Below are 67,548 nucleotides of genomic sequence, written 5' to 3'. Positions count from 1 at the left end.
GAGATTGGCTCCTGAGACTGCTGCCGAGTCTCGGTGGAGACCAGGACCGCAGCGCCCTCACTGACTCCGTCACGCGTGCACAATAACAAGGGTCAGCCGTGTGCATCACGCTGCAGGAAACAGAGCAGAAGCTTGTGGGGGGCTCACTAAGCAAACTGGATTTTTCCCCTCCTCTCTTCCCCTCCCCTCTTCCTCTCTGCTCTCTGGATGCTTTGCAAGTTTCCACAGGAATCGTACGTTTTTTACCTGACCCATTTTGGCGATTTTCCTTTATTTATCAAGTATTGCAAAAAATACAGACTTTGTGCTTGTGATACTTCTTTCATGTGTCCAGCCCATGTTAATTGACCCCTTAGCTGAGCTGTAGAGCACTGAACAGGCCAACAAGGCATTGTCCGTTGTCTATGGCGTGTTAGATGGAGCACACGACACACAGCTGCGCCATATGAAATACGCAGAGTGCACAGAGGCTGGGCAGACCCGGCCAGTTCCAGACAAGGAGAGAACCGCAGGTCCAGGCTGTCCGCGGCTGGGGCCTGGGGTTTGAACCCTTCCCCAGGCACAGGGAGCCACAGCTGCAGGATTTCAGGGCCCAGGACCAGCCCCTGTGTAGTCAGGTGTCAGAGAACTGACACACAGAAATAGTTGGAGTTTCAAGTGGAAAAACAAAATCATGGAGCAGGGCAAACCTTTAAAAGGAGGTTTTTCTGTTTCCAAAAGTGAGGAGGTGCACCATTCCCAGGATGCACAGACCTGGGTCGGTGAAGCCCAGGGTTCAGAGAGGGAGAAAAGCTGACGGGCATCCAAGCAAAGAGCGGGTGTTATAGGAGGAGAAAATGTCAGGCTCGCCATAGGTGCTGCACACCTAGTCTTTGCTGGGGCAGGGTGAGGGGTTGGTGCCTGCAGGGTCTTATGATTGGCAGCAGGGACATGGTACCATGGAGAAGTGCCTGTGAGCGCTGGGAAGCAAGCCCCAGGGCTGGGTGATGATGAGCCTGCGTCTCTGGGAACAAGTCCTAACTAGGGTGGGAGACTTGGTTACAGAACACACTGCAGCCGTCACAAGCTGTCGGAGGAAATTGCCAATGTCAAAAGGTAGGAAGGACAGCTGGGAATGACAGAGGCAGGAAGGGGGACAGGACGCTGGCTTCCTCAGCTGTTCTCTGTGAGAGTCAAGAAGCAGTTAGCTGTGACACTCGTGTATTGGTCAGGGGTTGCCAGACGAGTGGGTTTAATATTATGTATGATGTGCACAGGGCTGACTAGGTAGGATGACGATGGCCGCTTGCAGAGTGGCGGGGTGGAAGGATGCAGAAGGGCCATCCATGTGCCAGAGGGCTGGAGGACCCGGCCAGAGTCCGGTGTGAGTCCCATTCGAAAACCAAAGGGTCTGTGCTGGAAGCCTGAAGGAGCTGGAGAGGCACATCCAAAGAAGATGATGACTGGAGCACTGCTGAAGAAGCCAAAGGACAGGCTTCCTTTCCCTTTTGATTCCATCCAGGCTACAAGCCCATTGGTTGGTGCCACCCACATCTGGGGCGGGTCTTCCCTCCTCAGTTTGTGGCCTGTGGGTCAGTCATCCAGACACGCCCACAACTCTGCCCCCCTAATCCTCTAGGCCAGTGGTGGCGAACCTTTTAGAGGTCTTGTTGATAAGAACAGCCTGCTGCAGCATGCGTGCCATAGGTTCGCCACCACTGGCATTTGTCAGTCCATTCCAGTTGACCTCACTATTAAAGATCACAACAAGTAACAGAGAGTGAGTGTGGATAAATGCAAGGAGAGATGCCAGAACAAACGGCATTGCGGGAGGGGAGGTGGGGAAGAGGGAACCCTTGGGGTCTCATCAGAGCGCCCTGTGAGGCTCCGGGGACAGGGTCTGAAGAGAGGCTTGGCTTGGAGCACAGCAGAGTGTGGGTGTGTGCGTCTTCTGCTGCTGTGACAAATGACCCTGGGCTTATCACACAGCCGTGTCCCCGCAGGGTCGTGAAGGCACAGATGGCGTCAACCAATGGTCAGGCTAACACTCAGCTGAGAGAAAACCCACCTCCTCTCCCTTCCCAGCTCCCAGAAGCTGCCTGTACCCTGCAGTCATGGCCCTCACCTCCATCCTCACAGCCAGCAAAGTGGCAGTGCTCTAGGCAGGAAAGTCTCACTCTTAAGGACTGGTGATTAGACTGGTCCCAGGCAGACGGTGCAGGACAATCCCCTGTCTCCAGGTCCTCAACCCTAATCACCCACGCAGAGCTTTCTGCAAAGAAAGGTAGCACTCACAGGTTCCAGTGGTGGAGTGCAGACCTCCCAGGGTTGTTCTCCTGCCTGCAGCAAACAGTAGGTCACATGCCCTGGCCAGCTCCCCAGGTAAAAACAGCACACACTGGAAGAAGAGTCCAAATTCCATTAGCCAACTGGCAAAAAGAATCCACATACCAAACGCGAAGTACAGGCAGGAATCCAGAGGTCGCTGGCTTCCTCCTCAAGGCATCTGCCCAACCAGAGAACTTGAGGGCTGGGCTAGGGGAGGAGACGAAACCCAGGGCTACCCAGGCGAGAGTCTATAATAGGTGGGCCCAGCTTTGAAATTGGGATGCAGTGGGCCTCACCCTCGATGTCAGGATGATTATACACACGGTGTAATCGGAAATGCAGTATGTTTACATCTGTTATTACAGCAAAAGACACATGGCCTTCAGTCTCCCTGAGAATCCTCCCCCCTTGTTCTGAACACTTATCCCATCATTCCTGCCACTTCTTGAAGCAGCTCTGGAAGTCTTCCTTCATGTGTGTCTTCAGCTGTGCTGTCATGGCTGCCTCAGTGCCCTAAATTGAAAACATTGACCTTTCATGGCCATTATGACCTTGGGGAAGGGCTGGAGGCTGCACAGTGCCAGATTTATTAAATAAAGGGATGAGAACACAGCGCCATGTTTTGAATGAGCTGCCTGTCCCGTGACTCAGCACTCACTTCTTCCAGACTCCTTCAGGAAACGGCGAAAAGGATGGGGTGCGTGTTCAGAGTGAAGGGAGATCATTTTGGAGGGATTAATGGCAATGTGTCTTTTACTCAACAATTTTTAGATTTCAGCACTTACCATATGTGGGTTTTGATCGCCCCTTGTACACCCTCCCCAGCCCACACACACTGCCACCACCCCGAGGGACAGCAGGGCAGATTTTCCTCCTTGCCCCTTAACAGTGAGTGGAAACAAAAACAAAATCAGTGTTATTCAAATCATATAAACTACCTTCTCTCACCACCGTGAAGTTAGAAATCAGTAATAAAAATTACACAGAAACTGCCTGGCAAGTGTAAGTCCCTGAGTTTGATTCCCAATAAACCCCCAAAATAAAATTACACAGAAAAATCTGTGTTTGCAAATTAAGAAACCTATTTCCAAATAGTGATCCAAAAAATTATAACGAGATGATAAAACATTTCAAAGTTATTCTAGAACTTTAAATAAATGATACAAATCCTTCCTACCAAAACTTGAAGAATACAGTATAGCTGCCGCTGATCTGGACAGGGTATTGGTGACCATGACAGTGTGTGCTGCATAAGGAAGAGGCCCAGGGTGTGTTTTGCTTTCTGACCCTGTCATCCTTCCAGGTTGGAACAAATTATTCCTTGAACAGAAGTTTTAGTGCACCTTAAACAGTTTCAAATTATCCACTTAAAAGGTAATTTTTCCAAGTGGGAAATTACAAAGGTGTGAAGTGCACCCAAATAATAGGGCTTTGACGTCACCCTCTGGCAGCACTGTCTCACTGCCACCGTCCCCGCTGCATGCCAGGCAGCTAGCCAGCGAGTACCTCTTGTGACAAGAGCTGACCACATCTGTGGGTTAAACTCAGGTTCTTGTCTCTGGCCACAGCTTGATACTGCTGTATGCACTTGTTTTGATAATTGAATTCCAAGTCTTTACTCTTTCCTAGAAAAATAAAACTTGCACATAGGAATGCAGCTGTGTTAGGGCTGGTTAGCGTCCCTCTGCCCACCAGACACAGCGACTGCTGCTTCCCACCTGTCTCAGTCACTTTCTTGCCCCTGGGACTAAATACCCAACACCTGCAACTTAAAGGAGAGTTCAGTCCAGGGTCAGCTGGTTGCAAGGCAGGAAGTCCTGGAGGAAGGGTGTGAGCGGAGGGGAGCTGCTCACAGCATGGTGGACGGGAAGGAGGGAGAGAAGAGCAGTGCCTAGGTGGAGCGAACCCTCCAGGCCCCGCCTCCCACCAGGCCCCGCCTCCCACAGCGGTCTGCTATGAGTGTCTCCTCCAGTCCGCTTCCAAAAGCCCCACCTCTGAACTCATGAAGCTCTTGGGAAACAGCTGGATGGCAGAAGCCATAATGTGACCCTTGGTGCTCCAGGTATGACCAGGGCTAGGACCGCCCTCTGTGGGGTCAGGCCCAGGGCCTTCTCCTCATGTGACTGCCTGGTCTCCTGTGTGACTTCCCAAGTTCACCCCATAAACTAGGGTGAGATGAGGCTTCTACCCCAAGGCCTGAGTTCACCCTCCAGCTGGAAGAAGGCAGGGAAAGGGCACAGCCTCTTGCTAAGGACACTGCCTCTGGCAGGCCACAGCGGGTCAGGTGGCCACAGCTGGCTGCAAAGGCGTGTGGGAGCAGGTCTGTGCTGGGTGTCGGTACAGGAGAAGGAACGAGGACCCGACGGCCTCATGGCTCTGCCTGGCAGAGGCAGCCGGACCCCTTGAGCTGTGTCTTGGGATCGATGTCTTTAATCCAGGAGCAGGATGCATGGAACACTGGGCTGAGACTTCACGGCCCAACCTTGCTCCAATTCCAGAACTCGCTCGCTGTGGACAATTCTTGGTTCATGCAGGCAGGCAGCCCACACCACAGCATGTCCGGGTTTCAGTTTGTGGAGGGAGAAAAGCACCCTGAGAGTCACCCACCCTCGTCAGGGAATGGATTCTGTTTCTCCGGGCCCAGTGGCTGGGCCAGAGCCCACTCCCTGGCACACTGCCAGCCGCCTGAGTCCTCCTCCTCTTTGGAGTCTACGCGGTCAGCACCCATCAGCGTGGTCTGCGGATCCAGACTGGCAGCTCAGCTGTGGGCATGCTGAGTTTTGGCTCTGCTGTGTCACTTTGTGGACGGCTGTCACCACCAGTGACCACGGCTGTGTGTCACATTCTTGAATACAAATGTGCTGGACACAACAGAGACACCCTGCCTCAGAAATACTGAAAATAGAGGCTGGAAAGAGAGATGCCAGGCCAGGGTGGAAGGAGGCAACCGCCGTTCTACGGCGCCCCTGGGGGAAGGAAGCTGCGAGGTGTAAAGGCAGCAGCACTGCGGAACCGGCTGGGTGGCTCGCCGAGGACCCTGGGGCTGCCATTCCTGCTGTTGCATCAGCTCAGCTGCAGGGGGCGTCTGTACTGTGGTGATTTGCCCTGTGCCAAGCCAGACAGTGAGACAGCGGCGCCCTGTTGTGTAAGAGGCTCCTTATTTAATGACAACCAGGGACACCAAAACCATAAGCACCATCCCGGGCCGTAGCACATAGCCTCAAAATAACACAGCGGGCTGGGAATGGCGGTGCACACCTGTCATCCCAGCACTCGGGAGGCTGAGGCAGGAGGATTGCCACAAGTTTAAGAGCAGCCTGGGCTACATAGTGGGTTCAAAGCCAGCCTGGAGTACGCAGTGTGACCCTATCTCAAAAAAACACACAGAGCAAAGCACACATAATTCCACACAGTGGAATTATGGGTGCAGTGGGCAGATTCCCAGCCTCCTGGAGGCATTTAACCGTTTCTGAAATCTGACAAGCAGCTGGGGGACATGCTCTCTGCTCCCTGGAGCAAGGTCCCCGAGCCCTCCTCTCCGTCCTGGCGGGCCCTTCCTCTGTCCGGCTTGAGGGCGGGACTTCATGGTCTGGAGCACCATGGGAGGGCCGGGCTGCCAGTCCACCGAGATTTGTCTGTCTGCAGTACTCACCCACGGCCACTGGGGGCGGTGCTTTCTGCCATGGCTCAGCCTCCTGTAGGCAGATTGCCTGGGGTGAGCAGATCCCCGGGTGTTGCTGCCCCCACCTGGGCACTGGGGAGCATTGCAGCCCAAATACACCCAGTTTCTGGCCTGGCCAGGCTCAATAGCAGGTGGGCACCTCGCAGGCTGGGCTGAGAGGGTGGCCAGGGGTGGTCAAGGGTGGTCAGCAGCTGGGAAGGCAAAGGTTGCAGAGGCCAGTGGGACACGCAAAGGGGCCAGGGCATGGGTGGGGACCGCAGGCAGCTGGGCAACGTGTCCTAAGTGTGCCTAGTAAGGGTGAGGCCCACCGCGGCCTCTGTGTGGCAGCCTCTCGCGGGGCACAGCCTCAGCGTGGGAGCAACCTCTCCACACACAAATCACGGCGGGGACGAGTTCTGGGGGACATGGCACCCGGGCATGGAGCCACTGCTTCGGGGCCCTGGCACCAGCCTCTCGAACCCACCATGCTCAGGCAGCAGATACCTCAGGTGGCCCAGGACAGAGAGGGGCACCTGCTGGGCACTCCCCTGGGGAGAGGCCCATGCTCACCGCAGCTTTCACGAGACCCCAGGACAGTGGAGGGAGGCGTTTGGGGTGTGTGTGTGTGTGTGTGTGTGTGTGTGTGTGTGTGTTTTAAGGTTCTTGTTGGGAAAATAAAGCCCTGGCAGTAGAAATCCAGCCGCAAGGCAGCCTGGCAGCCAGCCTGCCTGCTGTGACTCCCTGGGACGAGGCACCTGGTGTCCTGCTGGAGAGGACACACAGTGTCCCACGTTGGAGCTGCTGGGAGGCAGGGACAGACACCCAGGCTGGTCTGTCCCTGTTGCTGCCTTGCCCGCCCTCAGGGCCATGCATGGAGCTCGGCAGAGGACCCCTATCCCGTGCTATCCCAGACTTCTGCCCGGCAGAGGACGGCTGGGGTCAGCCCTGTGCCCCGAAGGAGGAGCTAGAGCCAGAGGGCAGCAGCCGTGGGGGCCGAGGGCTGAGTCCTGCATGATCCTCCCTCGGTCTTGGGGTCTGGGGCACCTGTCACCCTCAAAAGTAAATCAGCCATGACACCCACGGGCTCCACAAAACCCAAGGAGGGAGTAGTCCTTGGGGAAAATTACAAAGTTCTATGAAGCTGGCACCGAAGGTGGGAAACAGTGTCAGCAGGGGGAAGGTGGTCAGGGTGACAGTAGGACCTGTCCTGGCATCCCAGCAAGACTGTGCCCTCCATGCCCGGGAGGTGGCCCGTCCTCCCTTCTCTTCCTGAGCAGTGCCGTGCGGCCCGGGTCAACGATCGAACCCAGCTCCAGCCTCCAGCCTCCTCCCCTCGCCCAGAGTCCAGGTGGCAGCTCTGACTGTTGGCTTGGACGGCGCTGCTGCTGCAGCTGGTCTCAGAATCCAGGGCGAGGAGAGGCGGGGCTGCCCTGGCCGCTCTGCCCGGGCACAGCCTCTCCTCAGGCGGCCAGGTGGGTCCCAGCGTGGGAACAGGGACAGAGCTGGTCTCTCCCTCCCCAGCGCGGGACCTTGTGCTGTCCCAGGGAAGCCTGCCCCGGGGGGTGGGTGTGGGGGACAAAGGACAGCCTCTCTGCCCTCTGCACAGGGACTAGGAATGGTGTCAGCGCACAGCAACCTTACAGCCCGGGACACCTCCTCCAGGATGTTCTCCTGGGCTTCCTCAGGAGGAGAGTGGTCCCATACAGCCAGTGTCTCGCCCTCCTGGGGTCTGCCTGCTTCCGGACCCCAAGCCTCTCTCAAAGGCAACACTGGGGCTGGGGGGCTCTGAGCCTCCCAGCAAGGGCTGCATATGCAGCAAGCGCACAGTCAGTGTAGAGGATGGACGAGCTGACCGAGTGCAAGACAGACAATGGACAGGATCCGTGCAAATAAGAATGCAGCTCTCTGGTTGCTAACTACTTGGCACTGCCCCTCTGAGCCCTTCGCAGCTGGTGGTGGCATCAGAGGTTCTTGTTCTTCCTGCTTTCCTTGGGCACTTACTTCTGCCTGTGATGGGCAAATGCCCGGCTCTGTGCAGTAGAAAGCTGGTGTCTCTGGAGGGGTGCGTCAGGAGCTGTACAGGGCAGGACTTGGGGGGCATGGGGCCTGGCCTGGGGGCCAAGAGGACCAGGCCCGGTTGTGCCGGGAAGAGCTTCCGGCAGCCTTGGTGTGGGTGGGTGCTGTGCTGCTGCTTCCCCGGCAGGCCCTGCCCACACCCTGGGCTTGGCTCCTGGAGCAGGCAAGGGCTGGGGATCACAGCAGCCACTGAGGCCCCGTGTTAGGGACAGGAAGTGAGCGTCAGGGAGGAGAGGAGGGGGCCTGCCAGGTCACCACAGAGACAGAGACCGGGCTCCAGGCTCCCTCCCGCCAAGCCGCCCACTTGGCGGCTGCCCCGCTGGGCTGGCCGAGCACCCTCCGGGCGGTGCGTCCCGCCCACACTCGGGGCGGGGACACTGGGCAGCTGCGAGGGGGAGGGTGGGCCTGTTCCGGCTAGACCACGGCTTGGGAGGAAGGAAGGCAGTGACCGTGCCTCCACTGTCCAGACACGCAGGAGGAGGTTGGCCCCCCGGGGGGTTGGGCCGGGGCTCCTCGGGAGCGGGGCTGAGGGGCTGGGCTGGCTGCAGGCACCGTGGGGCCGGTGGGCGGCCAGGGTTCCCCCAGGAGACACCCGGCCAGGTTCTTTTTCTGCTTGCCCCGTTGCTTCCCTGCACCCGGCCAGGCTGAAGTGCTGCTGGAGCCCGACAAGATCCCCCTGGCCCAGTGGTGCCTACTAAGCCGCCCGGGGTGGGGAGGCAGCTGCAGGCCGAATCGGGCGAATGTTGAAGCAGCTGCTGCAGGAGCAGTGGGGACAGTGGACTGGCTGGGTGGGCGTGAAGGCCAGCAGCCTTGCCCGGGCACAGTGGGACGGAGGCGGAGCTCCCACAGGTGTGCTGTGCCCGGCCTTCGAGTGTCCCCTCTGGGTCCCCCGCTAATACCCCCCAGGACACTGCTTTTGGGCTCCTGGATGACTGAGCACCTCGAGGACCCAAGGTAGGGACAGAGAGGGGGCCACCCAGGCAGGGTCCTGCAGCCGGCAGCAGAAGGGCGGGCGTCACCCCAGGAGGCAAAGGGTCACCGAGACGCTGCCAGTGACTTTTCCTGCCCCAAGGCTCACAGCACGGACCCTAGCTCCCCGCTGTACCCGCCGCCCTGGGAATGGGCCTGGGGGTCGGTGGGGCCACTCATAGCCCTCTGGGCCTGGCCGGGGGTGGGAGAGCTCGCAGGGTTCATGGCCGGGTGACCTCGGTTACCTTTGGAACTACTCTGTTCCTCAGTTTCCTCTCTGTGAAACAGGACGATGGTGTCCACAGGAGAGCGGCAGTAAAGTGACTTAGTAAACTACAGACATTCCTCGCTACGCCCGAGTGAGGGTTCCTGCAACTAGGTCCTTAAATGAGAAGTCGCTAAATGAGGATTTGTATGTACTGTGCTCATTACAATGAACTGGCCGGAGGAAGCTCCAGCTCGATGGGTTTGCTTCTGTTTGCATGATTTTTGTATGCCGTGCTGTAATGTACAACAGATTGTAGAACTAGCACTGTACGGTACAATCGGCATAAATTGCAGTACTGCATAAGCAGGGTGTACTGTACAAAAAAAGACCCTGAGAATCTATAAACCAACAGCAAAACAATCTATAAATAGGACCTAAGCATGGTACAAAAAAGACAGCTCCTCAGTGCCGTGGTCATAAGTCTGGACAGTTGTTGTACAGAAGGGTCATTAAATGAGGAATATCTTACTAAGTGAGGTCAGTTGTGAGTGTCACCGAGGGTTCCCAATCGACCAGGCGTGGCCACTGCCTACGGTGGCAGGCAAGGACCCTGCAGGGGCAGGCAGCAGGGAGGTGATGGAGGAGACACGGGGCTGAGGTCGGTCTCGGCAGGGTTGAGAGAAAAGGGGCAGCGCAGGACACTCGGTCTCAACCCGGCCCGCTATCGGGCCTCAGGACTGGATCCCTGAGGTTCTGGGCCAGCCCAAGGGGGCAACGGGGTCCTGTGGTGAGATGGCAGGGGCGACCTTCACGGGGAACTGCTCCCACGGTGGGGTACTCGAGGCTCTGCTTTCCCTAAACCCAAGGCGGCTGCAGGTTTGAGAGGTGACTGGAGGCTCTAGGAGAGCTCCAGGGGGGGGAAGTGAGCACGGGGGTCCCTGCCCACCCTTGAGGTCCTCTTGTCTCCGTGTCCCCAGTCTTGAAGCGCACAGGCCCGGTGAGCCCTGCATTACAGACACATGCGGAGCGACGTCAGGGCGAGCGGGCGTCTGGCCCTGCGTTCCAAGCTGATAAAGGAGACAGACAGGAACCGGAAGCAAGGCTGAGTCCCTTGCTTTGGTCACCCTGGGCTTCTGCAGGCCTCCCTGGGTGCTATCACATTTTTTTTGGTTTTTCTACGGTACCGGGAACCGAACTCACGACTTTGAGCTTGCCAGGCAGGCGCTTTGCCGCTGAGCTAAATCCCCAGCCCCTGGGTGCTATCACATTAATGCAGTGTGGGTGGCACGGGGGTTGCAGCTAACGCCCTCCTACTCCTGCGGCCTGGAGACAGGGCGCCGGTGGTCCCTGGAGGCACCTTCCCTCCCCGCGTTGGGCAGGACCCTCCAGGGAGAAGACCTGGGCCCTGTGCTGTTCTTCATCCTCCGGGTGGTCTGGGAGGGCTTCCTGGAGAAGGAGGATCTGGGAGGAGCCTGGAGGCCAGTGGGGAGGACAGAGGAGCAGGATGAGGCAGAGGGCACGGCAGGCCCCCACCCTGCATCCAGTCCCACCCTGGAGCCCCTGAGCCTTTGCAGCTTCTGCCTTGGCCACTAAAGGACTTCAGGGCCACTGAGGGGAAGGACCCTTGGGGCCTCTGGTCTGGGGCACGCTGGGCCGTCCCCCCCCGCCCATTCTGCCTTCCCACACCACCTCTCCACCTGGCTGTCCTGCCCTCCTGCAGGGTCTCCCCTCCCCCTGTCACAAGCTGTCAAGGCCTTGCGTGGAACCCTCCTGCTCCAGCCTCTCTCATCATGCTCTCCTGGTCCGGTGTCCCCACCACACCCGGCTCCTTCTGGTTTCTGGCCTTGGTTCTCTGTCCTCACGACCCCTCCCTGATCTTCGGCGTCGTCCCTCCCTGGTGGCCCTGGATTTTCCCGACTCCCACGTGGGTCTCTGCAGGCGGCACCAGCCCTTCTTTTCTGCCACCCCTCTGGGGCTACGACCCTGGCCCAGCTGGTCCTGCTGTACCCAGGTCTCCATCCACCCAGATGAGTGAGGGATGAGCTCACACCCCAGAGGGGCCTCGGGAGGAGCCCTGGGCAGAGACCGGCAGGGGCAGCAGGGCCTGGGACACAGCCCAACCTGGCTCTGTGCCCTCAGCTCCTGCCCGAAGCCCAGAGCCCCATGGCCTCGCTGAGCCGAGCCCTGCGCGTGGCTGCCGCCTACCCTCGTTGGAGACCAGCCCAGCACCTGAGGCTGCAGACTCTGGCCGGTGTTACGGGCCCCACGGCTGAGAAGAATGTGCCCTACCACCGCACCCTGAAGGAGGAGGCCCAGGGCCCTTCGGCGGCAGCCCAAGGACCCAGCCAGCCCCTGCCCAGCACAGCCAGTGTGGTGATCATTGGCGGGGGCAGCTTGGGCTGCCAGACCCTGTACCACCTGGCCAAGCTGGGTGTGACTGGGGCCGTGCTCCTGGAGCGTGAGCGACTGACGTCGGGGACCACCTGGCACACAGCAGGTAGGGCTCAGGCACAGGTGGGGCACATGTGGGGTGGTGCGGGGCACATGAGGGGTGCAGGCGGGTCACAGGGTAGTCACAGCCCCAAGCCTGGGAGAGGCACCTGGGTTGGAAGGGGGAGATCACTGGTCAGTCTGGGGGTGGGCAGATTTGGGCACAGGGCTGGCCCCCAAGTCTCTAAAGCGCTGCAGTGGGAAGAGGGACCGTGCTGCCCGTGTGCCCCCGGGAGAGGACGCAGAGCCCAGGGCAGAAGGCCCCTGTACTCTGTCCCATGTGTGAAGCCCCTTCCCCAGGACAGCCAGCCCTTTGAGAGGCATTTGCTGGGGGAGGAGGGCGGTGGGGCACTGCGGGCACTCTCCTGCCTACCCAGTGGGTGTATCTCGAGCAACTATAGCGTGGGTGTCCACGGGCGCTGACGTCTGCCCCATAGCCGGGGCTGTGCTGGGAAATGCTCTCCCAGTGCACACGCTTGCACATTCCTACGCGGTAAACACGGGCTTGGCCAATACCAAGCTGCCAAGGTGAGGTCAGAGCAAGGGTTCCCAGCCTGGGCCCTGAGACCCCACAGAGTCCCCCAGGCTCACGGGCTCTCCGCATGCTCGTCCTTGTGCCCCCTCTTCTCGGGGCTCTGCTGCAGAAGGGACAGCTCTGCTGCAGGGACCCCGGCTGGGTTTCCGTCAGCCCTGGCCGGTGTCCTGGCCCTGCCACGAGCCTGCTCTTGGACTTTGGACGTCCTGATTTCACTGTGAACTAGTGTGTGCTCCTCAGAGGCTGCCCTGGTACTCGGGGAGTGGGGGTCACCCCGACAGATTCAGCCCTGGCTTGACACAGTCGGCCTTTGACGGGGGGTGGGGGGCCTGCTGGCCTCAGGGTCTCCAGCTGTGACCAGGCTCAACCTTCTCACGCTCTCGGGCTGAGCCTGCCCCGCTGCAACCCTGCTGATATTTGATGGGGAGCAGGAGGTGCAGCCTGCCTTGTGGCGGACTGATGTTGCCCGCTCTGGGCCAGGCCTGCTGTGGCAGCTGCGGCCCAGCGACGTGGAGGTGGAGCTGCTGGCCCACACCAGGCGTGTGGTGAGCCAAGAGCTGGAGGCGGAGACCGGGCTGCACACGGGCTGGATCCAGAACGGGGGCCTCTTCATCGCGTCCAGCCGGCAGCGCCTGGATGAGTACAAGAGGCTCATGTCGGTGGGTGCACCGGGGAGGGGCGATACCGGCAGGGGTTCGGGTGGGTGAGCTCCCTGAGGGGCCCCAGCTTGCCACGGGAAAGGAGCCCTGAGTGGTCTGGACTCAAAAACCCTGCCCTACCTGGCCCTGGCGGGCAGGGCTGCCCCTCTGCATTCATAATGCCAAGATGGAGATCTGATTGGCTCAGCTCATCCTTAGTTCTGACCTAGGAACCCTTGATTGGCTGCCTTTAGGCCAATCAAATGTGGTGGGGCCCTTGGGGGCGTGGTGGCCTGTGTCCATTCCTAGTCCAGCACGGAGTGCAGTTTCCTCTTTCTTGGGGAACCGGTGGGACCCAGGACACCTGGTTCCCAGGCCCCAAATATAAGACTGTAGGGACGATTTTTATGTATTCTAGGTAATAAACCTGCTGTACCATGTACTGGCCCAGTTCTTTATCACCTGCACAAAGGAATGGGGTAGCTCTTAAGCCCCAGCCCTGGTGGCAGAGCTGGCCAGCAGGGGGTGGGAGGGCTCCAACCCCCACACTGCCTGTGTCCCACGCTGCTCCTTTACCTGCTGCTGGAGCAGGCTGGGGATCCAGCTGGTGGCCCGGAGGCTCCCAGAATGGCTCCCACCACTGCGTCTCCTCTGGCCCCCTAGCTGGGCAAGGCCTATGGTGTGGAGTCCCACGTGCTGAGTCCTGCGGAGACCAAGGCTCTGTACCCGCTGATGAACGTGGACGACCTCTACGGGACCTTGTATGTGCCACAGGACGGCACCATGGACCCCGCCGGCACCTGCACCACCCTCGCCAGGGCCGCTGTGGCCCGAGGAGCCCAGGTACTGAGGGCTGCGGCTCCGAGCCCACTTGTCCTCAGAGCCCTGAGAGCAGCGGCTGCAGCAGGCCATTCATTCTCTACCTGCCAGGTGACCTGGGGCCAGGCAGGCGAGGCCAAGTCTGGAGCCTGCAGGGGGCCAGCGGCTGTCCTGTCCCCCTTCCCCCAGGAGGCCTGCCCTGCCACACCAGCAAATCCTCCTAGCATTCTTCCTTATAATTTTTATCTTCCTGTGTCTCAGCCCTGCACAGAGTTGTAGAAAGATTTAAAAAGAGAAAGACACAAAGAAGAAGACAGGGATGTCATCCCCAGTAACCACTGTTGAGCGTGTTGCACCCCAAATGTTTTTTCTGTGAAGATACACGTGTGCTCAAAAGCAAGTTGTATAACCTTTAAAAAACCAAACAAACAGCTGGGCTTGGTGGCGCATGCCTGTAATCCCAGCACTCGGGAGGCTGAGGCAGGAGGATCGTTTCGAGTTCGAGACCAGCCTAGGCTACAAAGTGAGCTCAAGTCCAGCTTGAACTGCATAATGAGACCCTGTCTCAAAAAAAGAGACCGAAAAAAAACCCCAACCAACCCACCAACCAAACAAACAAACAGCAAACAAACACATACTAACTGGACTACAAATATCTTTCAGAGCTTCACTTAAATTTTAGAAAGCCGACTTTTCCTTGTGATCAGCCCCGCCCCCTCTATTTGCAAGTCCAGGGATGGGTGGGCTCCATACTCTGGGCTCTGGTTTTAATTTCCGGTTTATGCAAAGTCTGCCCCTAGCAGATGCCCTGTTCCCACGTCCTCCGGATCCAGAGGGGGCTGGGCAGGGGCGGGGTTGGCACCCTGGGAGGCACTTGTGGTTTCACAAGTAGTTCCTCCCACCCTAGGTCATCGAGAAGTGCCCCGTGACGGGGATCCGCATGCGGACTGATGATTTTGGGGTGCGGCGTGTTGCGGCTGTGGAGACGGAGCACGGCTCCATCCAGACGCCCTGCGTGGTCAACTGTGCAGGTGGCAGTGGAGTGTCTGCTGCCTCCCGATGCCCCCCAGCCCCCAGTCCCACATCCACAGGGCTTTCCTCTGGGGCACCAAGTCCCGGGCAGGGCAGAGGCCTGCAGAGGGGCCCGTGTCACTTGGGTGGCAGCCCCTGCGGGTGCCTGCAGAGCTGAGCTGCCGTGCTGTGCCCGCAGGCGTGTGGGCAGGCGCTGTGGGCCGGATGGCTGGAGTCAAGGTGCCCCTGGTGGCCATGCACCACGCCTACGTCGTCACGGAGCGCATCGAGGGGATCCAGGTAGGTGGGGAGCCCCAGGGCCTGGGTCTGGAGGTAGAGGGTGCAGGGACTTAGCTCCGAGCTTCAGCTCCGGCACATTCAATCCCCCTTGGGCTTCCTCGCTGCCCTGGCCTCATCCAGCTCCCTGGGAAATGGGGAGTCTATCACTGGGTGTTAGAACTAAACAGCCCTGGTGGCACTGAGCTGCTTGGCCTTCTGGACCTGGCCCGAGCCCGTCCTTCGAGGTGCAGCCAGTCCAGCTGGTGGCTGTCTTCTGTGAATAAGAGTTTCGGGGAAACTTGTAAGATAATGTGGTGGCGGAGCCTGTCATCCCAGCATTCATCATGGGAGACTGATGCAGGAGGATTGTACGTTCAAGTCCAGCCTGGCCAACATAGTGAAGAGACCCTGGCTCAAAATAAGTAAATAAATAAATAGGGTTAGGGTTAGGGTTGTGGATGGATGTGGCTCAGAGCAAAGGCCCTGGGTTCAATCCCTAGCACTGCCAAAATGAAATTAAATCATATTAAATTTTTAAAAAGTTTCGGAACCTGGGATGTTCGCGTGTTCCCAGGTAGCCCCGAGTGCCTGTCCTGGAGGGCCCGGTTCCTGACAGCTCTGAGCCTCTCTGCCGGCCCTTTGCCAGGGACCTGGCACCTCAAACACCTGGGGCGCCGGAGCTGCGCGCCTCCTGCCCTCCGCCCTCGCCTGACCCCTCTGCTCTCCTCGCTGACCAGTGCCCCTCCCTCCATCATCGCCCAAGCCTCCCCCCGCCCGATTCCCTTTCCTCTCCATCCTGTGTCCGGCCGCTCCTCCCCTACTCCTCCCTCACTCGCTTCCTTGTTGTCGGCCACCCTCCCACCCACACTTCCTGGACGCCTCCTGCAGCCCTGCCCCCCTCCCCAGCTCTCCTGTCCATCTTTTTTTTGAGACAGGCTCTCACTATGAATTTCAGGCTGGCTTTGAATTCATTACGTAGCCCAAACTGGCCTTGAACTCTCGGCTATCCTGCTTCAGCCTCCTGAGTGCTGGGGTTATAGGTGTGCGCCACCATGCCCAGCCAGCCCAGCTTTCTGTCCGTCCCTTGATCCACAGCCTGAGCTGGGACTGAGCACCATGTGGGTCTTTCACGGGCTCCCTGGAGGAGGTGGCCAAGTTTCCAGAGGATCAGGGGTGGCACAGCAGGGGTGACCAGCGTGAGGCAGCCAGCCAGCCCTGTTGGGCAGTTCAGCAAGCTGTGCACTGCAGAGAGACCAGGCTGCCCGCACCGCACTGCAGGAGCCTGGCTTCCCCCTGGTGGCCGGGAAGTGCCAGGCCTGGCTGCTGTGTGCACCACTGGGGGAGAAGGCCGGGATGTGCAGCGGGAAGCTGATCTGGTGGGCCACCCACACATGCAGTCGGCACCCGCAGGACCTGCCTGTCTCCTAGAAGAGGCTTGTGGCGGGCAGCCGTGCCTGAGAGCCAAGCTGGGGTGTGAGACAGAGTAGTCTGGGCTCCGTGGCTCTGAGGTATGTGGGGACTGCCCGCTTGCCTAGGTGGCCCCCTGACTGCTCTGTGGTTGCTGCTGGCTCCGGGGGAACCAGGCTGATGCTCGGAGCTTGTAACAGGGACAAAAGCTGTGTCCGTGGGGGTGTCCGCCAAGTCAGACTGGGTGCCCTCCCTCGGGGCTCCCTGATGTCTTCCTGGGCCCCTCTCTTCGGGAAGCAACAGGGAGAGCTGGCTCCCACACCCCATGAATTTCAAGGTCAGAGCCCAGCTGGGATCGTTTACAAAGCCAGTTAGGGCCCCTTGTGTTTCTGAGTGCCAGGGCACAAGGACAGGGTCGCCGGCTGCGGGATCTCTGAGAGTCTGTAGGAGACAGGGGCCGTCGGGGCGGCAGACAGGTCTTCCAAGGGATGGCTGTGCAGCGGGGCTCTGGGAGGGCACAGGGCCCCAACACTGATGCCTGCCACTGCTCCACCGAGCCAAAGGGGATCCAGGGCCAGGCCTGGTGTCACCGTCCACAAGAGCAGGTGCCTGCAGACTGCCTCACCTTCCCTCGTCCTCCCACTGCTCCTGAGGAGGCAGGTTCCATGACTGGATGAGCTCAGGCTGGGCTCTGAGTCCCGCTCCTCCGCTGCCACTCTGAGCCTCAGTTTCCCCTGCCCAGCCTGGTTAGGAACTGTGTCTACCTCCTGGCTGTGCTGGAGAAGAGAGGAGGAGCTGGGTGGGGCACCAGCCGCGGCCGGTCTTGGGCGGCTGTGGGGACAGTGATGGTAACTTGGGGCCTGGCGTGGATGGCAGGCTTTGAAGCACTGGAGGGGACGGGGCTGTGGTCAGTAGGCGGGGACATCAGAGGGCCAGGGCCATGGCGGCACGGCCGGAGTAGGTGGCTCCTGCAGTGTGGGCCATGGGGTGTGTGGAGCTTGCTGGGCACTCAGCAGCAGAGGCCGGGACACCGGGCCTGCGGGAGCAGAAGCCCGGGCTTTACTGGCCACCAGGTGTCCCCACTGTCCTGCTCCATGGCGCTCTGGGTTTTCTTTGTTTTGTGTTTGGAGTAGGTGTGAGCAGTACTTTTCAGCCAGGCTCCGCCATCCCTGAGAGGTCTCTGGACCTCCTCTAGGCCACCCCTCAAGGGGACATTCCTATTTTGGCCCTGCAGTTGGCCAGGACCACCGGGAGACCTGTTTCGTTCTCTGATGTCCCTGGATGCCGTGCGTTCATCCCCACAGAGCACAAGGCAAGGGACAGAGCCTGATGGGGACCCGGTGCCATGGGTCTCTTCTCCTCCCCCTGGCTTCCGAGTGGCTTTGGTTGTTGGTCACGCAGCGGTTGGCATTCGCAGTATTATGGCTGTGCCCATATTCTTAACTTCTGAGCGAGTCCTGCCCAGCGTTTTGTGTCTCCTGGCGTTATGAACAGCTTTCCCTCCAGCTGCTCAGTTTTATGTGGCTTCGAGGCGTGCGTGTGCCCACTGTGCCCAAAGCCGTCCCCACCACCAGCCACCCCCACTTCCCACCTCAGCCCAGCCGTCGCAGTCACCCACCTGATTTCTGTCTCTGTGGATTTCTGGACATCGCCTACCGTGCGTGGCCTTTCACGTCTGGCTTCTTTCCCTCAGCCTCCTTCTTCCGATGTTGGTCTGCCAGGCGTCTGTACTGTCCCCATTCCCTTTGGAGGTCGATTGATATTCCCTTATGCTGTCACAGGCGTGTGACCCATCCGTGCGTCTTCTGATGGACAGCTGAGATTCTCCCACTTGGGGGCACTAGGAGCAGCGGTGCCAGGCACAATCATGTGCAAGTTTTTGTGTGGACGAGTGTCCCCTTTCCCCTGGGAGGGGTGCTGCGTCCTGTGGCGTCTCTGTAATAATCGGAGGGTCTATGGTGCTGTTTCCCCTAGGAGGGAGACCACAGCACCCCCACCGGCAAGGAGGGGGGCTCCAGGCCCACCCCAGCATTTGCTGTCACCTGTCCTTGCGCCAGGGGCTCTGATTGCAGTTTGATTTGTGCTTCTGAGCCAGAGGATGACGTTAAACATCTTTTCATACGCTAACGGCCCATTCGTACATCTGCTTTGGAGAAATAGCTCCTTAGATTTGTTGCCCATTTTTAAATTGCATCGCTTGTCTTTTTAGCAAGTTGCAAGAATTATTCACATGTTCTGGGTGTGAGTCCCTTAATGGAACATGATTTAGAGGCATTTCTTCCCCTCCTGTGGGCCTCCGTGTGGAAGAACACATTATCAGCAGGCAGGGACGTCCTTCTTTCTTCTCTCTTGATGACTGGACGCTGTCCTCACCCTTGCTGCCCCGTTGCTGCCTGGCTGGAACCCGCGATCTGGTGTTGGGCGGCCGGGGTGTGAGGGCCTGTGGGGGTTTTGATGTCTCCTCCTCCCCGTGGGCCACACTGCTCCTCTGGCTTCCTTCTCACCCCTATTTGTTTTTTTTTTTTGGTTTTTCTCCGGTACCGGGAACCGAACTCACGACCTTGCGCTTGCCAGGCAGGCGCTTTGCCACTGAGCTAAATCCCCAGCCCCCGCTCACCCCTATTTGAAGGGACCTGGGTAGGAGGTACCTATCCTCCATGTGTAACCTGAGGGCCCCATCCACCTGTCCCAGTGTCCTGCAACGCAGAGGCTCAGGAAGCCCATGCTGGCCCAGTGATGCCGGGTGCAAGGACAGGGCCGCCATGGGGCACGAGGAGCCTGGCCCGCCAGCCTTGCCCAATGCTGCGGCCTCCACTTTGCCCTCCAGAATATGCCCAATGTCCGTGACCACGATGCCTCTGTCTACCTGCGCCTGCAAGGGGACGCCCTGTCTGTGGGTGGCTACGAGGCCAACCCCATCTTCTGGGAGGAGGTGAGACTCGTGCTGGGATGCTGGGCTGGAGAAAGATGCATGGTTAGATGGGTATGGGGCCAGTGCCCTGCGGCTGAAGCTCGGCCGGCTAGCAACAGTGCTGGGTCCTCCAGCCTCCAGGCTGGACACGGAGCCTGGGCCCCACCAGAGTCCACACATTTAGTCCACATACAGCGAAGCTTGATGCTGCCTGTCTGCAGGAGGAGGGATCTCAGCTAAGATAAAAGTCCCTGCCCCAGGATGCCTGTAATTTGGTAGGAAGACAAACAATAAGCAGACAGATAAGTAATGCCTTTCTGGATGGTGATCCTGGGCTGAATAAAGCTGGGAAGTTAAGGATCAGCCAGAGAGAAGAGTCTAAGGACGTCCTGCAGACTGCGGCCAGGGCGGGGTCCAAATCAGGGGACACCAGGCAGAGCCTGCACTGAGAGAGCAGCCACTAGGAGGTCTGGGGGCTCTGGCCATGCAGGGTGGGTAGGGCTGGCTCCTGTAGGCTGGGGCCTCAGAGAGACGTGGGGGCAGCAGCAGGCTGGAGCAGGGAGTGTGGGAGCTAGTGACCGCTGGCAGACACTGAAGCTATCAAGGGCGGCTGGTGATGCTGGACAGGATGGGAACAGGGGGGCGGTCCCAGTGCCCCTTGACCTCTGATGCAGCAAGGCCACCCCTCCACCCCCTGCAGGGTCCTAGCTGCTATTCCGAGGACCTGTGTGGCCTTCTTAGGTCGCATGAGACATACCCCATCCTACCTCTGCAGGTGTCAGACAAGTTCGCCTTCGGCCTGTTTGACCTGGACTGGGACGTGTTTACCCAGCACATCGAGGGTGCCATCAACCGTGTCCCTGCGCTGGAGACCACGGGGATCAAGTCTACGGTCTGTGGCCCGGGTGAGTGGGGCCTTGGGTCCTTCGTGCTGGTGACGGTGGGGGTGGTGCCCTTGCCCAAGGTGCCTGTGCCGCCCTCTGCTGCCTGGAACTTCAACTGGGCACGAGGGGCTCCATCCCTGAGCCCTGGGCAGGTCCAGGGCGCACGATGCTCGTGTGGCCCGGCCCAGCCCTGTCTCCAGCCTCTGTCCCTTCTTTCCCCCGGGGCATGCCCTGGCCACAAGACCTCTGCGCCTGTCTCACCCCTGACCTCTGATCTCAGAGGCCAGTGCCCAGCAGGGCACCAGACCAGGGTGGCATGGAAATGTTCCCAAGGGGGTGGGAGCAGAGGGTAGGTCATGCATACAGGTTCCCGTTGCGGGTCACTGTGGGGCCACACTGTCCTTGCCCTGGGGCTGGCACTCCTAGGGCATCCGTGACGGTCCCCAGTCCCTGGGCGGGTGCAGGAGCTAAGGTCCTGGGAACTGCAGGGCCCACGCTGACTCTGGGGGCTGAGATTGGTGGCATGTGGTGCAGGAACTCTGGTTCCTGAGTGCCCTGGCTGGCAGTACCCATACCACGTTCAGCGGCTGCTGGTCCACTCCAGGACCCCACCCTTGGCCAGGGCCGGGGCCGGGACCCACGTCGGCAGCCTAGAGGAGGGAGGAGCTCGGCGCTGGGCGGGCTGGAACTGACTGCAGGGTGGCTGGCAGGTGTGGGCACAGGGGCGGGGGGAGAGCGCCCCCCTCCGGTCCTAGCGGGCCTCGTGGGTGCCCCTCTTCCACCTGGGGGTAACTGCCCCTTTCTGGGGCTGTGGGTCACCAGCCCCTTGGTGCCTCTTGTTCCCCTTGGTGAACTGGGGGACAGAGACCTTGGAGGGGACAGGTGACAGGCGCCAGCTAGACTTGCGGTGAGCGTGCTGAGGGGGGTGCCCAGGAGGAGCCGGGGACCCCAGAAGGACGTGGCAGGGCCAGGAGAGGGGGAGGGGCCTTCAGAGGGGCTGGCCCCGGGGAGTCCATTCCTGTGCCACTGCCCAGCACACCAGTTGTCTACACCACTGCCCCGCCTGCTGCTTCACGATGGGCTCAGCTCTGCTGCTGGCAGTGGGTGGCGTGTGACTCACCCTCCCCTGGCTCCCTGGCATGCGTGGGGCCCTCAGGGAGAAACGGAAAGAGTCCCAGGGGCCCGAACACCCAGGCTGCTCTGGGTTTAATTAACAGTGCACCATGCTGTTCGGGGCAGTGTGCAGGCTAAGACACTGGGCGGAGTGTGGGACATAGCACTTCTGCGGCCGGGCATGGTCGGTGGGCTTTGGCCCCTGGGGCAGAAGCAGGAAGTCCCGGGCCCGACCCAGAGAAGCCTGGGGCAGTGAAGCGTGCAGTGCCAGGATTAGGGGTCAGAGCCCAGGCTTGGGGGGGCACTGGTGGGAGCCCCCACGGCTCCAGGTCCCTTTGCCCTGCACAGGCACGAGTTAAACACGAGGGTCCATGGGCCGCTCTCCCACCACATTCTGGTCTCTGAGCCCCGGCAACAGGCAGAAGCGGGGGCTTGGTCTCCTCTCTCAGCGTTGATGGTCATGCATTCACTCAGTGAACATTGCTGAGCATGTGTTCTCAGGGCTCTGCACTGAAGGAGGTCTGAGTGACAGACAAGTCACGGGCAAGGCCAACCCAGGCCATTGTGGGCGGGACGATGGAGCTGGCTGAGACGGACCTGGCCCTGTGGTGCAGGCCAGGGCAGGGCAACGGGAGGCACAAGCTGCAGAATGGGTGGGAACGTTGCAACAGGCCCCGGGGCCTGATGCAGGAGGAGCCCGCAGAGCCCTGCCCCACGGGGCTGCCTCGGGAGACCTCACTGCCCAGCTCGTCCCTTTCAGAGTCCTTCACGCCCGACCACAAGCCCCTGATGGGGGAGGCGCCCGAGCTGCGGGGCTTCTTCCTGGGCTGCGGCTTCAACAGCGCTGGTGAGTGTGGCGGGCACCACGCAGGGGCCTGGAGGCGGCGTGGGATGCACGGGGTGGGGCCGACTGCAGCTCCTGGCTCCCCTCCCAGGGATGATGCTGGGCGGCGGCTGTGGACAGGAGCTGGCCCGCTGGGTCGTCTACGGGCGCCCGGAGAAGGACATGTACAGCTACGACATCAGGCAGGTGTGCCCGGGGCCGCGCGGGCTGAGCGGCCGGTGCTACAGGCAGAAGCCTGGGGGACCTCAGTGGCTTCCTGGAAGAGGCAGCAGAAGGGAGGCAAAGAAGCCCCAGGCAGGCAGTGCACAGAGGGGTGCCTGGGCCTGGGACCCACTGTACAGATGGGGAGACTGAGGCTGGCAGAGCGGGAGCAAGCAGAGCAGAGCTGGGGACCTGCAGCCCTAGGTGGGCACAGAAAGTCCAGACTCGCCTGAGCAAGGCCGGCTCTGCGATGACCTGCGGGTCACACCCTGAGACCTCATGACCTGTAATCCTGTGACTTCTGCCTGAAGCGCACGCTGAGGACGCCCCCTCAGTTCCTGACCTCCGCAGGGCCAGGGCTTGGGCTGCTCTTGGGAAAGTGCTTGGGGTCAGGTGGCCCGGAAGAGCCGTTCCTCATGGAAGTGCCTCGTGGGGCCGTGGCTGCCCACACTCACAGGCTGGCTGGGGCTGTCAGGTCCCTGTGGGCTCGGGGTGCAGTGGGGGCAGGAACCCCACGCCCTGCTGAACTTCACTGTCCCCGGGCCGCCAGCAACTGTGTCTGTGGCTGTCAGTGGTACAGGCCCAGCCCCTGCTCCTGCCCCAAGCGGCCCCCACCGCCCAGGGCCTACAGAGGAAATGAGCTTCCCAAGTTACTACCGGCATGCAGCCAGGAGGCCTGTGTGCCCCGTGCTCCCAGGCTTCCAGTCCCTGGAGGACTCTGACCACAAAGGTGGGAACCACAGGGCCTCCTGGCCTCCTCCTCCCTGGTCGGCCGTATGTTTCCAAACTGCGCCCGGTGCACTGCTCAGGTATAGGCTCAGGTGCAGACCAGGTCAGTCAGCCCTCAGAGGCTCTGACAGGTGTCCCCAGAGAGGAGCCCCCGTGGGGCGTGGCAGGCATGATGTGGACCTCGGGGCACACGTGAGACCCGCCAGGTGGGAAGAGGAGGGGACGGGAGTCTGCAGGCGCTGGGCCCCGGGGTGAGGGGACTGCAGGGCCTGGCCCTGCTGGGCCGGGGTGGAATCCTGTCCTGCCATCCCTGGGTGGCAGGTGGGGGATGGCCCTGGGAGAGGGGGCGGGGCTGCAGGTGAAACTTCAAGGCCTCTAAGTTCAGTACGGATAGCGCCGGTAGGAGCTGGACGTGGACCCACGAGGGTCCCTAGCTGCCAGGGACAGGCCCCCTTCCTTGGTCACGTGTTTCTGGTGCTCATGGCTTGAAGCTGTTCCCCAGACCAGCTGGGGCCTTCCAGCACCTCCAGGCTGGCTGGCTGTGTCTGGCAGATTCGGGGCACCTGGCTGGTGGCGTGCTGGCGTGAGGGCGGGGGAGGAAGAGGCTTGAAAGGTCCCTTTGTGTGGTGCAGGGGGTGCCAGGAGCCCAGGGCTGGGATTGGGCTGCCCGGAGGAGACCGAGCCAGGGCCTGGCAGGCTGTGGGGCAGCGGCTGAGGGTCTGCAGGCGTCCCTTCCCCGCTGTTCCCTGGTGGTGACCGGGCCTCTGTCTGCATAGACGCTTCCACCACTCCCTGACCGAGCACCAGCGCTGGATCCGCGAGCGCAGTCACGAGTCCTACGCCAAGAACTACTCGGTCGTCTTCCCCCATGACGAGCCGCTGGCGGGGCGCAACATGCGGAGGGGCCCCCTGCATGAGGTACCGGGCTGCGGGGCGATGGGCACTCTCAGAACACCCACCTGCGGCGCGGGGTCTCCCCATGTGTCACGCAGGCACTGCGTGTGGGAGTCCGTCCTGACACTGGGCGCCGTGCGGCCTGAGGTCCGGGCGGCGGGTATTTGATGAGTGGGCATAGTCGCACGTCAGAGAGAGGAACAGCCAGACTGCGGGGGCCGGAGACAGGCTTCCAAATGTAGAGCCTGCTTCAGAGCCTTTGCCCTCCGGCGAGCTGCTGTTTATATGGTGAAACCCGCTACCCCAACCCCTTCTTGGAGGCCTGTCCCTGTGCACACTCCTGTACCCCCCAGGACCCCAGCATCCCTGCCCGTGCCTCCTGCTTGGCTCCACCCCTGATGGTCCCACGTCAGAGGGTCCGCTCCCGGGGGAACTGGGTGGTGCGTGGTCACCCTGGTTCTGAGCACCGAGGGGCTCAGGGAGCGGCTGTTGAGTGGATGGACGAGCATGGGCAGTGGCCGGCACCCCAGCTGGAGCAGGGGCCTCCCTCACGGGCACCCTCGCCCTCTGCATCTGCTGCTCTCTCTCAGTGCTTCAAGTTCCATCCACGCTGCAGTGTTCTCAGAACTCCATCCTTTTTCGTGGCTGAGTAATATTCCGGCGCTGTCAGCATGCATGTGGGTTATCTCTCAGCAGAAGTTGGCCTCTGACCGTGGAGCCATGCTGGGGATTCGGCTAGGAGTGGGACAGCTGAGTCTCACAGGTGGCTCGGGCTGCTGGAGCACAGTGCCACAGACAGGGCCTCAAATATCTTCTTACTCTCCTAGCACCTGTTCCGGGGGTCGGGGAGCCCGCCTGGCTGTGGCCGCCATACCTCTTCTATCCTCACAGGGTGGGAGGGCACCAGCCAGAGCAGAGAGGTCCCAGCCCTTATGTACTCAGGTGACCTTGACCACTTCCTGAGGTCACTTCCACTTCCTGTGGTCTTTGACCACTTGGACCACTTCCTGTGGTCACTTCCTGGCCCAGACCCTGTGGCATAGGGCAGGGCCACCCCATGGGCATTGATGGGGTGCTTGGTGCAGTCTCTAGATTGGGGCTCTGGGGTCGAGGTGGGGTTCTGGGGTAGGGGCGGCAGCCTGGGCTGGGTCCAGGTCCTGAGTGCGAGGAAGTCCCTCTGTCCTCACACCCTGTTGTGACGGTGGCCACAATCACTGTGTCCACACTGTGTCGGCATGTGTGACAGGTGCTCGTGTCCCCTGCAGGAACTCCTGGGACGAGGCTGCGTGTTCCAGGAGCGACATGGCTGGGAGCGGCCTGGATGGTTCAACCCCCAGGGGCCAGCTCCGGTAAGCGGGCAGCAGCACCCTTCCAGGGCCACCTGGACACCCTCCTCCTCCTGCCCCCCCCCTCCCCCAGCTAAGCCCCTGCTCCTGCCCCGCCTCTGCTCCTGCCCCCCCCCTCCCCCAGCTAAGGCGAGTCCAGCCTGGGACAGACCGGGGGATGTCGGCTGGTCATTTGAGCCCCACATGGCCACGGAGCCATCTGAGCCCCTGTGCGTGACAGGACAGGAAGCCAAAGCATGCGTGGGGCCTGGGCTCCACACTCTGAGCCCCCAGAGCCTCTGGGTCACCTGGCCCAGGGGACATGCAGCCTCGTCCTGCCCAGCCAGCGGGCTAGTACCCGGGCCAGGGTGGGTATTGCGGAAGGTACCCGGGCCCCACAGGATCCAGACATCCTCCCAGGAGTCTCACTGATGACTTAGGCAGCTCCAGCTCTTAGTGGATGTGCGTAGGAGGCTGGTTGGTAGGAGGGTGTATCCCTTGGCGACGCGCTCAGTTTACCCACTGAGATTCCCACATCCCAGCCTCTGGGGGCCTCCCCACCTCTTGCTAGGGACGGGCTGGGGACACTGAGGCCAGCCCAGGGGTGCTGTGTGAACCAGATCTGCCCAAGTTAACCCCCTCTCATTGCCGTGCGCCCCTCCATAGTAACCTGCATCCAGGACAGGTCGGACAGCTGCAGGGCAGCAGAGCCAAAGCTTGCAAGTGAGGCTGAGGCCCAGGGCTGGTGTCTTCAGAGCCCAGGTCACTGGCTGTGCTCAGGGACACTTGGTCCCTGGCTCAGTGCCTGGACAGACCTGGCTGGAAGCCTTGTGCCCTGAGTCCCTGGGTGAGGAAAGGAGGCAGGAGGGGGGTCGGGACACCCTTGGTCACCGCACGAGCACCCTTCACCCCTGGACCCCAGCCAGGCTGGGCCCAAGAGACCAGTGCCAAATGTTCCTGTCCTGAAACCTAAGTGTCCCTGCTGGGGTCTCACTGGCGGGGGAGGCAGGCCTGGCTGGGGAAAGGCCTTCCACTCCCAGGGCTGAGCTTCCTGGGTGCCTTGGGCTCGGTTTGTCTCTTGGGATCAATTTCCTGTCTGCAGAAAGGACCACCCTCACTGAAAGTGTGGGGCCCCTCCTGCAGGGCTCACCCAGGGCGGGGACCGGGTCCCTGGTTGCCATGACAGCAGCATCCAGAGGTGTCCTTGCCCCACACCTTCCCCTCCTCCTCAGCTGGCCATTTCTGGCCATGCCCCACTGCCCCAGGTCCGGCAGAAGCCCTGGCAGTGGCCGAGGTCCCTGCCGCCCCTTCTCACCCTTTCCCTGGGGCCGTTCCTCCACCCTGCTGCTCGCAGGGTCTGCAGCTCCTGGTCCTGCAGCCCGACATTGGTGGAGGGCGGGGGCTGGATGGTTGGTGACCGTGGCCTGTGTCCAGGTCCTCGACTATGACTACTATGGTGCCTACGGGAAGCGGCCTCACCAGGACTACGCCTACGGCCGGCTGCTGAGTGACGAGTACACCTTCGACTTCCCGCCCCATCACCACCTGGTAAGACCCGGCCTCCAGGGTCAGCCCGGCTGCTGCTGACTCGGGGTCCCTCTCCCTCTCTCCTCCCGTTCCTACTGGCCCCAGGACTGGCTGGCAGATGGCCCGAGAGTGACGGCCACTGCTCCTGGTGGTCAAGAGCCGGGGAAGGCCGTGAGGCCCGGGCCAGCGTTGCACCACTCTAAGCCCCTCTGGGTCCTGAGGCTGCGTGGTGGTCAGTGAGGGGCTCATCCTCCTTCCCGGGACACAGAGGCTGTGGCCTCCAGTGCGGCGGGCTTGCTGATCCAGGTGCCGGACCCTGCACAGGCTCTCAGGGGACAGGGCAGCTCTGTAGCTGGGGCCACAGTGGGCAGGTGAGGCTGGCCAGTTAGGGCACGGGGAGGCTCATGGAACCTCGCCCAACTGTGTGGCTCCCTTACCTCTGGTGTGGAGGCAACGGTTCTGGGGCCAGGCCTCCCCTCCCGCAATCAGGGGAGCCCTGTGCCTGCCTGGCCCTTAGTGCATCATTGTCACCCCACATTGTTCCCACATCCAAGAGGGGCCCAAAGTCACCAGACCTGAGGAGCTAAGCCTTCCACCCGGGCACTGAGGCCCAGGGACGGCCTGGGGAGCACCCATGGGGCAACTCTGTGAGTACCCGTGGCCTGTGGCTGAGAAGACCAGTGCTCAGTGTCGCCTGGAAACTCTGAGTGTCCCCAGCACTGGCCTTGCTTCCCTCATGCACACTGCATGCGAGGGAAGGCGCCATCCGTTCCCCTCTGTCCCCAGGACTTGCTCCAGTGGCTCCAATCTGCCCAGGTGGGAGAGACAGAAGCGGGAGGCTCCGGGTCTGGTCTTAGTGGCTGCCTTGCGGGGACCGCGCGGGCTGCACCTGGCACCTCGGCTCCCTTGGCTTTGAGAGCTGTGGGGCTCCGGGCCCTCAGGGATCTGTGAGGCTCGGGGGAGACACCAGCTTGGAGCAGGAGTGTCACAGCCCCCAAAGACATGCTCGAGATGGTCCCACAGCACGAAATGCACGCGTGCTGTCTTCGTTGGCAGTGTCCCCAGCCCACAGGTGGAGGTGTCAGTCTTGGGGTTTGGTCTGCAGCCCTGGTGCATTGGCAAAGGTCCCCTGGCACCTGGCGCGTGGTGGGTGCTCGGTAAAGGCTGGTGATGCCTGGAAGGGGGCCGAGGAGAAGCTGGGGGCTTGGGGTCGCTGCGACCCTGGTGCCTGGGAGGACATATGCACCCGGCTGCCGGGGCGGGTGGGTCCTTAACATCTACCCATTTCACTGGTGCGAACTCGCTCCAAAACGAGGTTTCCCGCAGTTCCCAGGGTGACATCTGCAGCATGGGTGCAGGGCCGGGGAGCTGCCCAGCGGTGGGCGCTCCGCGCAGCCTGGCTGAGCAGCCTCTGTGGCTTCCCCGCTGTGATGGCCCGGGCTGTGGCTGCTGCTGCAGTTTGTACTTTTTTAAGTGGTGACAGTAAGGTAGGTGAGGAGGCTCAGCAGATGGGTCTCTTGGGAGAAGGAAGATGGGTAGAAAAGAGGATAGCCCAGCAAGGCCTCAGAAACCTGGCCAGGTGGTTTGTACGCTGTGGGCAGAGAGGGAGGGTGGGGAAGACTGTGGGGATGTAGCTCACGTACCCCCAGCTCACTGACGAAAAGGGCCCCATTCACTGTGGCCAGTCAGCCAAGTTTACCACCATCAGCAAAGGGTCATGTGAGAATGACGGCATCTCCCTGCAAAGGAGACCCCATCCCCACCAGGAGTCGCCCGATCCCCACCCCAGCTGCCGCTGCCCCAGCTGCCACACCGACCTGCTTCCCGTGCCTGCAGATCCGTCTAGTGCGGACATTTCAGACAAGTGGTGGTTCCGTGGGTGTCCCTCTGAGACCGGCTGTTTGGGTCAGCGTGATGATGGGGATCCGCCCTGTTTGGTTTTCCGTTGTTGGTTGATGGGCATTTGAGATGGTTTCCCTCTGGCTGTTGGAGCCATTTCCTCGCTCTGTTGCCTAGTGGCTCCGGTGTTGTCTCCAGGTCTGTGATATGCAGATAGGGAAGCTTTTACTTCTTTTCTACTCTGGATGCCTTCAAGCCTCATTCTCCTGCCTGATGGCCCTAGGCGTGGAAGTGGAGAAAGCAGAGACCCGGTCTGGGTCTGATCTTAGGGGACCCTGGGGTCCAGTGCGGAGGACGGTGTGGACTGTGAGCTCCGGGCGTGAGCCAGCTGAGCAAGGCCGCCCTCTCCCTGCCTGTCATGTATTTTTATCACAAGGAGCTGGATGCTGTCAGGTACCTTTGCTACATCTGCTGGGTGACTATGTGGCTTTTGTCTTTTCTTCTCTTACTATGGTGCACACATTAATCCATTTGGAGAGCTACACTGACCTCGGATTCTTGGGATGACCCAAGGTCAGCGCCTGACTTTCTCCGAGTGATCGCACTCAGTTGGCTGTTTGCTGAGCGTCTGTGTGTCCCTCTTTAGAAGAGGCATTGGCCCGTAGTTTTCTTCTAATTTTGCATTTTGGTGTCAGGGTAATGTTGGCCTCTTAGAAAAAGCTGGAACAAGATCTCTGTCCCAGTTTCGGGAAGTTTGTGAAGATTTGGTGGTCCTTCTTCGACTGCTTGTTGAAATTCATCGGTGAAGCCCGCTGGTCCTGCGCATTTCTTTGTGGGTGTTTTTTCAAGGACTAATTCTATCTCTTTTGTTCTAGTTCTGTTAATATTTTCCATTTGTTTTACCGAGGTTTAGAGATTCTTGCCTTGCCGGGAGTCTGTCCATCTCGTGTCTGATCTGCTGCCCCGCAGCCGTCTGTGGACTTTCCTGTCCCCCTCCTTTCCTCAAGCTGGGCGGGGACACCCCCTTTTCCACTCGGTTTTGTACTCTGAGCCTTCCCTCTTGTTTGTCAGTCTTGTTCATTTTTTCAAAGCATCTGCTTTTGGTGTCGCTGATTTTTCTATCTTTTACTTTGCTTATCTCTGCACTAGTCTTTATTGCATCCTCTTTCGCCTGCCTTGGGCGAGGTTTGCTCTTTTCCAGCTTCTCGCAGGGAAAGTGTGGTCTGGGGTGTTGCTGCTTTTTATTGCCTGGGCCCAAGAGGGAATAAACCCGCTTCGAGCTAGGCACTGGCTGCATCCCGAAGTTCTGTGCTGTGTTTGGTTTCCATTCCAGGTTCTAACAGTTCAGATGGTTTCTTATGGGTGTCTTGTTCAATTTCTCCTGGTTTGAGGATTTTCCACTTTTTCTTCTGCAACTGATTCTAACTTAATTCCACTGTGGCTCAAGAGCCACCCTGTGTGACCTTGGTCCTTTGGGGGGGCGCCATACCTAGCTGGCTGGCTCAGCCTGGGGTCTGTCCTGAGTCACTTCCCTTGTTGCTGGGACAAAATATCTGACATCACCACTTACGGGAGGAGAGATCCATTTTGGCTCACATTTCAGTCCAATGGTGGCTGGCTCCAAGGCCCAGTGGCATGGCGGAGGGGTGTGGCAGAGGAGAGCAACTCAGGGCATGGGGAACAGAAGCAGCGAGAGAAGGGAGGAGCCAGGGCCCAGGCCCCGCCCCAATGGCGGCCTCCTCCAACCAGGCTCCACCCCCAGGAGCAAGTCAGTTATAAAGCCCCCAGTCCAGTCTCCTCCCCATCTAGGAACTCATGAGGTTTTGGGGACCTCTAGATAGGAATCAGAGCAAGAACATCCCCAGACTGGGGCAGGATGCCCTGCGCGGTGTTGCTGAGGCTCATGCAGAAGGGAAGGCTGGAAGGGAGTGAACTTGGGGGCGTGTTGGGAAGGGCCTGGCCCCCACGTCCCCCACGTCCCCCGGGACTTTGCAGATCCAGAAGGAGTGCCTGGCCTGCCGAGGGGCGGCTGCTGTGTTCGACATGTCCTACTTCGGGAAGTTCTACCTGCTGGGGCCCGACGCTGCGAAAGCTGCGGACTGGCTCTTCTCAGCCAACGTCAGGCGACCCCCAGGTATGGGGGCTACCCTCCTCTTCGTGTCAGCCCGGAGGACCCCATGGGCAGAGCCCCAGGCCCAGCCCCACTCCACCTGGCCTGCCCAGCACCCTCTGCCATGGCCAGGCCCTCAGCCAGGTCTCCCAGCTCCCCCGCAGGGCTCCTGGATTAAATGTCCAGGGTGCTCAGGTCCGTCGGAATTTTGGTATCATGTGCTCCATACTGTGTTTGAGACACTGCTCTCTCTATGTTACTTACCCATCTACCAACCCAAAAACTCACCCATGTGTGTCTTTATTCACTCTCAGGGCTGCTGCGTCACATAATCATAGACAGGGTGGCTTAAAACTATAGAGACCCAGGTCTCCCCATCCCAGAGGCCGGAGGTGGAGATCGAGGTGTTAGCCATGCTGTGCCTCGCCGGGTTTCACAGCACGGATAATGACCCTGGTTCCCAATAAAGTCACATCGGTGCTTTGCAGGACTTCAGCAGGTCCAGCTGGGGTTACAACCAACCTGTAACACAGCCAAGCAACCCGTGTCCTGCCTCGCATGACGCAACCCTCTGCTCATGTGGGAGCCCCCTCGAGCCACCCCCAATCCTCCGCCCACCTCTGCCACCTGTGCTGCCCCTTCTGCACTTCCTGTGTACCAATCCACGGTCACATTGCTCACCAGGGCTCGCTCTACCAACCCTCACTTCAGGGACGCATCACCGTACTCCCACCTTTCAGGGTGACAGACGTGGTTGACTTGTCCGTCGCCGGCCCTCTCTGGGTCACTTGACCAAAGCTGAGTCCCTCAGCAGGGCCTTAACAGGTCACGGCCCTGGTGACCTGCCCCGGCTTCTTCTGACCGACTGAGGCAGAGCTGCCTGCTGCACTCTTCACCCCACACATCGTCGCCCCCGGGGGGCCCCCTCGACCTGCACTGACCCAGGTCCCGTCCCCAGGCTCCACGGTGTACACCTGCATGCTGAACCACAGGGGCGGCACGGAGAGTGACCTGACAGTCAGCTGCCTGGCCCCCGGGACCCAGGCCTGCCTGGTGGCCCCTGCCTTCGAAGGTAAGAGGTGTAGGGCGGGCAGGTAGAGCCTGGGCTCTGGCCTGCACAGGCTCTGCCCAGCACAGGCTCTGCCCGGGCCGCTGTGCCAGAGCCCCGCAGTCGTGGCTTGGAAGCTGTCCCCGCTGCTGCCTCTGAGTGGTACCAGCGTGCCTCCTGCCACCAACATTCATGCCAAGCTGTCTTTTTGGCCTCTGTAACTTTCAGTTGCAGGCCTGGAAGGGCCTCGGGTGTCCAGCTTAGTCCATGTCCAGGCTGATGCCCGAACAGCCCTCTTCATCCCTCCCTTCTGCTTGCATGCCCCCAGTGATGGGCCACTCAGCACCTTATGTTCTGTCTGCTTCTCATCACCTCCACCCATCCTGAGGGGCGGGAGGAGGGGCAGAGCCATGTGTCCCCCCCCCCACAAGGGCCACGCCACCTCCCCTGAGACTGCTGGGCAGGGACAGCAGGGTGGCTTCGTGCTGCTGTGCAGGAGGGTTGTGGTCAGCCATCAGGGCTCTGCTCATGCCCACGGTGGCTGCCTAGCCCCTGCTGTGCCTGAGATGCAGAGGGTCCCAGCCGGCCCTGTGGTGTTTGTAATTCTGGGGGGGAGAGCAGGGTTTGCTGAGTGCGGTAAGCATCAGAGTTGGGGTACAGGGCTGGGGACAAGGATAAGATACTAGGCCTCAGTGGACTCCAAGCTGAGGGGTGGAGCCTTCCTGCCTCTGCCTCCCCTCTCAGACCCTGCAGAGATTTACCTGACAGGAAGGAGCCAGGGCCTCAGGACCTCAGCCCAGTCTGCAACTGCAACAGGTGCAGGACGGATGAGAACCTTCAAACCCGGATGGAAACGGGGGGAGAACGAGGCAGGCAGAGCGGAGCTGCTGGTCTCCAGAGCAGGGCCTGGAGCCGTCCAAGGCAGCGTGAGCCTGGGGACTGCACTGCCCGAGAAATCAGCTCCTGGGCACTTTCTATCCAGGCTGAAAGCTTGCCTGGCGAGTGTGCACCGCTCTGGGTGCTTCTGTGCGACCCTCGGTGACCCTCGGGCCCCGTGTGAGAATGCAGGGGCATGGCAGAGCCTGGCTGGGACAGGAGGCCGTGCACTGGGAAGCCCGAGAGTCACTGTAATATCTGTGTCCGTGCTTTGGGAATATTACAAGTGGCCCCATGCGGTGGAAATGGGCGGACAGTGTAGAGAGCGAGATGGGGTGCTCCCACCAGCTGGGAGGGTATTGAGGACGGACCCTGGTGCCTTCGGCTTGGCAGGTCCCCCACAACTGCCATTGGTCTGGCGTGGGCCAAAGAAGCCCATCAGATGCCCAGCGTCCTCTAGTAGCAGCCTGCCCTGGGAGCCCCCTGGGGTGGTTGGTTCCTGATTCTCTCTGTGCTGTGGCTCCTGGGTTACCAGAGAAGGAAGAGAGGAAGGACTTTGATGGAGTCAGATTCCCCTGCAGTGGGCCCCCTTCGGCGCCCAACGTTGGTGTTCTGCCCATTTTACAGATGAGAATGTGGAGGCTCAACAGGCGAGAATCAGGGCCATCAAGCTGCAGAATCATGTCTAGGCCAGGGCTGCCATCCACCAGGGGGTGCTGCTTGTACTGGTAGGCAGGAAGAGCTTCCCATAGGTGGAGGCCTTTAGGCTGGGTCTCCAAGGACAGGCAGGGAGCCTCGGGGAGCACAGGAGGACAGGATACTCGGGGTGACCATGCCTGGAGGATCCCCAGCTTGAAGCCTCAGGACCACCCATCGGAGCCCAGCAGTGCCTTGCCTGTGCCCAGCTGCTCCTTCCCTTGTTGGGTCTGGCCTGTGGCCATGTTGGGGGCTGTGCTCTCCTCCTGTCAGCTGCTCACCTGCCCACCACGGCCCGAGGCCACAGAGCCCAGCGTGGTTCCGGGAATATAGGGTGCAGTGGGTGACCGTGGGGCCTGTGTGTGTCCAGCCAGCCGGAGGCACCCTGCCCACCGTGCATCGGCTCTGAACCTCAGTCTCCTTTGCTGAAAGCTGGGGATGGTTGTGGGTAGCGTTCTGGGGGGTGTAGACCATTCCCTATCAGGAGCCAGCATGGCCCAGGCAGGGGACCTGAGACTGGGCAGGACAAGGTGGGCTCCAAGTCCTGGGGGGCTGACCTCAAAGGCGGCCATGGTTTCTGCAATGGGGTGGCTGGATTGGGCCACCCTGAAGTCCCCTGTCCAAGGTCCCACTCCAAGCCACACTCCTCTTGCAGGGAATGGCTACTACCTGGCTGTGGGCGGGGCCACCGCCCAGCATAACTGGTGCCACATCACCACCGTGCTGCAGGACCAGAGGTTCCGGTGCCGGCTCGTTGACTGCTCTGAGGACCTGGGCCTGATCAGCATCCAGGGCCCAGCCAGGTGAGGGCAGGGGGCACCTGGGCACCTGGTCTGGAGACTGCCTTGGGGGAGGGGAGAGAGGGGATGCGGCCTGACTTTGGCTCCGCTGCTGTGGTGAGGAAAAGCCGGGGTCCCCGGGCGGCAAGGAGGTGAGAGCCAGGGCTGCTTGGTGCAGTTGGGCGAGTGTGGCTCTGAGCGACAGCTGGCTGCAAGTGTTCCCGAGGCCGCAGGTGCTGCCGGTTCTCTCTGCAGCCCGAGGAGGGGAGAGGGCTGGCTGCAGCGTGCAGCAGGTGTTGACCCGGGGGGACGGCACAGGGGACACCGTCTCGGTGCGGGCCTGCAGTGAGCCTGTGCTGCAGGGTGGTTTTCCTTCTGGGCCTCAGGGCTTGCCTGTCAGGGTGCAGGGGGACGCCCCTGTGCCCGGGGCCTCTGCCCGTGCAGCTACACTGACTGCGGAAGGGGAGCGGCTGCCTCAGCCTGGGGGAGCCAGGTGGGCAGGGAGGGCCCGGGCAGACGGCCTCGTGAGAAGCTGCCCCAACCTGCGGGCTGCGCAGAGGCTGAAGGTTTTTAGTCTTCTCCTCCACAGCATCCTCCTTCTTTCTAACAGAACCCCAGTTTTCCTAGGGGAAAGCTGCTGCTGCCACCAGGCCAGCTCTTAGTGCAGCTCCTGGGCCACGGAGGGTGGTGGGGGTCCGTGACCTGCAGCCCAGCAGAACTTTTGGAAACGAGCCACTCCAAGCTGGAAGCAGCTGATGGCCCTGGACTCTGAAATGAGGGTGGGGCCGAATTGTTAATCTGAATGAACTTCCGGAAAGCCCCACGTGGCACTGTAGGGAGCGAGGTGGAGGGAGCGTCCGTCAGAACTGCAGACGCTGGACCCTCTCCCGGGCGGCCCCGAGAGGCCTTGCTGCGAGGGACACCTCTGTCCCCATTTAGCAGACAGGGCTGAGGCTGGCGGAGTCTTGCTCGGGGTCTCCTCTGGACAGGGCCCTGGGGTTGGGGTGCTGGGTGCTGCTGAGGCTGTAGCCCAGGTCGGAGCCCCCGCCTGGGCCGCAGGAGCAGCTCTGCTCCCCTACTCCCGTGGGGTGCAGGGCTCCAGGCAGTCGAGACAGTGGCTGCCGCCACGTGGGTGCCGGGTTACATAAGGACCCTGGCAGACAGTGAGGGAGCTGAGCCTCGGGCGGGCGTGGGTGGCGGCTCCCAGCTCTGCAGCCTGGGATCGGGTCGGCAGCGCTTTCCCAAACAGAACGGCACAGCCCTGGCCCAGCTGGGACCCGGGGGATGGAAGTAGGGGCTCGCCCTGCTGTGCCAGCCGGCGTGTTCACCATCCATGCTGCACCCCCAGCCCTCTTTGTGCTGGGCGGGTTTGGATGCCGGGTCCTGTGGGTGCTCTGGGGTCCCTGCCTGAGGGAAGAGATGGCTCAGCCAGGCGCTGAGGGCTCACCGATCAAATGGGGAGGAGGCTGCAGGTAGTGAGGAGAGGACCCCCAAGTAGCTCACAGGCCAGAAGTCCGATTCTACAAGCGGGCATCCCTCAGGCCACAGTGTAGAGTGGGGTGTGACCGCTGGCATGGGCAGTGCGTGTGGCCCCTGTCCTCAGACAGGTGACAGATGCCAGGAGGACGAGCGGGTGCTGGGCACCGCTGTTGCTGCTCAGGCTCTCGCCTCCTCTCAGACCCGCCGCCCACAGACGGGGCTCCTGGGGTGCTGTCTCACCCGAGCCCCTGAGTCCAAGCAGGACACTGTCCTGCTGACGGTGTGGCCAGGCCCAGGCTGTCCAGTGATGAAAACATGGCCACTGATGGTAGCTTGTCTCGTGACCAGCTCTGGTGACCCCAGGGCAGTCTGGAGCCAGTGGGACTCACAGACACCGACCTGTCCCTGACGGCTCAGATGAGGTCGGAGCCCGGTCCCAGCCTGGTCACTGGGTTCTGGGGTCTGGCGTGAGCTGCTGGAAGGTGGCCTTCCTTTGTACCTGCTGCATTTCAGGCCTGTGCTGCTCATGGTGTCTTGATATACACCTTCTTTATAGTCCCCATGGGTACAGGGCCATGTCCGCCCACCCAGCAGCCCCAGGCCTTCCTGCTGGCCCCTGGCAGTGCTGAGTGGGTGGGGGGTGCCCGTGGCTGGCTGACCATCTCCTTTGTCCATTTCTCAGCCGGGCCATCCTGCAGGAGGTGCTGGACGCAGACCTGAGTGATGCCGCCTTCCCCTTCTCCACCCACCAGCTGGTGCAAGCTGCTGGGCACCTGGTAGGCGCTGGAGGCCGCTGCCCTCCTTTGTGCATGGGAGCAGGATGTGGCGGGTCTCAAGAATCCCGCCCTTGGAACTTGTTCCCTAACTGGGGCTGGTGGCAGTGGGGACCAGGGCTTGCCCAGGGGTCCCTTTGTCACAGGCAGGGGGTGAGTCCTGAGTGAGGGCACTGTCCTCACCCATGCCACCCTGAGATAGAGGACAGGACAGTGGACAGCTGCCAGCGGGGCTCTCAGTGAGGAGACTGTGGGTGCGTTAGCACCGGGGCTTAGTGAGCCCTGGCTCCTGGCAGGGGCTTCCTACAGGACCCCAACTCCGGCCAGCCTCAGCTTCCTTCCTGGAAAGTAAACACCCTGATTCCTGCTTTGGCTCCTGAGGCCGAGGCGCAAGCTGGCCAGTCACTGGTCATCTTCGAGGGCCTGCATCTGCCTGTTCAGCCTCCCTGTGCACTCTAGCCCAACAGCCACTCTCAGTGAGGCCGTGGGGGCATCTCGGGGCCCCGGCAGCCACCTTGGCCTCTGCCCAAGTCACCGCAATGCCCTCTGTTGTGACAGTGACAGTGTGTGCACACCGGGCCACGCGCCCCGGGGTGTGGGCAGCATCGCTGTTGGGAGCCTCACTCTGTGCGGCCCGGGTCTGCAGGGTGTGACCCCGGCTGCAGAGCGCCTGCCACAAAGGAGGACGCTGCTGGGCTGAGCTCTGTGGATGGGGGTACCACAGACGGGGCCTTGCTGGGGGAGGGGGCTGAGGGCCCAGGACCTCGACGGCTCCTGTTTCTACTTCCTGTGCTCCCATCCTGGGGTTCTGGTGGTGGAGGTGCTGGCCTGCAGGGGACAGTCTGGGTCTTCACAGCAGATAAAATCGGGCTGTGACTGCAGGGGAGGCGCCACGGAGTGGAGGATGGAGGCCACACTGTGGTGGCCCCAGCCCGCCTGTCCTCCTCTGGTCTCACTTGCTTCCTGTGGGCACCAGAGAGGTTGGTACTTTGAGAGGGTGGCACAGCACACTCCAGCTGGTTCTGATCTGCGAAAGGATGAGGAGCCCTGAGGCTTGGTGCGAGCTCAGTCTGAGTGCGGTTTGGTGCTCGAGGGAGAGGACCAGGTGGGAATGTGGCTCCTCCTGTCCAAGCTCAGGCCACTGGGACCAGCGCCTCCAGCTGCCTCCCTCGCTGGGGCCGGCCCTGTGCTGGTCGGCGGCCTCTGAGCCTGGCGGGGCTGCTTGGCTGCACAGAGCTGGGGGCCCAGGAGCCAGGCCAGCGCTGGGGTGGGCCAAGCGCAAGGTGGGGCCGACGGGAGGGTGGAGGCCATGCTGGCTGCTTCTCACTGTCCCCTGGGGCGGGCTTACTGGTGATCTATGAAATAAACTGGGCACGGTGGCACATGCCTGCACTCCCAGAACTCTGGGAGGCTGAGGCAGAAGGATATTAAGTTGAGCCTAGCCTGGGCAATTTAGCTAGACCTTGTCTCAAAATAAAAACAAAAGGGCTGTGGCGGTGGCCCAGTGTAAAGGCCCTGGTTTTGATCCCCAGAACACATACATATCTCATTCTGTTCCAACCCTAAGTGTGCAGTGAAGGGGCTACTGAGACCTCACTCTGGCAAGCTGACCTTGGCCTCGCGGGGCCTTCTTCCTTCTCCTTTGAGAAGCTGGGGTATGGCTGACCGGTCCCTCTGGCAAAGACCCGGTGGCCCACTGTGTGTCACCGTAGGGCCCTGGGGACATTTCTATAGCGTGAACAAGCGCATGTGTCGTGCTCGGCTTTGCTCTCTGCTGAAGCTGTGTGCCTCCCCACTCTGCCAGCTGCCCTGGGGCCATGGGGACTGAGCCCCTCACCTGTGTTCAGACATCGTGTGGGCTTCTGAGGGCTCGGTCTTCGCATGACGCAGTTTGCTGACCCTGAAGTCACCTGTCATCCATGGTGGTTCCTGGCAGTGCTTGTGCTGTCCTGGCTCGGAGTGCCCTCTAAGTGGGCGATGCTCGGGGAGACTGGCTGTGTGAGGCACTTCTGGTCTGGGAGGACACCCAGCCCCATTCAGCCTCCAGTCATGCGGGGTGTCTGTGAGAGAGGCCAGACCTCCACCCAACGGGGCCACCGACCAGGCAGGGTTGGCTCCACTGGGGACCCTCAACTGAATCCTGGCATTTCGCTGTGACCTTGGGGGGCCAGTGGCCCTGCTCCCGTGAGACACAGCCTGGGAGGCTGAGGGTACATAAGACAGAGCCCAGCTGGAGACCTGGTCCCTGCCCCACACCTTCTCCTGAGAGTCCAAGGCAAGCGTGAGCGAAAGGGAACAAGGTCCTGTCCCTTGGTGTCCGTGGGCGGCCTTGGCTGGCCAGGAAGGCTGTCCTCAGTGGCCCAGGCCATGCATTGCCGTGTGGCCCAAGCCCTAGACACAGGGTCCCCTCATTCCTGGCCGGCAGTTGGTGGTGAAGTCAGGTCAGGACTCTTTCCAGGTGCAGAAGCTAGTTGCTGCCTGGGTCCTTGTGGGGCCCAAAGGCAGGTGGGAGGCAGAAGCAGGTCAGCCAGAGACCCCGAGCAGGGGGAGCCGGACGCCTGAGTTCCATCTGCATCAGCCTTTTGTGGGACAGCTCTGGGCCTCAGTTTCCCCATCTGCGGCACAAAGTCTAGACGATGTCTAAAATCCTTTCTGGGCTGTCCTGTTGGTCTGTCCAGACTCTGAATTCTCTCTGGGTCCTGGGGAATTTCAAATTCTCCTAAACGATATTGTGTGCTGGCTTCAAAACATGTTGACGAGCTGTCCTGGCCGCGCAAGGGTTCTGGGGCCGGAGCGCAGCCCGGGCGGAGTATCTATCGGTGATCAGCTGGCTCCCGGCCAGCCAGCTGTGCAAGAGGAATGTGTGCTGAGCCCGGTGAGCCTCCTCCTGGTCTGGCGAGCCTTGCGGAGTGATGAGCTGCAGACCCGGGTGGTGGCTGAAGCCGCAACCCCTGGGGCAGCTGCGGCCCCACAGCAGAGGTCTCTGGCTGTTGGTGGCCTGTGGATCCCACGGCTGCTGGTTCACAGTAGGGCTTCTCTGAGATGCTGGGGTCTGTGCCAGGGTTGCAGTCCGTAGATTCCTAGAGGAGGAAGGAAGGGGGGAGGTGATTGTTCGCTCGGCAGCCAACAGACCAGCTGTTCTTGCTCCCCAAATATTTGCCTGGAGGCCAGGGAGATTCCCGGGGGCAGGGGCGGGACGTGTCTCCTGGAGCTCAGCTTGGCTGGTCCTAGGCCAGACACAGTGTTCCTGGCTCCTCGGCCGAGGACAGGACCCCTTGGCTGAGGACAGGTCCTCTCCGCAAAGCCGCAGAAGCTGGCTGGAAGCCGTCCTGAGGCGTAGCGATAAAGCAATTTTCTTCTGAAAATTAATTTCAAGTCAAAGGGAAATTGAATTTCTTTCCCTGATGGTGAGAGGTCCTAGCTGTGGTGCTATCAGGACTCGATTGGTTCAAGGTGCTGCTTCCCCATGCCCGCGCACATTAGATAAACCCGACCCGCCGGCTGGGGACTCCCAGGTGTCCACATAGCGGGCATCTGCCATGTGGGTGGCAGCTGCTACCTAAAAACTCCGCGTGGAACCTGTGCACGGTGCAGAGGCTGTAGCGTGCCAGAGGGCACACGAGCCTGTTCCGTGATGTCTGCGAGAAGGGCGTGGTGGCTGCAGTCTGGACACATGCTCTCTGCCATCACTTGGGACAGTGACGCCTGCTTGCAAGGAAAGTACAAGAAGCAGGCCTGGGTAGAATGAGGTCAGCTTCCTCTCCAGGTGCCACCCTGCTCACCTGCTGTTGTCTGCGGGTGCAGACAGTGTCCTTAGGGATGATCCAAGGCTTCTGCCCCGCTAGAAACCTGGGACTCCCACGCCCCAGCTGGCAGGGCTAGGGCCCTCCTCTGAGGAAGGCTGGAGGACAGGCCTTGGCAGCCCCAGCCTGCCCAAGGATGGGACCACAGACTAGAGGGGGTAGCAGCTACTGAAGAGACTTCAAGTCCTCAGGGGAGCTCTCATGTGTGCAGGGTGGTTTGAGCATCATCCATTTTATTTATTCTTGTTTTTGAGAACTGGATTCTAGTCATCATCCCTACCATCACCTTCACCACCACCAAAACCATCACCACCATTGCCAGCATCACCCCTGCTATCCTCAACAACACCATCACTATCACCACCACTATCACCACCATCACCACCATCACTAGCACCACCTTCACCATCACCATCACCACCACCATCACCACCACAACCATCACCACCACCATCACCACCACCACCACCACCAGCACCGTTACCATCACCAGCACCACCACCACCAGCACCATCACCACCAGCACCACCATCACCACCACCTTCACCATCATCATCACCACCACCATCACCACCACCTTCACCATCACCACCACCAGCAGCACCATCACCACCACCACCATCATTAGCACCACTAGAGCACCACGAGAACCACCATCAAAATCATCACCACCATTGCCAGCATCAAAACCATCAACACCACCACCATCACCACCACTGCCACCATCACCATTACTGCCATGTTACCATCACTATCACCAACCACCCTGCCACCACTGTTGTTACTGCCATCATCACCTCTAGGGTTTTCAACACTAGTACCACCATCACCATCCAGCCGTATCACCAGAACTGCTGCCACCCTCACCTCACACCCTGTGAGCCTCTGAGCCAGACCGGTGGGTGAGCCTGAGCAGTCCCCTAGGGAGTGTTTTTAGGATCAGGGGGAAAAGGGAAACTCCTCCAGTTGCACCACCAACTTCTGAGGGCTCGGGACCGCACACCCTGCAGCAGGCCACACGTCTGGTCTCTGCCTTCCTGGCCCTGCCTTTACTCACTGGCCTGGAGGATGCACCTGCTGTTGAGCTAATGCGCTCTGAAGGGGTTGGGCCAGTGCCCTTGTCTGGGTGTTGCATCTACTCGAGCACTGGGCCATGTTTACACCCTTGGCCAGCTCTGGTGCCCTCATGCTCCACAGCAAAGCTAGTGGCAGCTGGTGGGGTCCTGTCCCCAAACGCACACTTCCTCCCAGCAGAGCACATGATCTCAGCGCTCAGTACCCAGTGATACTCAGAAGTTGAGTGCAGGCAAGAATAGCTGGTGTCTTGGGCTCGGCTCTTGAGCCAGGACACCGGGGAGAAGCTCGCTCTGCCCCTGACCCTGCGAGGCTCTCCCTGTGGGGATCAGAACCTGCTCTCCCAGCGCGCAGGAGCCGACAGGTCCAAGTGGAGGGAGACTAATGAGCCAGTTGCCAAGTCGTCGCAGCTTGAAATCAGCCACGGTGGGAGCAGTCACACCGTGGAAATTGGGAAATGCTGCAGAACATCCTGCCCCCAGGCTGGCTGTCACTCATTCTGCGGGACTGCCCTGAGCCAGCTTCCTTTGCTGACAAGCGTGGGTGCCCCTGCCTGCACTCTCACAGGGGAGATCTCAGGCGCACCCATGAGGTGTACTGTGACCGTCAGGCGAGGTCAGCTGCTAAGGGTGAGACTGCTGGGTCCCCAGTTTCAGCCCAAGTCTGTGTCACAGAGCTCAGCCAGGACCTGCTCTGGTGGTGGCCGTGCTCTCTTCTGTCCCGTGTCAGCCGAGAGAGCAGGGAGGGCTCGGGCAGAGTTGTCCCTGTGGGGCCTGGACTGTGTCCGGACCCGGCCGGAGGCTTGAAGGTGGGTGTCTGTGGCTGGGGATGCCTTCTGCTGCCTGGGTCACTGCTGCTTCTGTGTGGGACCTTGTGTAGAAGCACACGTGTGACCAGCTACCCACTGTGTGCCCCGGCCATGAGCCCAGGTTCTGCCCTTGCTCTGGCAGCTGGTGACCCCTGTGCCTGCCGACCACTGACCATTCTAGTAGGCACTGCCAGCACCAGAGACATGGTGCTGTGTGGCCCAGGGGAAGGACAGGCCCCTCGCCTGCCATCCTGTGCAGCCTTCAACACCCACGTGTCCCCAGTCGAACAAGTGACAGGCAGAGGGAGGGTCCTCTGACCCTTGGGGGCCAGTGCTGTCCTGCAGAGTCCCCTGACACCCGCAGAGCCATGACCATTAAGGGGCGCTGAGTTCACAGAAGCATGTGGGACGAGAGGGTCCCCGGCCAGCTGTATTCTGCGGTCAAGGAATGGGAGACCCTGAGAAGGCGCTGCAGGCTGGAAGCTCTGTGGCTTTCCAAGCAGTTCTGGGCCTGCCGGGGCTGGGGCACACAGGAAGAGCCCTCGGCCCTGTGGGGGCTGCCCACAGGCTGCCCAGCTTCACAAAGCCCTCTCCTTGCTTGCAGAGTTAAATGTAGGCCCTGGTAACAGGATTCCCAACTCCAGGGGCAGCGGGCTCCCCGCCTCTCCTGGCTCTGATTCCCGTTGCAGGCAGAGTCAGCCCCAGAGGGAGGAGCCCACACCCCACCCTGCCTCTGTTGCCCCAGTCTCGGGACACCTGGCTGAGGTCTGCTCTGGTTGGACCCTCCAGCTGGTCCTCAGTGGGAGTTCGGATCCGGCTCTCTGGCATCCTGGCCAGGGTCCCTTTGCAAGCCAGATTTTTTCCATGTCTGCAAAATAAATACATTGGGATTTTGATAAGGATTGAACTGAATCGCCAGATTTCTTTAGGTAGTTTGGACATCTTAGCAGTATTCAGTCTTCTAGTCCAAGAACACAGGGGCTTTGAGTTTATTTGTGCTGTCTTAATTTCTCTCAGCTCCTTGGTTAGGTTTATTCTTAGATAGTTTATTCTTTTTGATGACATTGTAAATAGAATTATCTTAATTCTTTGTCTTTGCGTTGTTCATTGCTATTATATAGAAACACAACTGTGTTTTGCATGTTGGCTTTGTAGCCTGAAGCTTTACTGAATTCATGTGGTGTGTGAGTGAGTGAGTGTGTGTGTGTGTGTGTGTGTGTGTGTGTAATCTTTAGGGTGAGAGAAGAGCTCACACGAAACCTGGTTTAAGACTCTTCCTGCCAACCTTCCCCAGTTCCATTGCTAGAGGCTTCATCTTGCAAGAGCTCCACCTCTACATGGGACTTTTTTTATCTTTTTGAGACAGGGTCTCGCTATGCAGTTCAGGCTGACCTTGAGCTCACTTTGTAGGCCAGGCTGGTCTCAATCCTCCTGCCTCAGCCTCTTGAGTGCTGGGATTACAGGCGTTTGTCACCATGCCCGGTTTACGTGGGGCTGTGAAAGCTGCCTGAGCCAATACTGCAGCCTGTCCACTCCTGTGCGTCTTTGGGGGAAGAGATGAGACCTTTCTCCAACCCCACTGCTTCAGTTTCTGGAGAAGCAGCAATTCTGCAAACTCCGGAGGCAAACGCAATTCCCAGGCCTTTGCCCTCTCTCTGCCGGGAGCCGGGAGTTGGGCTGGCCTGGGCAAAAGGACACAGGGGAGGCCCAGGCCCAGCCCCTCAGGACTCTGAGCTGCTGGAAGCGGAGCCAGGCAAGAGAGGACATCCTTGGGGACTCTGTCCACGCACAGCTCCCGGAGTGGGTGAGGAGCAGTGTCCAAGCAGGGTCTGCCATTGAGGGCGGCTCTGAGCACGCTCAGAGTCCTCTTCTTGTTTCCCAGTGAGGCTGGCTCTGAGCCCCGCTAAAATTAGAACCGGTGACAAGGCCATCTTCTTCAGGGGCCTACGCCTTGCACCAGGCGAGCTGAGAAATGTCAATGGTACATTTTCTGCTTCAATTTTGAGGTTTCTGAAAGGCCCAGGAAAATGGCAGCTCGGAGCAAATTTGCGCTACTTTAAAAGCTTTTGGAATCCAGCCCCAGGGCAGGTACAGTGATGCAATTAAGGTGTCAGGTTGGAGAGGAGCTGGTGGGGCCGGCAGACAGCACAGACACGAAGCCTTGGGCCCACTCGCCCTCACCTGCCCTGTTGCCAGCATTGAGCAGCCCCACGACTCCTGCTCTGCACCTCCATGTCCCTTTGTGCGCTTCGTGGCCTTCTCAGCTGAGCACTCAGGCCTTACCCCTGGGCCACGGGGGCCCAGAGCCTGCCAGAGGGCTAGGATGTGGGTAGCAGTTGTTGGATGTAGGTGACCTGCGTCCAAACCACATGTGCAGAAAGGTTATGTCCCTCTGGGCAGGGCAGAGCCCGTGCTGGCTGTGGCCTCTCTGGTATGTGGGAGTGTGGGACACTCCCAGTAGGGCTGAGTGCCCCTCTGGGCACCTCTGTTCTGGCATCAGCCCAAGGACATGATGCAGGTAGTCCCCACCCTCACAGGGGCCATCGGGGTGGAATGGTTGCAAAGAGCTCAGCTGTCTGCAGACCCAGCCAGTCAGGGCTGTACCCCTGAGCCGGGTCCTTCTCTCCCCACTGTGTCTTCCCCTGCCTGGGCCTGAGCCCTGAGGCAGAGGCTGCATCAGTTTCCAGATCCCAGAGCTGGGCCCAGCTTGACCACACTGGTGCATGGCTGACTTCTTGAACGACAGGCTCAGCTGCTCCCTTACTCTATGCTCCTGCCCCCATCAAGTATGGCCTGGGGCTGCTGAGGAGGACAGAGCAGGGCTCTTGACCCTGCTGTCCAGACAGGAAGTCGAGGTTGGACGGAAGCCATGAGGCTTGCCTGAGGTTGTGGCTTGTTCCGTAGCCTGAGGTTCATCTGTGTCCTGACCCTGTCCTGAGCCTGTGATGTGGCCTGATTTGAAAGCAGGGTCTTGCAGACATAACTAGGGTGAGAACTATGTAACTAAGTAGAGATTATTCAAGGTGAGGAGGGTGCCACAATTCAGTGACCAAACCAATCTAAGAGATGGAAGAGGAGGCACGTACATGGGGCAGCGGCCATGGGAAAACAGGGCCCGAGGCTGGGGTGAGGCGCCCACAGCCCAGGCATCAGAGCACCAAAAGCTGGAAGAGATGGAAGGTCCCTCCCTGGACATCTGCCCAGGACAGGGGCCATGGCCTGACATCCTTGGTTTTGGACACCCAGAGAGTCCCTTTCTATTGCTTCAAGACCCCAGTTTGAGATCATCGGTGTGACCACTAGAAAACTAAGTCCCTCAGGTCTGGGGACAGTGAACACAGTGCCCCCACTCCCAAAGCGGGACCCCTTCCTGCACCGTGAGGATGCAGAGCGGCCCTGGGAACACGCCTTGCAAGGCCCCGTTTCCTAGTCTGGCCCAGGCCAGCGCTGATGGCAGTGGTGACAGTGGGTGTGGTCCCTGGCAAGTGGTGGCAGGGTCTGGGTCTCGTGTCTGCCTGGCCATGCCCAGCCGTGCCCACATCTCCCCAGGTCCGGGCTGTGAGGCTGTCCTTCGTGGGGGAGCTGGGCTGGGAGCTGCACGTTCCCCGGGCCTCCTGCGTGCCTGTGTACCGGGCCGTGATGACCGCAGGAGCCAAGCATGGCCTTGTCAACGCCGGGTACCGTGCCATCGACTCCCTGAGCATTGAGAAAGGTGGGTGCCGGGTCTGGAGGCCCCGGGGGTCCCACCCATTGCTGCTTCCTTCATTCCACACCACACTTCCTCTCTCCCAACATTGCTCATTTCCTCCCGCCCCCGTGACCACACAATGGCCCTACACCGCACACACCTGAACTCAGACAGGTGAGGTGCTGCCCTGAGGGATTAGGTGTTTCCATGCTGGGACAGAAACCAGAGCCTCAAAGAGGCTAAGGATACACCTTACTCCAGCTCCCCACCCCCAGCCCTCTGCCAGGGCTGCCCAGCACCCCTCAACATCTACCCTGTTGTCCCCAGCCTGATGGTACGGGACCAGCCTGCTCCAGGGCTCACACCAGGGGCAACTTATGGGGTCTAGGATGCTCCTAACCCCACCGCAGGTGGTTATGTAGCAATGAGGAAGGGGCCAGGATGGTGGGAGGGATGGGCCTGTCCCCACCACTGTGCATTGACCCATGGCATCTGTCCCCAGGCTACCGGCACTGGCATGCAGACCTGCGGCCTGATGACAGCCCCCTGGAAGCCGGCCTGGCCTTCACCTGCAAGCTTAAGTCGGCCGTGCCCTTCCTGGGCCGTGAGGCCCTGGAGCAGCAGCGGGCCGCGGGCCTCCGCCGGCGTCTCGTGTGCTTCACAGTGGAAGAGTAAGTGTCCTCGTCCCCCAGTTGGTGACTGCCCACTGGAGATGCCTCCCCCAGAACACACACTGCAGCCCTCAAGATGGGGAAACAGGCTGGCGGAGGCCCACCCTGGGGACGGCAGAGCTTGGACACAAACCAGGCTGGTGGTCCTACACTCGGGCGGACACAGATCCATGTCTGAGGCCGAGTGGGTCCTGCAAGGCCAGGGGGATGCAGGGAAGGCTCATCCCGCAAATGGGGACCAGGAGAGAGGGGTGCTGCTGGACCAAGCTGGAGCCTGGGGGTGGGGGACCCAGGCCTGGACCCCAGAGCCTGGTCACTGGTTACCGCCGGCCACCCTCTCCTGGCCCTCTCAGGTCCTCCCATGGCCCTGTGATGGGGGCAGAGGGGCCACTGTCCACTTACACACGGGGATGGCAGGCGGCAGGGCAGGGTCACACCCAGGATAGGGCCGTGGCGGAGGAAGAGCCAGCCCAGTTCTCAGGCTCCTGGAACCCTTGGGTCCCCAGAGGTTTCGTTTGTCACCAAGGCGAGACCCTGTCTCCAGAGGTCCTGATAGCCCAGCACACATGGCCACTCCTCCCAGACTCCTGAGGTCCGCAGAGTGGGGTCAAGAGACACAGGAGACCAGGAGTAGGGCTGGCATCTGTCACCATCCTGCAGCCTGATGTCTGGCTCTGTGGCAGCCTGGGACACACTGCTCTGTGCTCGGAGCAGGGCCTTCCTGCCTGAGCTTCTGCGTGGGCCCTGGGGGACAGAGAGAGGCCCTGTCCTTTGTGCTGAGTGCTGGGCACACTGGGGAGCCCTGAGAAACACCAGCACCACTCTACCAGGCTGCGGCAGGGCTGAAGGAGGCAGGACGTCTGCATTCCCGTCTGTCCGGGGGTTACTCAGGTGGCCCCACCCTGCCGGGCCCTTTGGCTCTGCTTAGGCACCGCTGGACTGCAGTGTGTGGATGGCACCAGCCCCCGGGTTGCTGCATTTCTGTGATTTCAGTTCCTTGTTTCTTTGTCTCCTATTTGGAGTTTTCCAAACGGTGGCAGTGAGTACTGCTCCGTACACATCATGGAGAAGTGGTGCCCTACTGTGCTAACAGATGACCGCAGAAAAGCAGGCTGTAGGGTGACGGATGTTTAGATTACTGCGACATGCCGTGGAGCAGGGCCTCCGCTCGGGCTTTCTGCAGACACACGCGCTCGCTCCTGTTGGCACCGGGCAGCCACAGTTGCATGGTTTCCGCTCACCACCTGCTCACTCCCAGCTACAGTGGGGCCGGCAGGGTCCCCGGGGACAACCCTGTGCTGTGGGGCCCAGCTCCCAGTCCCCCTAGGCCACAGCAGGAATCCTCTGCCCTGGAATCTGGGGTCCCAGATCTCTCTCCTGCTTCTTCCAGGAAGGTACCCATGTTCGGCCTGGAGGCCATCTGGAGGGATGGCCAGGTGGTGGGCCACGTGCGGCGGGCCGACTTCGGGTTCGCCGTGGATAAGACCATCGCCTATGGCTACATCTGTGATCCCAGCGGCGGGCCGGTGAGCTCCCTGCCTTGGCCGTTTGAGGGCTGGGTGGCAGGAAGGAGGGAGGCAGTTCGGGACCGCCCCCCGCAACAGGACGACTGACCAGCCACACAGAGCTCGTCCTGTCTCTCTGCTCTCTGAAGGGATCTGGCTTTGGCAGCTCTGGGATTTTCTTGGTTAGAGGAGGTGTGGGGTAGAGGCTAATGCCCCTGAGCTCCTTAAGCTGGAGACCATGCCCCTGAGCTGCTGCAAGCTCTCTTGCTGGGGGGTGCAACCAAGGTCACCTGAGCTTCTTTCTGGGACCACGCTCCTCCCTCCTCCAGCCCAGTCCACCCGGGAGTGGTCACGGGACTTATAGGCAGGGAAGCCCTGAGGGAGGGCTCTGTGCTAGCCCTGCGTGGTCCCAAGGTGCTGGCCTGGCTCCAGCCCATGGGCTGCAGCTATGGGCAGGGAAGGGCCCAGCTGTGCCCGGGCAGGGCTAGCAGCTGGAAGGGCGGGGCTCTGCGTGCAGCTACCAGGCTGGACCCAGCTTGATGTCATCGGCCTTGGGGCTCTGCCCTTTCCTTGCTCTGTGACCTTGGATAAGGGGCCGCTTTCTGAGCCCGTTTTCTCATCTATAAAACAGGGACAGGACCCCCGATCTCCTTACAAGACACATTGCCATGTAGAGTGGATACCTGGGGCCATCTCTGACCCCAGGGAAGCAAGCTGGGTCCCAGCCCAGGAGGGTTCACACCTCACACAGGAGAGTGGGTGCTGGCTCGCCTTCTCCCTCAAAGCCTTCCCGCTGGTCAGGGGTGCTTTGTCTTGAATGTGGCCCCAGAGGCCAGGACCCGAGGGCCCCTCCAGCCGGTGGTCAGGGCCACTGCAATTTACCTGATTTGTAGATCAGGACCTTGGGAGTTGTCAGACGTTTTCCAGTGCTTTAGCAGTGGTGCAGAGCCCTGCTCCATTTCCAGAGGAGAGACTAGGTGGGGCGGGATTGTGGCCACAAGGGTGTTTGCTAGCAGGGACTGTGCCTGCCCTGTGCTGCCCGCTCCCGGACGCCTGCCTCCCTCCCTGCTCACCCCTAAAGCTCTGAGGCACAGAAAGCTGTGTAGGTTTTCTTTCTGTCTTTGTCCTGAGCTCCTAGGGATGTGAGCAGGCCCCACAGTCTGAGGCCGGGGTCCCAGGTACACCCCACAGCTGTCCCCAGTGTGACTGCTGCCCAGGACAAGCAGGCCCCCAGGTGGCTCAGACGTCCCACGGCATGGCGAGTGTGGCATCATCAGCTGAGCCAAGCCTGGCACGGTGCCACCCACTGGCCCTCAAGGGCTGCTGGGAAAGCCGAGCCAGGGCGTGGGCTGAGGAGGCCACGCTATCCAGAGCTGTTCCATCCCTGCCTGCCCCTGAGGACCCGTGGCCTGGCCGCCAGCCTCCTGCTCTGCCTGCACAGCTGTCGTGCTGGCCCAGGTCCAGGGACCGCTGCAGTCCTGCCTGTTTCCCAGGGATCTGGAATTCCTGGGGTGGAAGGGTGCGGCCTGTGGCAGCCCCCCGGCTGCCAGACCTGGGCTCGCAGGGCTCCGCTGATGCCTCCCTCATCTGACCCCATCTGGAAAACAGGGAGCCCCCCAAGTGCCAGGGCAGAGCCCCTGGGTCTGTGGGATGTGGTCTCCCACTCTGCCGATGTTTGGACCAGGGAGGATGGCTTGGGCACAGGGACAGTCGCCTCCCTGGGAACGGGTGAGAGGAGCAGCAGTGCCCACCTGGTGACGGGAGTGAACCTTGTCCCTTCTGCCTCTAGGTCTCGCTGGACTTCGTGAAGAGTGGGGACTATGTCCTGGAGAGGATGGGGGTCCCGTACACTGCCCAGGTCCACCTGAAATCCCCCTTCGACCCCGACAACAAGAGGGTGAAGGGGATCTACTGAGGGGCCCGAAGCAGGAGCACACCTGTCCCCCCCACTGGGCCCTCCCTGTCCTCAGCCTGGGCCTGGCCTGCTATACCACAAGCTAGGAATGGACAGAGATCACCATGGCCTGTCCAGTGCCTACTGACCGGGGTCTGTGCCTAGCTCACCCCAGGCCTCCCTGTATGGTTTTGGGCACAGGGGCCTCACTTTGTAACCCTGTGAGCTTCCCAGGCTGTGAAGTAAAACTTGGTAAGTGGCGTAGAAGCTGGAGCTCAGCTGAGTGGCACTGGGCGGCTGGAGCCCTGGGGTGAGAGCCGGGAATCAGGCGGAGTGGGTGGAGACTGACTGGTACTGCCTGCCCCGGTGCAGGAAGGACGCAGGGAGGTGGATGGGCCGAGGCTGCTCCTCAGGATGGCTGCCTCGCAGATGTGGGGCAGCGGGAGAGCTAGGAAGCCTTGCCCTCTGCTTCTGCAGGTCGGAAGCCTTCTGAGAGCCCCCAGGCACGGGGTCTCAGATCGCTGCCCTCCCGTGCTCGACTCCTGCCTGAGTTTTCCCTCAAGGCATCACTCACAGGCCACCGTGTCCCGCGTGGGGAGACCCGGAGCTGTGCAAAGGGGCGGCTCCGAGGACGCGCTGGTCACCCCAGATGGGGTGGGGGCCTGTGCCAGTGCGGTCTCTGTGGGAGGAGCAGGCAAACTGGGAGCAGGCGCGGGAGGAACTGTGGGTTTGGGGGTGTCACTGTGGACGGCACTGTGGGGTGGGAACGAGTCCCCGCCCAGCTCCTCTGGGACCCCAGGCAAGGCACTTCTGTTTCCTGTCTGTGTGTGGCACACACCAGGGCCCTTTGGGTGCAGTGGCAGTGGGAGGTCTGGCTGCCCTGCAGCCAACGAGACCCCCTCACAGCCTTCTCAGAGCCTGGGATGCCTAGAGTTTTGTCACCAGCCAGGGAGGGGCTGCTCCACCTGTCACTGGCGCTGTGAAGATGACAGACGGCCCAGGGCACTGGCCGTGGTGTGGGCCTGGCTTTTCGCAGCGGTCTCGCCCTGTGCCTTAGAGTGGTGGACAGCCGTGATTTACAGTGTGTGCTGCGGAGCGGCTGGGTGCGTTCACTCCATAATAAAGTGCCGGCCAGTGGGGATGCGGCTGCTGAGCTGGTGTCTGCAGAGACCCAGGGCCCATCCATCAGCTCCTCCTTCCCAGGGCAGCAGCGTTCTGCTGATGAGGCTGAACACAGTCGAATCTGTCACTCCCTCCAGAATTGGTCAGAGAGCAGAGCCGGCCTTAGGGGTTGACCCGGACCAGCCTGAGACTCAGGGCAATGCCTGGCCACGGACGGAGTGCGTGGCACCACACCGGGCCCAAGGAGGAGCTCGGAAGCAGGCATGGGGCCTTGGCTCCAACAACCACTCCGCAGAGTGTTCCTTGGCCACCCCACCTGATGTTAGCCCATCTAACAGAAGAGAAGGCTGAGGCCGGGGAGCCAGGTGGCCCGCCTGTCACAGCCCTCTAGTGGTGGACCAGGGGTTGACAGCACGGCCTAGGTCCTGAGCCTGGCCTGCTCCCTGCTGGTCCCCACACCTGCCGAAGCCATGGGACCCATCCTGACACTTCCCAGGACGCCCCAGGACCCTGACATTTCCCTGCGATCCTGCTGGCTCTTGGCCAGCTCCTTTCGGCGGTGGGGACAATTAGGGCTTCCCTTTGGGTGGGCGAAAATGTCTATTTACTCTGCAATGGAGCAATTTCGTGGGCAAGCCTCTGACGAGCTGCACGCTCATCGAAAGGCAGGAAGCCGCCCACAGGAACACAGCCACACTGCCGGGAGTGTTTAAGTAGCACTGGCACCGCACACACCAACAGGGACCACCAAAAACAGGGGTGTGCCATGCGTGGGGTGAGTCTGTCCCAGGAGGCGCCAGGCGGGCCCGGGCCCCTCAGTCCTGGTCCTTTACAGAGTCCACAGGGGTGGAAGAGACTACATTGGTCCACAGAACTGCATGGCCGCAGAGACCCGGGGGTGGGTGGGTGGGGAGCTGGAGCAGACGGAGGAGCACAGAACCAGCGTGAGCCATGGGACAGCACGGAGCTGGGGTCAGGAGCAGGGCTGCTCTCAGCCTCTGCTGTGGCCAATGCTGACCACCGTGGGGCCGGAAGCGTGCTGCGCCTGGCTGGCTGGGCACCGCGGGGTGGGCTCTTCCAGGGTGGAGATGATCTCAGGCAGGGGCTGCCGATCCCACTCACCCTGCAAGGAAGGAACCAGGAGGTAAACTGAGGCTGGGAGGTGAGGGAGGGTGAGGCCTCCCTGGCCACTTTTCCCAGTAGTCTTTTGGGCTCTTGCCCTCAACTTCCCTCCCTTGACCTGAGCTCCCCTCTCCCAAGCTGCTTCTCGGGGTCCCCCCTGGGTGGATGCCCCTCCTTCAGCGACTCAGCTGGTCAGGAGCCCCAGAGCCATCCAGGCCTCTCCCACCTCCTTGTGCCCCCAAAACTGGCATCAAATGCCAGGTTCCCAGCTGCGCTGGCTGCCCTCCCCATGCTGCCCTCCGCACCAGGGCGTTTGGTTTGGCGATGAACCCAGCTCCCAGAGCGCTCTGGGAAAGGGCTGCTGCCCGACGCCAGGCTGCAGAGCCCCCATGCCCAGCACAAGCCTGATGTCCGGGTCCCAGCCCACAGTGGGGGAATGAATTAGGAGCCTTGGGTCCCATTGGCTCCCGAGGAGGAGGAGGAGCGGCTGGCTTGCTGGTCTCACACCGTGGGATTCTCACGCTCCTGCCCCAGCACTTTACTTTAGGCGCTGCTGTGCCCGGCTCACCCCCCACGTCTGGTCGGGGCCCAGACGAATGGTGTGGTGCTCTCCCCAAGGGGAGGCTGCCCTGCCCTGCCCTGCCCTGGGGCTGCCGTGGTGTCACATGTCTGTCCCCAGAGACCTTGGCCCCGTCTGTCACCCCTGGCTGGTTGCCTCTTGCCCACTGTTTGGGGTTCACCCCTCGCCCCTTGCCGAGGTCCTCTTCCCTCTGCGGGGAGGGCGGCAGCAGGGCTGTGGCTGAGAGGGACTGGCCAGGTCCCTGCGGCGCCCCAGCCCGGCACCAGGCTGCACCTGGAAGCGAACGGCCGAGGACTTGTTGCAGTGCATGGAGATGGGCGCGAAGCCGTACAGTGCGGCCAGCACGTCGCGGCTGAAGGAGTTCCAGGGCACCGAGGCGAACTGCTGTGGCACAGAGGCCTGCGGGCAGGTGCACACCTCCTCGCTGTTGAACCTGCGCGGAGGGAGGGAGTGGCCTGTCGGGGACAGCAGGGCAGCAGCGCCGCTCTGCCAGACCCTGTGTCCTCAGCCACTTCCTAAGAGGGTGTGCAGGCCCTGCTTCTGTGTGGCCGTGGTTTGTGTCTATCTGCGCAGGGCCAGAGCGTGAGCTGGGCATTGACTAGGGATGCCTGCCACGGACACCCCGGCAGAGGGGCAGGCCATCTAGGGGCCACACGGGATGATCCCGCTCCAGGAACTGGGCCTGGATTCCTCCCGCTCACCCTCCTCCCAACAGCGTCCCTGGGAATTGAGAGTGTGGGCAAACGCGTCACCTGTTCACCAAGTGGAAATACTTCTGCAGGAAGCCGGCGTCCACGGCGCTCTTGCAGAGCTCCAGCTGCGTCTGGGGGTAGTAGTGTGCGTAGTTGACGCACATCTCCTCCAGGATCCCGAAGCCGCCCTGCAAGACGGGAGCACCCCTCAGCGCTGGCTCCTCCCTCCCAGACACTGCCACCCAGAGGCTTTGCCAAGGCGCCCGCTCCTTGCAGTCCGTCATCCTCTCTGGTGCAGCCAGGCAGCTACCCAACCCCAGGATGGAGTAGGGAACAAGGTCCCTCCCCTTGGGGGACCCACCACCCCACACTGTAGGGGAGATGAGTCTGGCGGGGACAAGGCTATGAAGAAAGCGAAATCCGAGTAGGGGCCAGAGCTATCATTGCTCCTATTTATGGGTCTAGAGCTGAGTCTCAGGGAGACGAGGACGACCCACCGCCTGGGTGGACACAGCCTTCTGACAGAGGCTGGCAGTTTCATGCTGTAAGCGCTGGGGTCACTGGTCACTTCCGGAACCTGGTCAAGAGGAGCAGGGCTCCAGAGGGGATGGGGCCTAGAGGTCACTGCATCGTCTCATCATAACTTGGGAGGAGCAGAGTGGCCCAGCCGCACCATGGCTGCCCGCCCTCAGAGCCAGGGACATGGAGCTCACAGAGGAGCTGGGGCTGGAGGGTGTAGTGTGGCAATCCTCCCCCATCCTCAGCTGTCTGGACGGTGATGGGGCTGGGGGTAGAAAAGCCCTTGCCACCTTGGCAGAACAAAAGCAGGGTGTGGGACTCAGCTGGGTGCTCCATGGAGACAGCCCTGGGCAGCCCTCCTGCCGCTGTGTGCAGAGGAGGTCAGTGAGCAGGGTCAGCCCAGCCTGGGACAGCCCTGGTAGCCTGGGCAGTGGCCTGCACTGGCCTCTGGTCCCAAATCCCTGTCCCCAGTGTTCATCCTCCTGTTCCCTGAGCTCTCTGCCCCCTGCGTCACCCGAGGCTATGGCAGCCTGGGCCTCCACGCCTCCTCTCCTGGGAGGAAGCCGCCTTTCCTGGCCCTGCCTGCGGGAAGCGCCCCTTCCCTGACCCCACCTTGTGCCAAGATGGAGAGCAGGGGCTGGCCTCTGCCCCCGGGGCTGCGACCTGCTGCAAGGGCCAGTGGCAGCAGTGGTGCTCAGTGGGATGGCAGCCAGGGCGCCCTGCTTGTGCCCTGATGGAGCTGGCTCGCTGCCTTCGGGGCAGGGGATGCTCTGGGCAGGAGGCCTGGGGGCTGCCTCACTGTCGCTGGCCAGTTCCTGGTGCCTGCAAGTCCCCTTCCCTCATCCCCAGTGCTATGCCTGCAGGATGGGGCTAGGCTGCGATTGGAGCCGCACGTGAGCACCCAGGCCACCTGCTGTTGTCACAGCCTGAGCCCCTCCAGAGAAACAAGGGTGCCAGGCCCGCCATGCTCTCCTGCACCCAAGTTGGTGACCACCACCTAGGGCAGCCATCACCGCGGACCCAGAAGGAGAGCACAAGGGCCTGGCAAGAGCTCTCTGGGCACTCGTGGCACGGGGTCCATCGGGCGTGGCGCTCCATCCACCGAGCCACCTGGGCAGGGTCTGCCCTCTCTGAGATCTCAGAGGCAGACAACAGCTCCTATCTTGGAGACCCAGGCAGAGCTATCGAAGAGGTGCAAACAGTGCCAGTGTTCCTGGCCTAGGACCGGAAGAACAATGAGGGCCTGTTTTATGGGTCTGGTGAGTGGGTGACCCTGAACGATATCCCACTGGGATCTGGAGTGTCTGCGAACAGACTAAGTCATTGAACTGCACACTTGAAATGTGTGCACGATGTGTGAGGCTCCTTGCTGTGTGCAAGGCAGCGCAGCTGGCCCGACGGGTAGCAGTGAGTGACCTGACTCCAGGGCAGCGTGGAGACACATCTGGGTGTGGGATACACGCAGCCCCACCTCTGTCCCCCACATCCCGATTCACTGGGAGAGGCCCGGGAGGTGCCTTGACCGATGAGAAGGTGGCGGGACCCTCCAGCACCCCGGTAGGGTGACACGCTCTCCACCACCCTCTCTTGGGGCAGAGTGCGCACCCAGCCTGGGGAGCGGTCCCTTCCCAGCTCCTGTGCTCAGGACCATCCGCGGTCCAGCCTCGCCAAGTCCCTGCCATGTCCCCCCAGCCTCTGGTCACACACCTGCCTGGACCCTGCCCTGTCTCTGCCTCCCGTAGCTGCACTCCTGCTCACTTAGGAATCCTCCGGCCCCACCACAGCCCTCGCCTGGCTCCTCCACCGGCTCCTCCTGGTCGCCTTGTGCTTTGCCCAAAGCCAGCCTGTGGCTGGCCTCCCGTCGGCCCGGCTCCCTGCCATCTTGGCCTGCTCTTCAATTTTTACTGTCACTTTGCTTTGTTGCAGGTGTTTCCGTCCCCTGGTGGGCTTTGAGCCCTACCCAGTGAGAGGCACACGGGTGCCCATAAGAGTCCACCAGAGTGGCTGCCAGGCTGGAGCAGGCGGCAGTGTGACCTGAGCACAGACTGCCAGCATCACTGCCCATGTTTTGGCCTCAGCAGGGCCAGTTTTGAGTCTGAGATCCTGCCCTTGCTCTGAACTCCCAGGGCGTGCGGCAGCCAGGGAACTCTGGGGGCAGGGGACACTGAGCCCATGGACCTGGAGGCCACACTCCTAGGATGGCTGGTTGATTGAGGAAGTGACGGTGGATAGCCCTGTGTCCAGTGGAGGAGTTAGGGTGCGGCCTCAGGAAAGCTGTAGGAATCCTCCACCCGATGCCTGGACCAGAGAGGGCGAGTGACTTACCACAGTGGCCAGCTTCCTGTCCTCCGTGTTGTACGTGCAAGAAGTGATGAGAACGTCCCCCTGGGGACAGGCCAGCAGATGGTCAGTACCCCCCATGAGCCCCCAGGCACATCCCACGAGAGCCCGAGCCCTGGGGCATGTTCTGGTATAAGACCGACGTCCGCTCCTCAGGAGGCCAGCGGGGCTGCCACATCCCCCTTGACGTCACAGTCTCAGTGTTCCCAGGAGGTTGTTACACATTCAGACACAAGACGGGGACAGGACACGTCATACCTGGTCACATGACTACTCACATCCCTGCCCAGCCTCTGCCTCCCCTCCTGGGTGATGGGGGGCCCAGCCCAAATCCTATCTTTCCCTAAAGCTCTTGAGGTCTGTGGTTTGGCTGACCAGGCTGGGCTCTGACACAGGCCCTCCGAGGATCTCCCGGCAGCCCTGTCTGTGTCCCACCCAGGCCCATCTGCCCTGCCTCAAGTCCTCCCGTCTCCCCACCTCACTCTGGCCACCTTGTCCCTGCCGGACACCCACCTGGAAGACAGACACAGCCTTCTTCAACATGCGGATCTCCTGCGTGGGAAAGAACAGAGGGGTGTGTCCTACTCCTGGCCACCATGCTCCATGTCTCTGGGCACCAGCTCTTCCTGGCTTCTCAGGAGAGCCAGGGACACCAAGTGTGGGTTTGGGGGTGCAAGGGACGGGATTAGAACAAGAAGACAACCGTTCCAGACAGTGCCCCATCGGGCTGCCGGTTCCCAAAGCCACCATCAGAGGCCACCGCTACTTTAGACACAGGGGGAGCAGAGGGGAGTTTCTGCGGCTGTGGGGGAGGCTGTGGGCAGACCCGGGGAGGGGGTCCCCACCTGGAAGTGTGGACTGTAGTGGTTGTCCCTATTCACGACCTCCAGTTCCCGGCCATCCCGGGCCAGCACGGTGACCACCTTCCTCCCGGTCAGGTGCGTGTGGAGCTGAGAAGCGAAGATGTGGATCCCAGAGGGTGGCAGGGCCTGTGGGCAGGTGGGACGCAGTCAGGGTCCAGCCCAGGGCCATGGGGACCTGAAGCAGGGACAGCCCCTCTGCGGCCCGTGCATTGGCACCTTTGTCTTCTCTCTGGTCAGTCAGCTCCCTGCCAGGCCGGGCAGGGCTGAAGGGTCTGAGAGCTGGCCCCACCCCTCCTGGCCCCTCCATCCTTTGTTCCCAGGGTCACTCTCCATCTGCAGACCTCAAGAAAGTACCCTGTGGGCAGGCACGATGGGGCCCTGAGGTGAGTAGGACTGCCCCTCGCTGTGACTCCCCGTCTGTGAGATGACGGACATGAATCATAGCGCTGCGCTTGGCAGTGCCCACCTTATGCTAGCCACCAGGGCAGGCCCGTGGCATGGCCTGCTTCATCTGCCAAAGGTACCTGCCGCACAGTGGCTGGCCTCAGGAGACCAAAGAGTCATCGTGAAGCCCAGGAGACCCTCAACCAGAGTGCCCAGGCCCATCCTGCGATTGTCACAAATGTGGCCACGAGGCCTACTGCCCCTCAAATCACTGCCAGGTACAAAGGTGTCACCATGACAGGGGCAGGGGCAGCAGCTGGCAGGTGTATGGCAGGAGCCGGCAATGCTCCGGCTCCCCAGCGGCAGAGAGCGGCGAGGGTCGGGACGTGGCTGAGTCACACGGAGTGGGTGACTCGTTTTAGGAAATTTTCTGCCTAAAGAGAGTCAGCCCCAGGCTAGAGACTCATCTGCTGTCTGGTACGTTCCCCGGGTCCCTGACAACAGATGAGGGCTGTCAACAGGGGCCGGCGTCTCCCCGGCTGTCCTGGGCTGTGCACGGGAGAACATGACACAGTGACAAGGACCCCATGTACTCTGTCCGCCTCAGACTGCAGGCTTCTGAAAGTCACACGTAAGCGTCCGCTTCCTGTGGGCGCTGCCTTTGGGACAAGGGGACATCGGCCTCCGTGACACCCACGAACACCTTAGCCCGGGGTCAGGGCAGCAGGACCGTCACCTCCACCCTGCCCACTCACCAGCTGGGTGCACTTGTCGGTGCAGTAGCCGGTGAGGACGAAGGCCGGCTCCCGGGGTGGGATGGCCATCACGGGCGTGTACACCAGCCCCAGCTCCAGGATGCCTGCGTCGAAGCGCCGCAGCGTGGCCGTGTAGTACAGGCGGATGCCCGAGGAGTCGCGCCGGCCTGTGGGCAGCAGAAACAGTGGGCAGAGTTCACTCAGTGCCCCTGAGGGTCGATCACCCAGAGACGCAGCTTCCTGGGCTGGGAGGTGGAGCCGGTCACCCATGCCTGCTCTGTTGTCCCCGCATCAATGGGGACCTCAGAAGGAAGTCAGCCCACAGGGTGCACAAGGACCCCAGGGTGTGGCTTGGACATGTGAGAACAGGGCCTGGACCCTGTCTCCATCTCCTGGAAGAGCATGGGGCGGGCGAGTGCTGCATGAAGTGTGAGGAGCCCCCGATGAGCCAGTCCCCTGCAGCCTCCCTTGACCCTTCTGCCAGGTCCCGCAGGGACCCGAGGCATCTATCCACCCAGCTGACATCTCAGGAAGTGCCGGACCAGGCATGCGCACAATCCCTCACGGTCCAGGCCTCTCTTGGTCACCAGGCTTGGTCCCAGGCGACTCACTGTCCCTGTCTGGTCTCAGCTAAGAGCCAAGACCCCTTCTGGGAGAATCAAGCCCTTCGCCAGCATGGAGACTGCGGCCTCCTGGATGGATAGGTGATCAGAGGCTCACGGATGCTTCCTACCTGCCCCTGTCCCCGAGGTGGCCGGGTGCCCTTTGAGACAGAACGAGCCAGGTGTGAGTGGTGCCCGAGCAGTCCCCCGGGCTGGGAGCTCGTCACACTGACCTGTCCCCTCGGAAAGAAAGTTTGTCCCTACTTACAGATAGGGACACTGAGGGCTGAGCCTGAACAGAAAACCCTGCCTGAGCCTCCAGGTCCTGGAAGCAGTGGCTAGGACGCAGGGTGCTGCTGGGGGCCCTTGGCTCTGCCCCCCGAGACCCCCAACACCCAAACCCCAATAGCTCCCATGTCTCTGGGCTGATGACATCACAGGATAATAATAAAAAGGGAGCAGCAATTGGAGAAGATTCAGATGAGGATTAAATAATGAGGTAATTGTGGGCTTTTGATATTTATGGAAAAAGCAACCCTTTGAAGAGCTGTGAAGTGACAGGAACCTTCTTATATTTGGCAAAGGATCCATAAATACAGCCGATCGTCGGGAGGAGACAGACTTGCCTGATGCTTAAGGAGTTTTCAAAAATCCATTTGCTTTCAGGTTTTAAGTGAGCAGTAAATCCCGCATCCCGCTAAAGCCCCTGCCGCCCGCGGCCTTCTCTGCGTCTGTCGTAAACAATTCTGGCGGGGGCAGAAATATCGCTACACAGCCCACGAGAAGGTCAGAGCGACATCAGCTGAGTGCGGCCTGCACCCACACCCCGCAGGGGCACTGGGGGCACAGGTACCTCCCAGCCCCACTGAGCCTCCTGTCTATCAGGCTGCTCCTGCTTCCGGTTGTTTCACCTTCAGGCTCGGGGTGATCCAGCAGCCTCCACGCCCTTCCCACCTCCTCCGTGGCAGCCAAGCCCGACCGCCTGTGTTCCTGGAATGCGCTCTCCGCTCTGTGGCCGACCTCCTTTCACACAACAGGCTGCCCCTCTGCCAGCTCCCTTGTGGGACTCCTCTTGTCCCCTAAGCGCATGCTAAATGCCACCGACATGCCACCGTGCCCCAGGAATCTGTCTCCCGTGCACCTTGCCCTTGCTTGCGCATGTGCTGTCTCACTCCTGCCCAGAAGTTCCTTGAGGACGTGTGTGCCTCGCTCACCCTGCTGCCCGCTCTCAGCCTGACACAGACCCTCACAAACACTGGCTTGGTTAAAACGCTTGGCATTTCTTGGGCTGTGCCACGCAGCGTGCACAGGGAGAGGCGGACGGGTGCCCCTTGCCCCGGACGCTCTGAGCTCAGCTGGCCGACTCGAATCACCTCTGAGCACACAGTCGGAACAGAGCCCGGCCACGGAAGTGGACTTAGCCCAGTGGCAACAAGGTGACCACGGGCAAGACCTCCTCCTCTGGACCTGTGAATGGCGGTTACAGTACCACCCTGCCATGCTCCCGGGAGCACTTTGGGGGCCGTCTGGGTGTGAGGGAGCCGAGGCCCTCCATCGCCTGGGGCAGACATCACTCACCACCTCCAGCACTGCCCTGTTGGCCAGGGACGGACTCCCTGGCTGGGCACTCTCCCCACCACTGTCCAGGATGATGCCCCAGCTGCCCAGCACATGCACATCCATGTGCGTAGCAGACAACTTGTTTCCCACAGAGGCAGCTTTGGGGCCAGCTGGGCTCGCCAGGCCCCATGTAGCTCAGCCTCTGCAAGGCTGCATGACCAAGGCCATGGTGATGGTCAAGACCATGGTGACGGTCAGCCCCACTGGCCCCGAGTCCCTGCTCACTCTGCAGCCCTGGCGAGGTCCTCTTGCCCCCGGTTTCAGCTTTCCTGTTGGCAAACTGGGCCATGAGAAACCTCTCCCTGGCCTTTCCCAGGTGGGTGGTCCTGGGACCGAAGGAAGGAGGTGCTGAGTCCATGGTGTGCCAGGATGCTGCCGGGCACGGGGCTGAGTGAGGAGCCGGCTCCACAGGCCCTGCCCCGGGAGGAGGACAGGGAGTGGGGACACAGGTGGCCAGTGGCTCTAGGGATCATCAGACAAGGGGCTGAAGCCTTGGGGACTTGGGTTGGACAATGCTAGGTGCCCACTCGCCCCCAGCCACCAGGCCTACCTTGGATCTTCAGCGGGTTGTGGTAGTGGACTTCTAGGCGGAGGAACCGGGAGGACCCCTCGCCCCCGAAAGGAAGGCCGGCTTCCTCTGGGTAGTAGAATGCCTGTGGGGGTTGTCAGCAGAAAGGGGTCACACAGTGTCAGGAGAAGGGTCCTGGACAGGGCCAGGACAAACATGCCCACCCGTTGGGGCCTGAATGGGGGAGAGTGGCATTGGTGGGGCAGCTGGATCACACTGGTGCCCTGCCACAGACTTTCCTGTGAGACGCGGGGTTAGGCCGTGGAGAGGGGAGCTGGGCCTCACCAGGCTTGCCCCATCCTCCCAGGCCCCTCTTGCTCCCCTGGACAGCGGCAGACATCGATACAACCTCGGGGACTGAGTCCTTGAGGACAGGACAATTTCCCCGGCCAGCTCCAGCCCTGGCCAGGACTGTGCACCAAACTCCGACTCTGGCAGAAAGTGAAATTAGTACCCACAAAGTGGATGGGTACAGGGGCACCCTAGAGGTGAGGCAAGCCCTGGGCAGCCCTGTGCCTCAGGGAAACAGAGGCGTGGGCAGCGTCAGCCTCACCCGGGCACTCTTTAAGGGGCGGGATGCACTCACCTTGGCGCCCAGTGCCCACGCCGCCAGCACGTGGCGGCAGTAGTTGAGGCGCTCCGGCTTCATCCTGGAGTCGCAGGCTCCGCTGAAGTGGGGGACGCTCTCAAAGCCACCGGTGCACTGGAAGATTTCCATGTGGTGCACCAGGGCCTCGTTGCCCTGGGTGATGATGGGCTCATACTGTGGAGGGACAGCACCCTGAGCAGGGCAGCCTGGCCCAGCAGATGTCCTCCCTGCCCCACGAGCCTTTGGCCACCCCACCGTGGTGGGGAGGGGTGAGGGTGTGGCCTCCAGGGACATTGTGGGCCCCGGGAACTGGGGAGCAGTGGGCAGTCCAGAGCCAGGCAGCATCTACTGGCGGGACAAAAGCAGGAAGTGGGCGACTTCCTGAGCAGGCAGGGGCAGGAAGGCAGTTGTGTGCTCCTGTGCAGGGCAACTTCGGGGCAAACACACTGGGCCCCGCAGCTCCAGGCAGAGGCAGGGCGGCCCCAGGTCAGGCCAGGCTGCTCCCCGCTCTGCAGTGTGGGTACTCACTGAACCCCTCTGGGCTGCTGATCGTCTCCAGGAAACGGGAGCAGCATCCAGGACTGGGCACTGCTGTGATGGAGGCCCTAATGGCCTCACCTTCGCCCCCACCAGGTAAGTAGGTGACCTGGGGCAGCTAACGTCTCCATTCTACAGCAAGCAAGTTCTCCTTAAGCTGCTTCACCATGGGGCTGGACAGGCATACAGACAGCGGCCCAGGCCCAGGGACAGATGGAGAATTCAATCCTGGTTACTGTGGTGCAGGCCGGGAAGCCAGAGCAAAGGCCCTGGAGTGGGCATGAGCAGGGTGGCGGGGACCAGAGAACACAGGCTGGTGCCTGGAGCTCGGGCAGCAGGTGGACCATGGGCTAGCTGTCCAGGCCAGGGACATTGGCACCCCCCGGAAAGACAGTGCAACCCGGACCCCACGCACCATGACGATGTGGTGCCGGGCAAAGCCCCGGGGCAGCTCGGAGATGTAACACCAGTACGTGGTCTCCTGGCCAGGTATCAGGACATCAGGGGCCCGGATCTCCATAGTGCGGGTGTCCGCGGGCACCTTTGGCACGGGGACCTCGGGCTTCAGCAGCTGCACCCGCTGCAGCCCCGTCTGCAGGCTTGAGGTGTTGATGGCCTCCAGCGACGGGAACGGCTGCTCCAGGATCCCGTACACCAGGTGGACTGTGCCGTCCTGCAGCCAGACAAGGCCGGTCATTGGCTGCTCAGAGCCACCAGTGTGGGCTCCTCGTCACCGGAGGGGTGAGAGGCTGTGAAGCAAGCTGGCACGTTACCTCGATGAAGTAGTCCTTGGGGTCACAGGTGCCGAAGGGCCTCTTGAACAGCAGGGCTAGGCCATCCGGGGTGCCCTGTGCCTGCAGCAGCTGGTAGTCCTGCTGGGTATCCAGGTGGATCTGCCCCTTCTGGTCACTCCAGGCATCCTGCAGACAAGCTCAGGTGGGGGCAGGAAGGGGCTGGTGCCCGGGGCCTTTCCTGGCACAGCTCATGAACGATCGCCCGAGCCTCACTCCCCCCAGCGGGTCTCACCCAGTCTGTCTGTCTTTTGCAGTGCTGGGCTGGAGCCCCATGCCTGTGCGTGCTAGGCAAGCCCCTCCCACAGCACCCCCCTTCTGTGGGCTCAGCCCCATCCTGCGCACTTCTACAGCTAGGAGTGTTCAGACTCCAGGCGAGTCTGCTGCCTGAGACTCCCAGGCCTTGGGGTGAGACCTAGGACTCGGTATTGTTAGGGAAGAGCCTGAGGCTTCCAATGGGACCGGGATCTTGGACCAGTACCACTCCCATTCCTCCAGGAGGAAAGAAAACAAGGATGGGGAGGGAGGGGCAGGGGGAGGGTAGAGAAACTGAGATAGGGAGGGAAGGGGGGGCGGGACGGGAGTGGGGAATGGAGGGAAGGGGCAGCAAGAGAGAAAAGTCTGAGCATTCAAGGTGGCGCCCATGTAGCGAACCACACCCCAGCTATCCCTCACCCTACTCCAGCGTTGCCTGAAGAAGTAAACTGAGGCTCAGGGGGTTGGGGGCCTGGCTGCATTTTCCCAGGATAGTTCCCAGAGCCTAGATGGTTCTCCCTCTCCTCCCTCCCTGCCAGGGCTCTGTGCTGAGGACCCAGCAGGCTCCAGGCAGTTCTGGCTCTGTGAGGTGGCGCACCAGAGCCTCCCCAGCCAGCAGGGGTCAGGAATGCCCCGGGCCCGCTGTGAGGGTTTTTGGCTCTGCTTTTAATCCTATATCTGAGGCTACAACATGTTTTCATTTGCCTGAGAAAAAAAGAACCCTACGAAAGGTTGTGCAACGTTTTCCCAGAGGAAAGCAGCGCGCGACACGCCTGCCAGGGTCCCGCTGATCTGCCACAGACTAATTCAAATGCAGGCACAAAGTCGGCTGGTGTTTCAGCAGGAAAGCAAGAGTACATTAGCTGCGCAGATTGCCAGAGGAGCAACCCCAAGCCTGACATCTGCGTTCCTAGGAATTTGTGGCAGGATTTAACCTTGCGGGGCACTGAGAAGTGGTACCACCCTGACTCCCTCCTTTGCCCCGGGAAAGCCCTGCAGTCGGGGCTCCTGATTCACGTGGGGATCCAAGCCCGAAGCACCAGACAGCTGAGCCTGGGAACTGGGCTGTGACCCTCGAGCCACTGCGCAACCCTGCTCTGCCCCACCCTGCCTGGTGGCCCAGAGCGAGGGACCTGGCTGGCCCAGCCTCAGTGCCTTATCTGGGAAAGGGAACCGGGGGTGGAGTGGGTAATCTCTCCACTTCCAGCGGGGAAACAGGCCTGAGCAGGACAAGGTCCATCCTTGGCCTTCTTGTGCCTGTGGTCACAGGGAGAGCGGGGCTTTGTGCTCAGGGAGGCCTTGGTGACTTGTCTACTCTGCAGGGAAGCAAGAGCTGTGACGCCAGCTCGGGCTATCCCTCTTCTGGTGATGCCTGCTTCTTGCGGGGACCCCAAAGGCCACACCAGTTTGAAGGGAGACTCCACCTTCTGCACCCCTGAAGGCAAGAATGGAGGCTCATTTTAAGGGAGGAGCCGAGGTCCTGACCTCAGTGGGTTTGTCCCTGCCTGGGGTCGGGCTGGGTCCGTGTGTGCGTGTGTGCATTCACTGTGCAGAAGGTGGGTATGCGCACCATCCTGGCGCTGGGCGTAGGCTCCCTGCTACACCGGGCCTTGTGCCACCACCTGGCTGTGTTGGGTATGCTTGCCCTGGTCTTGTGGCGTAGGTGTCATTTGCAGAGAAGGGGAGGTGGGTCTGCACTCACACAGAGGAGTGCGGCGTGGCCTGTGGCTCCTCCGTGTGCTGAGCCCGTCATTCGGGGTGTGCAGTGGAGGACCCTGGGGAGCACTGTTTCCTGTTCATCCCCGGTGTCCGCATGGTGTCCACACAGAGAACAAGCCTGACTGAGGTCAGAGTGAGCTCAAGCACCAAGAGGTGGCAGGGAAATGCCCTTGGCTGTCGGAGGAGGGAGAGCTCGGGAGGACGGCCAGACAGGTGCCAGCGGGCGAGGTGGGGACGCGGGCGGAAGGAGAGACTCACGGCAAAGTAGGCGCTGTCGCCGTTGGTCCAGAGCACAACGAGGTCCGCGTTCTCCATCTCGCCACGGTCCGACATCCCAAACAGGAGCCCGGCCTTGAGCTCTCGCACCAGGAGCCGGAAGTGGACGGCCTCCTGGACATAACTGACATTCCAGGAGAGCTCCAGGGTGCCCTGGGGGTCCAGGAGGATGCGGTAGGGGAAGGGGTTCTCAGGGGGCACTGAGCCCTGCAGAGCGGCCACCAGGATGACCAGGAAGATAGCCACCGCCGTGCCGTACATGGAAGCTGCTTCGCGCACACTGGGGCTGGGGAGCCGGGGCCCATGATGCTGGCGGCTGGGGTCTTGCATGGTGGGGCTGAGCTTGATGGCCCCACTGGGCCATTTATGCCCCAGCCCCCAGGAGGGGCTGAGTCCAGTCTGCCTGGTAATTGCATTAGTCTGGTGGGGAATTCAATTGTCCTAGTAGCCCTCCCACCAGCCTGGGCCCCGGGGCAAGTGCTCTGCTTGTTCCCTCCCCTAATTGCACTAATGACACATGGACATCGTCAGGGGAAATCGAAGCAGACCGGCTGAGGTCCGTCTGGAAAGTAGCTCCTTCCGCCGCTTGGGCTGCTTCTCAGGTTACTGGGTCCCATCCTCACCCAGGGAGCCAGACTGATTCCCAGGGGTGCTTTCTGGGGTGACCAGTGGTGGCCTCTCGTGCCTGTGGGCCTGGCCCAGTGAGCTACGTGGTTTCTATAACACTGGGGGTGTGGATTGATTTCAAACTAAAAATAAAAAAAAAAAAAAAAAAAAAAAAAAAAAAAAAAAAACAAAAAAACTAAAAATAAAGCTCAATCACCAGATAGTCTCTGTGTAGACGCCCTCCTGCGGCCTGCTGTTCCCACGGTGCCTCCTCTGTTTCCCCACCAGCTCCAGCTGGTGCCATGGCTGCTCAAGAAGGAGTGGGTGCATTGCTGGGGGGCAGATGGGTGGGGGTGCAGGGCTGGAGCAGGCAGAGGGGGTGGTGCCAGGGACAGACTGTAGGGAAAGGAGGGTGAGGGGCGGGCCTGCACTTGTCTGAGCCCCCATGCTCACGGCTTCCTCTCACCCAGGGCAGAGAGGCCTGGTCTGTGTCCTCTCGGGCCAGCAGCATTAGCATGACCAAGTTCTGCTGGGTCTCTGCTTCGATTCCACCCTGCTCCTGGCCAGAATGACAGATCTCCCCTCCCCCGCTCCCTTTCCTTCCCCCTTTCTCCTCTCTCCAATGTTAGGAACCCACAAGCATCGTGGCCCCGACTCTAAGTCCTCTGCTGTCCCCAAGGACGCCCTGAGCCTGCTGTACCAGAGGCAACAGCTGTGTCCTCTCTCTTGAAATGCCTGTGGGATATTGCATCCTCCCCTAGGGGCTGTGTGGAGCTGTGGGCACGGCCGCAGCAGGGATGGTACAGAGCCTCCCGGGTAGCAGGTGCCACTCACACACACAGGGATAAGTCAGAAGCCATTGGCGTGAAGGTGGGATGCTGCCGGGGCTGCAGTCCGTCCCCGGCGTGAGCCCTTCTGAGCCCCTTTAGGGAGAGTTTATAGCCCAGAGCCTGCGTCCCCAGGACAGGAATCCAGCAGCCAGTGATCGCTGATGCCTTGGGCTCCTCTCAGCTCACCAAGGCCAGGAGCAGGGGCCGGGAAGGGTCCCGATCTTCGGGGAATGTGAAGGCAGAAGGTCTCATTCTTCACCTGGATCTGGGACAAACAAGATCAGCAGTTGCTAGGTGCTCCAAGGAGGGAAGGCGGCATGCGTGTCCCCTAGTAAACACCAGAGTGCTGCACGCACGCATTTATTTTTAACAGGATTTAGAAGACATCCTCGTCCTCCAGCTCAGAACCAGGCTGGAACGCCGGCATCGAGAGAAGGGATGCAGTTGATTTCAGAAGTAACAATTACCGAGCCCTAGCAATCAGCAGGAGAGGGAGGCAGGCCTGCTTTTCGGCTCCGTCCTCACTGGGTGCCGGAGCAGGGTCTGTGATGGTCCCCGCCTGACACACAAGAGGGGCAGCTGCAGCTGCCTGCACCTGGGGTTGCACGGCTGTGCTCTCAACCAGAGGGGGCCACGCACCCTGGCAGCCAAGGTCACAGAAATTCCACTGGAGTCAGGAGGGAGGAGGTGCAGATCAGAAATGCAACCTCGGAGGAAAGTGAGGGAGGGTGGGGGAGCGGGTCCCTGTGTGCCCGAACACTGCGCCCTTCCTGGCACCAGTGGATCTTGAAAAGCAGCAATCTGACCCCGAGGCAGGAAGCAGCACTCAGCTGTCCTGTCCACGCCCTTATCAGAGGTGACACCGCCCGCCCCAGTACCTGCTGGACACGCACAGTGCTGAGCCAGC

The 67,548-nt window shown here is 61.1% G+C and overlaps 2 protein-coding genes across 3 annotated transcripts; one reads left to right on the top strand and one right to left on the bottom strand.

Moving 5' to 3' along the window:
• Window positions 1–8,410: 8,410 nt before the first annotated feature.
• Window positions 8,411–50,138, top strand: Sardh (sarcosine dehydrogenase). Of its 2 annotated transcripts, XM_005408456.2 has the most exons (21): window positions 8,412–8,525; window positions 11,361–11,718; window positions 12,727–12,905; window positions 13,548–13,727; window positions 14,611–14,734; window positions 14,914–15,014; window positions 19,228–19,332; window positions 20,087–20,216; window positions 22,069–22,155; window positions 22,244–22,334; window positions 23,859–24,000; window positions 25,242–25,325; window positions 26,736–26,849; window positions 30,663–30,801; window positions 31,736–31,849; window positions 34,053–34,200; window positions 36,338–36,431; window positions 45,663–45,825; window positions 46,304–46,472; window positions 47,863–47,998; window positions 49,767–50,138. In XM_005408456.2, exons 2-21 carry the CDS (start codon window positions 11,385–11,387, stop codon window positions 49,890–49,892), a joined length of 2,760 nt encoding a protein of 919 aa, XP_005408513.1. In that variant the 5' UTR covers window positions 8,412–8,525; window positions 11,361–11,384; the 3' UTR covers window positions 49,893–50,138. The 2 variants fall into 2 exon arrangements, with proteins under 2 accessions (XP_013362171.1, XP_005408513.1); XM_013506717.1 differs by lacking the exon at window positions 19,228–19,332 and having other exon boundaries at window positions 8,411–8,525.
• A 1,436-nt stretch (window positions 50,139–51,574) lies between these two features.
• Dbh (dopamine beta-hydroxylase (dopamine beta-monooxygenase)) lies at window positions 51,575–65,971 on the bottom strand. Its single transcript, XM_005408455.2, has 12 exons — window positions 65,188–65,971; window positions 62,938–63,084; window positions 62,580–62,837; window positions 61,625–61,801; window positions 61,021–61,123; window positions 58,249–58,415; window positions 57,092–57,235; window positions 56,760–56,798; window positions 56,232–56,291; window positions 53,448–53,575; window positions 52,969–53,128; window positions 51,575–52,116 (listed from the first exon to the last, which is right to left on the bottom strand). The coding sequence occupies exons 1-12, from the start codon at window positions 65,533–65,535 to the stop codon at window positions 51,985–51,987; spliced, it is 1,863 nt and encodes a 620-aa protein (XP_005408512.1). The 5' UTR covers window positions 65,536–65,971; the 3' UTR covers window positions 51,575–51,984.
• Window positions 65,972–67,548: the final 1,577 nt, after the last annotated feature.

The sequence above is a fragment of the Chinchilla lanigera genome, unplaced genomic scaffold (genome assembly GCF_000276665.1).
Source record: "Chinchilla lanigera isolate Chin_1 unplaced genomic scaffold, ChiLan1.0 scaffold00112, whole genome shotgun sequence".
NCBI classification, from domain to species: domain Eukaryota; kingdom Metazoa; phylum Chordata; class Mammalia; order Rodentia; family Chinchillidae; genus Chinchilla; species Chinchilla lanigera.
Note: the sequence above shows the minus strand (reverse complement) of the source record. Positions and strands in the feature narration are given on the sequence as shown.

Excerpts from the sequence above, each read along its gene's own strand:
- Sardh (XM_005408456.2), top strand. The coding sequence starts at position 11,385 with ATGGCCTCGCTGAGCCGAGCCCTGCGCGTGGCTGCCGCCTACCCTCGT. Across the intron at positions 12,906-13,547 it reads AGTACAAGAGGCTCATGTCG|CTGGGCAAGGCCTATGGTGT; the intron begins GTGGGTGCACCG and ends CTGGCCCCCTAG. Across the intron at positions 31,850-34,052 it reads GGTGGCCCCTGCCTTCGAAG|GGAATGGCTACTACCTGGCT; the intron begins GTAAGAGGTGTA and ends CTCCTCTTGCAG.
- Dbh (XM_005408455.2), bottom strand. The coding sequence starts at position 65,535 with ATGCAAGACCCCAGCCGCCAGCATCATGGGCCCCGGCTCCCCAGCCCC. Across the intron at positions 61,802-62,579 it reads CCCGGCACCACATCGTCATG|TATGAGCCCATCATCACCCA; the intron begins GTGCGTGGGGTC and ends GTCCCTCCACAG. Across the intron at positions 61,124-61,624 it reads CGTGGGCACTGGGCGCCAAG|GCATTCTACTACCCAGAGGA; the intron begins GTGAGTGCATCC and ends CAACCCCCACAG.